The sequence below is a fragment of the Cervus canadensis genome, chromosome 4 (assembly GCF_019320065.1).
Source record: "Cervus canadensis isolate Bull #8, Minnesota chromosome 4, ASM1932006v1, whole genome shotgun sequence".
Lineage (NCBI taxonomy): Eukaryota > Metazoa > Chordata > Mammalia > Artiodactyla > Cervidae > Cervus > Cervus canadensis.
Window position 1 is genome coordinate 65,034,411 of NC_057389.1, and position 72,089 is coordinate 65,106,499.

The window sequence follows — 72,089 nt, forward strand, 5'->3', positions numbered from 1 at the left end:
CAAATTCATACAATAAAATCTACCTCATCCATTATAAATATATTTATAATTTAAAATACTATAACATATAAAATTGATGAATCTGATTATCTGAAAATAAAAAAACCTTAGCTTGTCAAAAATAAAAATCTCCAAGCAAAGTCAAATGATAAATGAAAAACTGCAGAAAATATGTTTACACTTGTACCACAAAGAATTAATGTTTCTAATATTTAAAACCTTCTTAAAAATGAGAGTTAAAAATCAACAACCCCTTAGAGAAATGGCAAAAGCTTTGAAAGGACAGTTTATAGATATGGAAATGCACATGGTTCTTAAATACTAAAAAATGATCAATCTGATACTCGCTCATAATACAAATTAAGATAATACTATATTAAAAACACAACACCTCACCTACAACATTGACAAATCTCCTAAAGTTTAACAACACATATTATTGGTGAGGCTGTGGAAAATCAGTTCAGTTCAGTTCAGTCGCTCAGTTGTGTCCAACCCCATGGACTGCAGCATGCCAGGCCTCCCAGTTCATCATCAACTCCCAGAGCCTACTCAAACTCATGTCCATTGAGTCAGTGATGCCATCCAACCATCTCATCCTCTGTCGTCCCCAAATAGGCACTTTCAGACATTGCTGGTGGAAACAGAAAATGATACAATCCATATACAAAGACATTTGTATTTAGTAAAATTACATTCACAGTGCCCTCCAACCTAACAATTCCACTTCTAAAATCCTAAACTGAATTTACACGTGTAAAAATTAAAAAGGTATTTGTTGTAACACCATTTATTTTATAATAAATAAAGGAATCAAAAGAAATATCTCAAATATACCTTTCCTATTTTATTTATTCATGCTCTCTTTAGGAATGCAATCCTGACATCATGATGCTTCTTCAATTTTCCCCATTATCAAAGAAAAATATACTAACATAAATACACATTTATGGAATTTTACAGTTTTGTTATTCTATATGCCATTCTGCAAGTTGTTCTCACTTGACATTACCTCATGGACATTTTTCTCAGTAGATTTGGATGTAGCACATTGCTTCTAACATATACAAAATACAAAAATATGAATGTGTGTCAAAATGTTCAGCTCATTTCCAGGATTTTGCTTCCTTGGTTAATGGTAGTTACAATAAAAATTCTAAACATATATTTAAATTGTGGTGCTGTCATTTCTGCAGAATAGTTTTAAGGTATGTGTGTTCTAACATGTTTTTAGTTTACTTTCTTAAAAGACTGTGACAATTTACCCTACCGCCAACAGTTTATGAGAAGGTATATTTGCCTGAACCTTAACTAGCACTTGATAGGGATTATGGAATAAGGTTGTAGTCTGTGAAGCCTTTATATTCACTCTAAAGTGAATTGGTTTAAACAGAGATTTAACCTTGGATCCTAAGGTCACTGACTCAATCATTAATATAATAATTACTCAGATATCTGCTCATGTATATATATCCCAGACTAAAGAATATGGACTAAAATGGTGACAAGATTTAGAAACACCTGGCTAAACTGTATCTTTTTCCCATAATTTCCATTAGCCCTCTCCTCTATTTATTTGTTTGAATAATGCATATTTTCTCACTTTTAATTAAGTGAAAGAAAGTGAAGTTGCTCAGTCATATCCGACTCTTTGTGACCCCATGGACTGTAGCCCACCAGGCTCCTCTGTCCTTGGAATTTTCCAGGCTAGAGTACTGGAGTGGGTTGCCATTTCCTTCTCCAGGGAATTTTCCCAACCCAGGGATCGAACCCAGGTCTCCCGCATTGCGGGCAGACAGACACTTTACCGTCTGAGCCACCAGGGAAGCAGGTTTGTATAATGCATATTTTCTCACTTTTACTTAAGTACATTGTAAACACCACATCCAGGTAAGTCACACCAGCCTCTTATCATCCTTTGCCACAAGAATGAGTCCAATGATGGGGTAAAGCAGAAGTAAAGTTAAGCAAAATGTTGGCTCAATTTGTGGCAGCCTGAAGAAAAGAATGGTGAATGGTGGCTATTTTTCTTCAGAGAATAATTGTAAATAATTAGATGTGATAAATATGCTAATTTATAACAATATGCAGGTATAAAGTCATGCTAATTAAAGCCTTCAGACAAGTTCCCAGGACATTTCCCCCTGAGGTCCTCAATTAGCAAAGCATCTGGATTGTCAGACACACCCTGCCTCTGATCAGTAACCTTAACTTACAGACACTACTCATATGAATGATGATTTAGGGCCTCTTGGAAGATAAAATGAGCCTCTATCTACCTACACCGTCAACCAATCCTTAGTCTTAGTTCTGACACAGGAAAGGAGAACATAGCACTTATCACCCAGGGAGAAGCACAGAAGACACCTGGATTTCCAGGTGACAGTGACAGAATTCACAAGGTAGCTAACTTTAATATTTACTTTTGCATAAGAGAGCAGAAGATATGCCTATAATTTTCTCGTACTTCCTAAACAAAATTAATCATAGTGACATTTTACAGCTAATTTACATTAATAATGAAATCATGGGCTATTAAATACAATTTTAATTACCCAGTATATTAACTCTGATGGGCCAAGCAGACAAAATTGTCAAATTATACTGAGAATGTAGAAACAAAGTCAAAGCTATATGGATGGTTAACAAATAGTGCCTATCTTCATGTTCTGTATAAGAGTTTTTATTTAATGGTGTTTAGACTTTTAATGTTCCATCTCTAAGACAATTTTTCCTCATAAGTTATATATTAATAATAGATAAGCTTACATGTATTTTGGGCCTAAAATTTTATATTAATGATGGTGATTATGATCTTGGGCTCCAGAGTATGATAGAATTGGGTTAAAACTTCATCCCCATCACCTATATGCTCTGTGGGCTTGGGCAAAGAGTTAACATCTTTCTATACTTTGGTTTTGACATCTGGAAATTGGATGTATCAAGAGCACGCATCTCTGAAGGTTGTCAGTGAGACTGAATACAGCAACGTGTGTGAAGAGCTGAGCTGGTACTCAATAAAGGAAGGCTTGTAACTGTTATTTTCTCTAGTCAGTGAAATATGTAGTGACACAGGGGGATCTGTATAACTTTCTTCTAGATTTTTTACCAAGTTGCATATTTTGGCTAATTTTGTATAGTCACATAAAAATATTAAAAATAGAATTCATTAAAGATTCTATCCAAGGGGTTTCCCTGTGGTTCAGTGGTTAAAACTCTGTACTCTCAATGTAGGGGACTCAGTTTGATCCTTGGTCAAGGAACTAGATCTGGCATGCCACAACTAAACACCTAGTGCAGACAAATAAATAAATATTAAAAAAATTTTTTTTCCAATAAAAATAAGTTAATATTAAACTATAAATCAAAGTAGATGATTATCACATAATCCAACATGTTTTTAAAAGTCAGCTTATGAAAGGATCTTTATGTAAGAATTAACACACCAGTTAGTCTCTTAGAGATCTTGTCCAACAGTTTTTTCCTGACAGAAAACATTTGGAAGGTCATGCTAAAACCAAAGCCATCATGGGTGGGGCTATGATTTGCTTTGAGTTTTTTTCAGTTCCTGACTCATCCAGATTTAGGAGAGGTGACAGACAGGCATTCCTCTTACCAGTGAACTGTTTTGATGTCAGGGAGAAGGATAGGGGTGTGCTCATAGATAATACCTCTGCCCCAGGGTTATTAGGACTGATTTGAAGCTGAGCAGAGGCAATGTCGTTTTTCAAAGAAGTAAGAATTGAACAGCCAGAAGGCCGCTACAGGTGTGGAGTGTCCAATCCCTCTCTGTTCTATTGGGTCTCCGGGAGAGAGGCCACAATAGATGGAGATGTCTCATGAGAATCACTGGACACCATAACAAATGGCATTTCATTGGCAGGTGGGCCAAAAGGTGCCAGGCCATGTTGGCTGTTCATTCTAAGATGTGTAGTACAAAAGAGATGTACTTATTTCCACCTGGCTTTTTGATCTGATACCCTCAAGAAGAGGAAAAAGAACTTAGGAAAAAAACATTGATACAAAGGAGAGATACAGGGGCTGTGGTGACTGAAGAGTTAAATGTATTCTCTGAGAATATAGGTATACGATATGTCATTAAAGCATTCTGATTCTCTGGAGAATTTCTACTCATCTGTTCTTAAAGACTAGATTGAAACCCTTTTTGATATTCATGCCCTATTCTAGTAGGTTTTGATTGTGGTAAGGAAATCTGGGTTTTCATAAAGGTCTTTGAATCTGATGAACATGTAACTTTAGGAGATATTGAGTAAGTTGAGTTCATGCTCTAGAATCAGGTTGCCAGGGTTGGTTTATGGCTCCTTGCCACTGGAAAATTAATCCCTCTAAGTTCCAGTGCTTTTATCAGTAAAGTGAGAATACAGTTAATAATTTATATAAATTAATTCTTATGTATTGTTGAGAGAATTCAATTATAACAAATGCTTATAAAATGCTAGCATTTGATGAGTGATCAATAAGTATTATGTTATTATCACTGTTGTTATGGTGATGAATTGTACCAAATGCTTTAGAATGATGTCAATGTGCATTCAAAGTAGTATATCCAATTGCTATAAAAAAGATGTTTTAAGTGCCATGCAAATAGATCTTAACTCTCTACTAATTCTCTAAATACTCCTAAAATGTGAGAAACAGAATCTATTTGTATGGCACCTAAAGCATTTTAGTAACAAAGGTCTCACAGTAAATTGCTTATCTAAATATTTACATTGACCTAAGGCAAGAGGCAAACCCAAATCTCAGGTCTTCCTTGAAATGAACTGCATAAAAACAGACCCTTCAGCAGAAACACTGTGTCTTCTATATTCATATACCTTATTTTGCATTTCTGAGGGGCAGAATATATTTCTAAGTGTACAGTGACTGTTAATTAAAAGCCATCTTGGGAAAAACAAAAACAAAAACATAGGCTCCTTGTTTGACTCTTGGCCTATACCAGGCCTATTGGTAAGAAAAGAGAATAACCTCACCCTGGGCAGAAGTGAAGCTTTGCCAAGGGTTAATTTTTAAATAAGAAGTAAATATGACACAGTGTGGATGACAGTGATTAAAAAAAGGCAGAAAATTAGGTGGATAAAAGATAATTGGTAGAAAATATGAAGGTAACATGGGGAAAATGCAAAGCAAATGGTACCATGTTGTATCACACTATTGGCAGGAGGAATGTGTGGCTACTTACTTATATCTTAACTTAGCAGAGCAAGAAGACCCCAGATTTCTGCATTGCTCTGACTCTGGTGATTGGCATTCCAGCATTAGAGATCCTTCATCTTTCTTAAGGATTTCTTAATGCTAAAAGTTTAACCTCCTCATCACCCAAACATCAGATTAAATATTAGAGCACTGTTTACAGCCAATCAATTACTGGGAATACACTTGAGAATGACAAAAACCTTAAGATTGTTGGGCACTGACATGGTCAAGGGAAATCATCTGAAGAAGATGGTAGCCCTTGTCATAATTTGGCTTGTCAGGAAAATGACCATGCATTGTTTTCAAAGTTCATATATATGTGCACCATCATCAGTGAGCATGATTTTATCTTCCTCTGCCCTCTGTGATCCCTACAGATCAGTCTGGAGAGTGAAAATGTTAAAGGTGTCACAGCTTTCCCAGATGCATAGAATGCAATAGTTCTAATACTAGGGCACCAACCATTTCTGTTAAAAGACTGTATGAAGCATTCATAATATGGCTCAGTGACAATCTAAGTAGGCTGCCTGCCTATGTAACATGTTCACAGAGGGCACTGGAATCCTCAGTAGCACAGCACATGATCGGGGTACCTGACACTTATTGTCAAAAACTACCAACATTCAGGAAACATTCACTGAATATCTGCAATATTCCAGAAGCTTGTGAAAGACTGACTTCATAATAACTTTATTAAAGTCTTCTTCTCTTGCCACTGTACCTCCTCTAGAGCAAGATCATATCAATGTGCATTGTTTCCTTTGTTTATCAGTCTCTCAGTCATGTCTGGCTCTTTGTGACCCCATGGACTGTAGCATGCCAGGCTTCCCAGTCCATCACCAACTCCTGGAGCTTGCTCAAATTCATATCAATCAAGTTGGTGATGCCATCCAACCATCTCATCTTCTGTTGTCCCCTTCTCCGCCTGCCTTCAATCTTTCTGAGAATCAGGGCCTTTTCCAATGTATCAGTTCTTTGCATCAGGAGGCCTAAGTATTGGGGCTTCACCTTCAGTGTCAATCCTTCCAATGAATATTCAGGACTGATTTCCTTTAGGATGAACTTGTTTGATCTCTTTGCAGTCCAGGGATTCTCAAGAATCTTCTCCAACAACACAGTTCAAAAGCATCAATTATTCAGTGCTCAGCTTTCTTTATAGTCCAACTCTCATATCCATACATGACTACTGGAAAAACCATAGCTTTGACTACATGGACATTTGTTGGCAAAGTAATGTCTCTGCTTTTTAATATGCTATCTAGGGTTGGTCATAGTTTTTCTTCCAAGGAACAAGCCTCTTTTAATTTCATGACTGCAGACACTATCTGCAGTGATTTTGAAGCCCCCCAAAATAAAGTTCCTCACTGTTTCCATTGTTTCCCCACCTATTTGCCATGAAGTGATGAGACTGTATGCCATGATCTTAGTTTTTTGAATGTTGAGTTTTAAGACAACTTTTTCACTCTCCTCCTTCAGTTTCATCAAGAGGCTCTTTACTTATTCACTTTCTGCCATAAGGGTGATGTCATCTGCATATGTGAGGTTATTGATATATCTCCAGGAAATCTTGATTCCAGATTGTGCTTCATCCAACCTGACATACTGCATGATGTACTCTGCATATAACTTAAATAAGCAGGGTGACAATATACAGCCTTGATGTACTCCTTTCCCAGTTGGAACCAATCTGTTGTTCAATGTCTGGTTCTAACTGTTGCTTCTTGACCTGCATACAGATTTCTCAGGAGGTAGGTAAGGTGGTCTGGTATTCCCATCTCTTGAAGAATTTTCCACAGTTTGCTGTGATCCACACAGTCAAAGGCTTTAGCAGAGTCAATGAAGCAGAAGTAGATGTTTTTTTCTGAATTCTTTTCCTTTTTCTATGATCTAACAGATGTTGACAATTTGATCTATGGTTCCTCTGTCTTTTCTAAATCCAGCTTGAACATCTGGAAGTTCATGGTTCATATACTGTTGAAACCTAGCTTGGAGAATTTTGAGCATTACTTTGCTAGCTTGTGAAATGAGTGCAATTGTATGGCAGTTCAAACATTCTTTGGCATTGCCTTTCTTTGGGATTGGAATGAAAACTGACCTTTTCCAGTCCTGTGGCCACTGCTGAGATTTCCAAATTTGCTGACATATTGAGTGCAGCATTTTCACAGCATCATCTCATAGAATTTGAAAGAGTTCAACTGTAATTCCATCACCTTCACTAGCTTTGTTTATAGTGATGCTTCCTAAGGCCCACTTGACTTCACACCCCAAGATGTCTGACTCTAGGTGAGTGATCACACCATTGTGGTTATCTAGGTCATTAGGATATTTTTTTTGTATAGTTCTTCCATGTACTTTCCACCACTTCTTAATATCTTCTGCTTCTGTTAGATCTATACCATTACTGTCTGTATTATGCCCATCTTTGCACAAAATGTTCACTTGGTATCTCTAATTTTCTTGAAGAGATCTCTAGTCTTTCCCATTCTATTGTTTTCCTCTATTTCTTTGCATTGTTCACTTAGGACGGCTTTCTTATCTCTCCTTGCTATTCTTTGGAACTCTGCATTTAGATGGATATATCTTTCTTTCTCTCCTTTGCCTTTCACTTCTCTTCTTTTCTCAGCTATTTGTAAGCCCTCTTCAGACAGCCATTTTGCCTTTTTGCATTTCTTTTTTTAGGGATGGTTTTGATCACTGCCTCCTGTACAATGTCACAAACCTCTGTTCATAGTTCTTCAGACACTCTATCAGACCTAATCTCTTGAATCCATTTGTCACTTCTACTGTATAATCATAAGGGTTTTGATTTGGTTGTGCCTGAATGGCACAGTGGTTTTCCCTACTTCCTTTAACCAAAGTCTGAATTTGTCTATAAGGAGTTCATGATCTGAGCCACAGTCAGCTTCCAGTCTTGTTGCTGACTGTATAGAGCTTTTCCATATTTGACTGCAAAGAATATAATTAATTCAATTTTGGTATTGATCATCTGGTGATATCCATGTGTAGTGTCATCTCTTGTGTTGTTGGAAGAGGGTGTGACCTCTTGCTATACCAGTGCATTCTCTTGGCAAAACTGTTAACCTTTGCCCTGCTTCATTTTGTACTCCAAGGACAAACTTGCCTGTTACTCCATGTATCTCTTGTCTTTTGCATTCCAGTCCCCTATGATGAAAGGACATCTTTTTTTTTGGTGTTACTTCTAGGTCTTGTAGGTTTTTGTAGAACTATTCAACTTCAGCTTCTTTGGCATTAGTGGTTGGGGCATAGACTTGGATTACTGTGATATTGAATGGTTTGTTTTGGAAATGAACCAAGATCATTCTGTTGTTTTTGAGGTTGCACTCAAGTACTGCATTTCAGACTCTTTTGTTGGCTAAGATGACTACTCCATTTCTTCTAAGAGATTCTTGCCCACAGTAGTAGATAAAACGGTTATCTGAATTAAATTCACCCATTCCAGTCCATTTTAGTATACTGATTGCTAAAATGTTGATGTTCACTCTTGCCATCTCCTCTTTGACCACTTCCAGTTTACCTTGATTCATGGACCTAACATTTCAGGTTCCTATGCAATATTGTTCTTTTCAGCATTGGACTTGACTTTCACCACCAGACACTTCCACAACTGGGCATTGTTTCTGCCCAGAGAGGCTCAGCCTCTTCTTTCTTTTTGGAGCTATTTCTCTGCTCTTCTCCAGTAGGCTATTGGGCACCTACAAACCTGGAGAGTTCATCTTTCCATGTCATATCTTTTTGCCTTTTCATATGTTCATGGGGTTCTCAAGGCAAGAATACTGAAGTGGTTTGCGTTCCCTTCTCCAGTGGACTACATTTTGTCAGAACTCTCCACTGAGACTCTTAGATTCCATAAATAGACATGATACTTCCAATATTACATCTCACTTTCTCTCGCTTTTCTCCAGAAAGTTGGAGCCCTGAAATTAAAAAAAAAAAAACAAAACTGCCTACAATCCTATATCTTGTTCCTCTGCTTCATTATGTTTAGTGCTTCTGACACTTGAAATGCCCTTTCTGAAATGGAAAACTTATTGGTCCATTTAATGCAATCTCATATTTTATTGTATTAATGGTCCTTCTGTTTCCTCAAGCTTACTGAGGACAGAGGGGAGGACTTACTAAAGTTCGTCCAGAAGAGACATTGGACTCAATAGACATCTATAAAGTGAAAGAATGACAAATGAGTCAGTGAAATGAGTCATGTTAAAAATGAGGGATTAATTTCTAAATCTATAAACACATAAATCTTGAATTCATCTTCTTTACCATGATTATTAGTAGATGACTACATGTCTTGATGAAAATGTATAGTCTTAGATATACCCTGTAATAAAAGGGAAAAAATGATGAACAAGTGAGACATTTTTGTTGTTCTGGAAATAACTTACAATAAAATACTGGATGCAACTGAAAGATATGTCTAGTTTTCAAATTTTACTTGACTGGCTTACCATGTAAACTAGCAAATATTATACAGCTTTGAGTCAATTTAATCAAGTCAATTAAAATCAATGAGTTTCATTTCCTTGTTTATATAATGCAATTACTATACTACATCTCTGTTTCTTAATCTGATCTAAGAACCACTTGGAGAATATGATTTAATAGGTCTGAAGGAGGGGACAGGTGATTTTTCAATAGGAAGCTGTATATAACTCTGGAACACTTGATTTCATGGAACTGTAAGAATCAAATATTGTATTATCAACTTCTCAGAAGCTATAAGCAGAAAATATGGGAACAAAATCCATCTTGTCACATAGTTATTGATAACCTGCTTCTTCAATTTACAGGCCTAGGCAGTCTTGGGAGTTCAAAGTATTATATTTAAGGGAAAGAAGCAGAACTTCTCCTCTGAAAAGGCTGACAATCTACAGGGTTAAAGATTTATCCACAAGGAGAAGGCGAGGGTGGGATGTTTCGAGAGAACAGCAAGTATATTATCTATAGTGAAACAGATCACTATGCAAGAGACAAGTGCTCGGGCCTGGTGCACTGGGAGATGCATGAGACAAGTGCTCGGGCCTGGTGCACTGGGAAGACCCAGAGGAATCGGGTGGAGAGGGAGGTGGGAGGGGGGATCGGGATGGGGAATACATGTAACTCCATGGCTGATTCATGTCAATGTATGACAAAACCCACTGCAATGTTGTGAAGTGATTGGCCTCCAACTAATAAAAATAAAATAAAATAAAATGTATTATACATTTGGAAAAAAAAAATAAAGAGCTTCTAAAAGCAAAAAAAAAAAAAAAAAAAAAAGGTTTATCCACAAATAGCTGTGGCTTAAGGCAAACTGCCTCATACACTGTGATAGACTGATGAACACAAAAGAGGCCAGAGAAGCAGTGGGTGCTAACTGGGAGGACCACAGAGGAGGGGACAGTTAAGCTGGGACTTTGAAAGTGGATAATATGATTTGTTAGTTCAAGTAAAACTGAATTGCTGTCCCTCTATCCACTGATTTTTTAAAAATATGCCTCAAATTGGTGGCTTAGTCACAACACTTCCTCCCATACAGCACTCAGAAACCTGTTATAAACTCCTGTCCTTGACATTATTTTTTCTTCCAGTTTTATTGAGATATTGACATATAGCACTGTATAAGTTTAAGGTGTACAGCATAAAGATTTGACTTACATCATGAAATAATTAACACAGTGAGTTTAGTGAACATCATCTCATAGAGATACAAAATTAAAGAAATACAAAAAAATTTCCTTTTGATGAGAACTCAGGATTTATTCTAGTTACAGCTTTCATATTTAACATACAGCAGTTTAATTATATTTATCATGTTGTACATTACATCCCTAATGTTTATTTACCTTATTACTAGAAGCTTGTACTGTTTAGTCAAAAGGACTACCTTCAGCCAGTTTCCTCTGCTCCCATCCCACCAACCCTAGTAACCACAAATATCATCTTTTTTCTGTGATTTTGTTTATTTGATTGTTCTTGAAGTATAATTGACCTACAATACAATGTTATTTTCCTGGTAGACAACACAATGATTCAGTCTTTCTATATACATTTTTATTGGCCATGCTGTTGGCATGTGGGATCTAAGTTCCCTGACCAGGGCTCAAACTCATGCCACCTGCAGTGAAAGCACGTATTCTTAACCACTGGACCACCAAGGAAGTCCTTATTTCTCTACTTTTTAAAATGATCACTATGATAAGTCTAGTTGCAATATCACCACACAAAGATACTATTTAGATATTGACTCTACTCCCCACTCTGTATATTTCATGTTTGTGACTCATATTTCTCTTTGCCCTTCAGCCCTCTATACTCTGGCAACCACCTGTTTGTTCTCAGTATCTATTACTCTCTGTTCATTGGTTTTTAGATTCCACATATAAGTGATATAGCACAGTATTTGACTTTCTCTGACTTATTTCACTTTGCAAAATATCCTCTAGGTCCAATGCACCTTACCAGTCAACCTACAAGAAACATCGCAGAATCACTCTGATTAACTGTGTGAATGCGCACAGCTGTGTGTAATAAGGGACCAGAAGGCCTTGATTCTGCCTCTTGTGCAAAGTAAACTTCTAATTATGCCTACTGTATGCATTTAACACTGCTGCCCAGGCAATGTTCTCAAATCTATACTCACTGATACTTTTAATCTGCACAAGCCCCTTATGTTGTGGGTTTGCTTTAGTCCAATTTTACAAAGGAAAGAAGAGAGGCACAGAAGGATGATTCTCCTAGACCAAGGATATCAGGTAGGTAAATGTGGTCTTTTAGCAGGAGCTTTAAACCATGGTGCTGATCTTCTAGAGGTTATACTTATAACTGGTTCACAATAATCTTTCTGCTTATAGAGTTAATAAACCCAACCAAAACTTTGCTAAACAGAAGATATCCTGCCTTTTAAAATAAATAATTTCTTACAAGCTGTATCCTAGCAATCTCTTCCATCTTGACTTTTTGTTTCTCCTTGTGCAACATCAGCTAGTACCAGGAATTACCTTGATGATAGGTTAAAAGTTTACAAGGAGGAAGGTGACTTAGTGAAACTGGCAAAAATCATATTTTTATGGTTCCTCCCTAAATACTGGTGCTATATATAGTTGGTCATTCTGTTCTAGTTCAGTTGACTTAAGAGATACTTGTTGCTGTTGTCCAGTTGCTCAATTGTATCTGACTCTTTGTGAACCCGTGGAGAGCAGCACACCAGACTCCCCTGTCCTTCACTAAATCCCAGAGTTTGCTCACATGCATGTCCATTGAGACGATGATGCCATTCAACCATCTCATCTTCTGTCACCCACTTCTTCTCCTGCCCTCAATCTTTCCCAGCATCAGAGTCTTTTCCAATGAGTCAGCTCTTCACATGAGGTGGCCTAAGTATTGGAGCTTCAGCTGCAGCATCAGTCCTTCCAATGAATATTCAGGGTTGATTTCCTTTAGGATTGACTAGTTTGATCTCCTTGCTGTACAAGGGACTCTCAAGAGTCTTCTCCAACACCATAGTTCAAAAACATCAGTTTTTGGTGCTCAGCCTTCTTCATGATCCAGTTGTCACATCCATATATGACTACTGGAAAAACTATAGCTTTAACTATATGGACCTTTGTCAGTAAAGTGATGTCTCTGCTCTTTAATACGCTGCCTAGGTTTGCCATAGCTTGAGTCAGGATCAAAGTAAGGAGGACTCATGGGAAGTGGGAAAGTTCCCCACATGAGAGGAAAAGGTGAACATAGACCACATTCAATTCTGAAAATGCTTTTCTTTACTCAGGTTATCAAGGCTCTACTTCCCATCTTCAAAAGAATCTTTATTTTTCATGAAGCCTCATAAGATTGAGTGAAAATGTTGACTTTTCAAAATGTAAAATCATCATAATTGTTGTGTTGAAGCTGTGTCTGCGAAGGGCCTCAGGTGATGACTAAATTAGTTCTTGAAGAATTTTCATCAAATTGACTGACTTGTTATTGACAGAACATTCAATGTATCTGTGTTCTTATTTGGTTAGTGTTAGTGATTATAGTTTGTAACAGTAGGTACAGTGTGTAAACATTAGGTTATTAAGTAATCCATGAGATAATTAATGAAAATTATATATTTTGAGAAGTTATGCATAATGCTGAAGAGACCTCAACAGGAAAAAAGTTACAAAAAATATTCAAAGGTGTCCTGGGAGTAAGGAAAATAGATAAGGTGTACAGTAACACATCATCAGATGGAACAGTGTTCTTACAGTTGTTTCCTGGGCAATAATGTTCACCCATGGAGAGAAACAATAAAACTATATCCACAGATTTTATTCTCCTGGGGCTCTGGCCTGAGTTCAGCCACCTTATGATCCTTATCTACCTTATCCTTTTGGTCTACTGTATGGCTGTTATAAGCAATGTTGTTCTCATTCTCCTCATCTGGCTAGATTTGCAACTCCACTCCCCCATGTACTTTCTGCTCAGCCACCTCTCCCTCATTGATTTGGCCTTGATCTCAACTTCTGTCCCCAAAATGGTCACAAACTTCTTTTCAGGGGAAAGAATCATATCACAGGTAGGTTGTGGAACCCAGATTTTCTTCAGCTTAACCCTGGGAATTGCTGAGTGCCTCCTGCTAACTCTCATGTCCTATGACCGCTACGTTGCCATCTGTAACCCACTTCGTTACTCAGTCATTATCAGCCATGTCACCTGCAAAAAGATGGTCATTGTGTCCTGGACAGGGGGAGCAATAACTTCCCTGGTTCATACAGCCTATGCCATGCATTTTCCCATTTGCCACCCCCGAGAGATCCTGCATTTTTTGTGTGAGGTCATGGCCCTGTTGAAGCTCACTTGTGAGGACATTTCAGCCTATGTGAAGTCAGTGGTGGTCTCAAGCTTTCTGGTGGTCCTCATCCCTCTAAGTCTCATCCTGGTCTCCTACGCCCTCATCTTTCTTGCTGTCCTCCGCATGAACTCCTCTGAGGGCAGGAACAAGGCTCTGGCTACCTGCTCCTCCCACCTTTGTGTGGTCACCCTCTACTTTGGCCCTGCCATATTGGTCTACATGAGACCTGGGTCTTCTAAGACTCCCAAATTAAATCAATCTCTTTTTATGTTTAATGCCATCCTTACCCCTATGCTTAACCCTCTCATCTATAGTCTGAGAAACAAGGATGTTATAGAAGCTTTGAAGAGTAGAGTCATCAATAGATACCCCCTGAGAAAGACGAAAATACATCTACATTGCTATACTTGATTATAATCTTATGTTAGCATATTTATTTAAATTGCTTTCAGAAGCCCTTAAGTCTTGAAAAATTCTGTTATGAATTATAGAAATGTTAGAGGTATTTATTTCAATCCTCTTGTTGTGTGAAAACAAAACATAAAATAATCTGTTCACGGTCTCAGAGCACCATCAAAGAGCCAGTTCTTCTGACACAAAATTCTGAAAAGACACTTATTTTCTAAATAACACAGAGCATCATTTTTGCTCAGGTATGCCCAAGTTATCAATGCACTCACCCACTTAAATATACCTGTGAAGAAGGCATGAGCTGCTCCTTAGAACAGTGAGAAAACTCACACTTTCAGGATGGGCTCAGGAAGCAGAACTTCTGATATATACTTTCAAAACTGTGATATTAAAATAGTCTGATCTTTCTTGAATGAAGAAGAGCAGCTTTTAGATTGCCAAAATATCATACACATTCAACCTAACGTTAGCATTTTGTTTCATGAGAAACAAAGGATAAACCTGTCTTTTCTTTCTCTTGGCTCCAACAAATGTTTCTGTTTCTTTGTACTCCTCCTGAGTTCAAACCCATTGTCTAAGGCAACACAGCACTAAATAAGACTACAGAATTTTTACAATCTGAGAAACTGGGATAAAATAATGGTACCTTCTATCTAGCACTGCTAAGAGGATTAAACAAATTATAGTGAGTAAGTCAGAAAAGAAAGCAGGAAATGAGTGCTATGTTACAAATGTCTGTGCAACTGAAGGCCAGGCACTGAACTTAGCATTCAGTAGGGAAGTGAGAGAACTAGACTCTTCAAAGCCTTCCTCCTAGGCATGGCATATGGAACTTTATTTTAAAGATAATAAAAATTTACTATATTCACTTTAGGAGGAATGCAAAATGACTGAGTGCTAAAATCAGCCTTAGTCAAAGCTGAGAGAAAAAAATAAAAAAACTTTCTTCAACAATGTAAATAGATTCATCTGTACCATTTCTCTATATTCTATATATATATGTATTAATATATGATATTCATTTTTCTTTTTCTGACTTACTTCACTCTGTATGACAGACTCTAGGTCATTCCACATCACTACAAATGACCCAATTTCATCCCCTTTATAGCTGAGTAATATTCCATTATGTATATGTAAAATAAATCTAAAATTGTATTCAAAAAATATAAATGATATTGGTGTTTTATTTTAAAAAGTTGTAGTGAAATTTTAAAATATTGTAATTATTGTAGAGAATGATAATTTCTTAGCATTATCAGCTCCTACAATCACTGTATGGTAAATATTTAAACTGATAAATATCTTTTACTGTTTTGATTATGTAACTATTATTCACTTAATACCATTATATCACTATTGGTCAAGAGAAAATAATATAACTCTATATTACTAAAACTACCATTCAGTAGAAAAACATGTAATTATTTTTTAAAATCCAGATGCATATCAGAATTATCTTGGAATTTTGGAAAATACAAATGCCCATGTATTCACTTTTTCCCCCTCAAGGCTCCAGGTGTGGTTTTAATGAGCAGCCATGTTTAAAATTCAAATTGTGGTGCTGGAGAAGACTCTTGAGAGTCCCTTGGACAGCAGGGAGATCAAACCAGTCAATCCTAAAGGAAATCAACCCTGAATACTTATTGGAAGGACTGATGCTGAAACTGAAGCTTCAATACATTGGCTGCCTGATGTGAAGAGCCAACTCATTAGAAAAGATCCCAATGTGGGAAAGATTGAAGGCAAAAGGAGAAGAGGGTGGCAGAGGATGAGACAGTTGAATAGCATCACCATTTCAATGGATAAGAACTTGGGCAAACTCCAGGAGAGTGAGGGACAGGGAAGCCTGGCATGCTGCAGTACATGAGGTTGCAGAGTTGGACCTGACTTAGGGACTGAACAACAACAACATGTTTAAAAACAACTGGATTACATGATGATGTTTTACTTTTATCTAGTTTGTCTTACCTTTTCTATTTCATATTCAGTGCTCCCGTTTCATTTAGTTCAGTTTTTCAATTTCTCTGTTTTGTTGTTGTTCTTTTTCACGGCTTTATCAAGCAGAGAAGAAAGGTTTTGTATATGTATGTACGTTGTTGTCATTCAGTCGCTCAGTGGCGTCTGACTTTGTGAACCCATGGACTGCTGTATACCAGGTTTCCCTGTCCATCACCATCCCCAGAGCTTGCTAAAACTCATGTCCACTTAGGCAGCGATGCCATCCAACCATGTTGTCCTAGGTCATCCCTTTCTCCTCCTGCCTTCAATCTTTCCCAGGATCAGAGCTTTGAGTTGGCTCTTCTCATCAGGTGAACAAAGTATTGGAGCTTCAGTTTCAGCATTAGTCCTTCTAATGAATATTCAGGACTGATTTCCTTCAGAATTGACTGGTTTGATCTCCTTGCAGTCCAAGTGACTCTCAAGAGTCTTTTCCAACACCACAGTTCAAAAGCATCACTTCTTCAGTGCTCAGCTTTCTTCATGGTCCAACGCTCACATCCATACATGACTATTGGAAAAACCATAGCTTTGACTAGATGAACTTTTGTTGGCAAAGTAATGTCTCTGTCTTTTAATATGCTGTCTAGTTTTGTCACAGCTTTTCTTCCAAGGAGCAAGCATCTTTTAATTTCATGATTGCAGTCACCATCTGAAGTGACTTTGGAGCCCAAGAAAATAAAAGTTTGTCACTGTTTCCATTGTTTCCCCATCTATGTGCCATGATGTGATGGGACCAGATGCCATGATCTTAGTTTCAGGGTGGCTACAAACAAAAAGAAGATATGCACAAAAGATAGAAAAAATCAAAGCATGACATTACAGAAAATCACCAAAATACAAAGAAATGTAGCAAGAGAGGAAGAAAGTAACAAACAAACCAAGAAACAACCAGAAAATAACAAAGTGACAAACTCAAGTCCACACTTATTAATAAATATTTAAGTGCAAATATATTAAACTCTCCAATCAAAAGAAATAGAGGGCCTAATCCAGAAAAAAAAAAGAAGACCAAAATTTTGCTGTCCATAAGAGACTTACTTCATGTATTAGACAACACATAGCTTCCCTGGTGGCTCACAGTAAAGAATTTGTCTGCAAACTGGGAGACCTGGGTTTGATCCCTGGGTTGGGAACATCCCCTGGAGCATGGCAACCCACTCCAGTATTCTTGCCTGGGGAATCTGCATGGACAGAGGAGCCTGGTGGGCTACAGCTCAAGGGGTTGCAAAGAGTTGTACACTACTGAGTGACTAAGCACATAGACTAAAAGTGAAGAGATGGAAAAAGATATCCCATAGAAATAGAAACAAAAGATATCAAGGGCAGCTACACCTATATCTGTATAAGTACGTAAGGAGGAGAAGTAAAAGTATACAAGAAGGAGAAGGGGACGACAGAGGTTGAGATGGTTGGATGGCATCAGCTACTCGATGGACATGAGTTTGAGCAAGCTCTGGGAGTTGATGATGGACAGGGAGGCCTGGCTTGATGCAGTCCATGGGGTTGCAAAGAGTCAGATATGATTGAGCGACTGAACTGATAACTTATATTGTATAAACTAGGCCTTAAGAAAAAACTATAACAAGAGAAAAGGAAGATTATTATATAATAATAAAGGTGTCAATTAATCAGAATGAGGGAAGAATCATAAATGTATATTCACCCAACAATGAAAAGTGAAAGCATCAGTCACTCAGTTGTGTCTGACTCTTTGTGACCCCATGAACTGTAGTGCACCAGGCTCCTCTGTCTGTGGAATTCTCTAGGCAAGGATACTGGAGTGGATCGCCATCTTCTTTTCCAGGGGATCTGCCTGACCCAAGGATCAAACCTGGGTCTCTAGTATTGAAGGCAGATTCTTTACCATCTGAGCCACAACATTGGAGCACCCAAATATATAAAGCAAACAGATATTAAGGGAGAAATGGAGAGTAAAAAAATAATGGCAAGGGATTTCAATAGGCCACATTCAACAATGGATAGATCATGCAGATGGAAAATCTGTAAGGAAACATTGGAATTAAACTACTTAATATCAGATTTAAGCAGTAGAATATACATTGTTCTCCAGTTCACATGGAACATTTTCAAGGATAGGATATATTAGGCTGCAAAGCATCCCTAACAAACTAAAATGATTGAAATCATACCACATGTCTTTCCAACCACAATGGTATGAAACTAGAAATCAATTACAAGAAGAAAATCTACAAATATGTGGGAATTAAACAACATACTTTTAAACAACCAGTTGGCTAAATAGAACTAAAAAGGAAAATAAAAAGTCAAAGAAAAGTGAAAATGGAAATACAATATATCAAAACTAGCAGCAAAAGTAGTTCTAAAAAGTTTATAGTGATAAATGCATATATTAAGGGGAAAAATTTCAAATAAAAATTACTTTATGGACATCCCTGGTGGTCCAGTGGTTAAGAATTCACCTTTCAATGCAGGGGATACAGGTTCAATCTCTGGTCTGGGAAGATCCCACACGCCATGGGACAACTAAGCCAGTGTACTACAACTACTGAACCTGTGCTCTATAGCCCATGAGCTGCAACTACTGAGACTGCATGCCACAACTACTGAGACTGCATGCCACAACTACTGAATCCCATGCATTCAAGAGCCCATGATCTACAATAAGAGAAGCCACTGCAATGAGAAGCCTGCAGACCACAACTAAGGGTAGCCCCCTGCTTTCCACAACTGGAGAAAGCCCACATACAGCAATGAAGACCAGAACAAATACAGCCAAAAATAAACAAATAGTAACAGCTAAATTCTTTTTTGAAAAAACTAATTTTAAACCTCAAGGACAAAGAAACACTGAGAATCACAGGAACTACTATGAACAATTACATGACCACAAATTAGATAATCTAGAAGAAATAGATAAATTCCTAGAAATGCAAAACCTACCAAGATTTAATGAAGAAACAAAATCTGAACAGACCAATTACTATTTAATAGTAAGAAGATTGAACTGATAGTCAAATACCTCCCACCAAAGAGAAGTCCAGAATCAGATGGCTTGAAAAATGGAATCTAGCAACATGTAAAGAATAATCAATGCCAGTTCTTCTCAAACTCTTCCCAAAATTGAAGAGAAAGGAATATTCCCAAACTTATTTTATGAGGCCAGAATTATCCTGATAGCAAAATCACTGATAGATAAAAACACTGAAGGACAAGAAGTTTACAGACTAAAATCGCTGATAATAAAGATACAAAAAATCCTTAATTAAATAGAGTCCCTTGGACAGGAAGGAGATCAAACCAGTCAGTCTTAAAGGAAATCAACCCTGAATATTCAGGGTTGGAAGGACAGATGCTGAAGCTGAAGCTCCGGTCTTTGGCCACCTGATGTGAGCAGCCAACTCATTGGAAAAGACCCCGATGCTAGGAAAGATTGAAGGCAGAAGGAGAAGAGGGTGACAGAGGATGATATGGTTGCTTGACATCACGGATGCAGTGGACAAGAACTTGGGCAAACTCTGGGGGATGGTGAGTGACAGGAAAGCCTGGTGTACTACAGTCAATGTGGTTGTGAAGAGGCAGACATGACTTGGGGACTAAACAACAAAAATACTAATCAATCACTTCAACAGCACATTAGAGGAACATATACTATGATCAAGTGAAATTTGTGACTAGAATGCAAGGATGGTTCTACATACTCAAATCAATAAATATAACATATCACATTAATAGAATTAAAGGTAAAAATTATATAAGCATCTCAATAGATAGTGGAAAAAACATTTGGAAAAATTCCCAATCCATTCATTACAAATACCCTCAAAAAGTGGAAATAGAAGTAATATACCTCAACAGAATAAAGGCCATATATGACAAGCTCACAGCTAACATCATATCCAATAGTAAAAGACTGAATGTTTTTCTTCTGGGATTAGGAATAAGAAAAAGGTGTCTATTATAAACTGTACTTTTCAAAATAGTACTAGAAGTCCTAGCAAAAGAGATCAAACCAAAAAAATGGAAGATAGACAAACTATGAAGTAAAATTAGTTTGCAGGTATTAGTTTGAAGGCATTGCCTTTACATAGGAAATCCTAAGGACTACAAAAAAGTTATAACTAATAAACAACTCAGTAAAGTGTAGAATACAAAACTCATAGAAAAGTTAGTTGTTTTTCTATGCATCAAAAATGAGCTGTCTAAAAAAGTAATACAGTAAATAGTCTCATTCATAACAGCATCAAAACAATGACAGAAGTAAATTTATCCAAGGAGGTGAAAGATCTGTACAATGAAAATTATAAGACACTGACAAAGAAAATTGAAGAAAACACTAGCAAGTGGAAAGATACCCTGTGTTCAGTGGTTAGAAGAATTTATATTATCAAAAATATCCATGCCTCACAAAGCCATCTATAGATTCAATGCAATTACTATCAAGATTCTAATAGCATTTCTCACATAAATAGACAAGATAATCCTAAAATTCGTATGGAACCACAATCAGTGAGAGGTGGTATCTGCCTGAAATGAATCGTCCATACAGAAGGTGGTAAGAACATCTAGGAAGACTAGGCTTCCTTGAACTGACAGAATAGATTCCATCAAGTTTCTTGTGAGCCTGTTTCTCATATATGTTTGGTCCATAAATGTCTGTAGGTTTGGCAGAATTTAGTCTGAAACTTGCTAAGTTGCTTTCTTATTTATTTTCCCCCAGTTTTAGCGGAGTCATGGGTAAAAGAGCTAACCCTCTCTCACCTCAGTACATCTTTGGCTACTTCCATAATCTTTAATACACACACACACAGTGTGGTTGGTTTAGGAAGATTTATAGAAGTGGTAAAATTCATACTGTGGGCTTATGAAACTACTTATTGGAAAATTTGGAACAACAATTTATATCAAGTCACCAGTATGACTGTGCTCTCCATAGTTTGTTAAGGTAACTCACTGAAGCAATAAATTATTTTGGCATTGATCATTCATGCAAAGCCATCAAGCTGGTATCAGTTCACTTTGGTGGCTCTGAGAGGCAAACTCCATTGAGAGTAATAAATTCTTCATTTGAAACAGAAAATGCAGACTATTTTTAAACACCTGGGCATCCATGAAATGTATGGACATCAGGGTGTATAATAGCATTTTATCAGACCTATTGGCTTCAGTTAATAAATTTGATATGTGACACAGAACAATAGTAATTTCCCACTATTACCTATGGTTACAGTCTCAAAGCTCTGCAGCAATCTAAAGGTACCAGTGAATTCAGTTAGTTATGTAGTTTAAGAGAAAATATGAAATACAATTATGCATGTGTCTCTGGGGCTAAGAGGAGACTGTAACAGAGTGCACAGATATCACTGCTGAATATGGGCCCTGAGCCTTAGCCAGGGGTCTTCCCAGGTGGCACTAGTGGTAGGGAACCTGCCTGCCAATGCAGGAGATGTAAGAGACTTGGGTTCGATCCCTGGGTCAGGAAGATTCCCTGGAGGAGGGCATGGCAACCCACTCCAGTATTCTCGCCTGGAGAACCCCATGGACAGAGGAACCTGGCAAGCTATAGTCCATAGGGTCACAAAGAGTCAGACATGACTGAGCAACTTAACACGCATACACAGAACTTATCCAGGACCAGGCTTCTCAAGCACAGCCTGTATCTCCAACATCAGAATCACATGGGCTCCACTTATAGATGAAGGTTTCAGGATCTCATCCTAGACCTAAGTACATTGGGAGTACATTTTGTTAATAGTAAGCAGTCCATGTGGTCCTGGTACATAGTAATGTCTAAGAGCCACAAGTCAAAGCTCAAAGTGGTTCAAGAAACCAAATAAAAAGAAAGAGACAGGGCAGCACCTCCTCCCTCTGGCTGAAGGACTCAAGGCAGAGGCCACTGTGTTCACAGAGATTCAATAGACTACTTTATCTGCATTTCACTCAAATATCTGGGTATTTCTTTTTCTTATGGATTAGGTTGGCCATCAGTGCAAAGGGCAACTGGGGGAAGCTGTGAACCCTTGAGGCAATTTCGTTGTTTCTCTCTATATAAATGAAATAAAATTCCATCTAAGTTGACTCTAAAATACAGTAAGAATGGGCATCAACTTTAAAAGTTGTGTCCTTTCTTATCCTTCTTAGAGATATCAAATTTAATCTTTGCTGCTTGTTTAATCTCTGAATACATTTGGCACAGGAAGACTTAGAAAACCCATTCTACTAAGAGGGCAAATTTTTCTGAAGCCCTAGTATATTTCACTATTCAATGGCCTCTATCCTGAAGGAAATTCAATATCAAGTTAAATATATGATATTAGAGTTTCCCAGAACACAATTGTTAACTTCAGGAGATGTGTTTAGTTCATGTTATACCTAAACCATAGATTTATTTCATTAAAGTATCCTTGTGTGATACCAAGATTGCACTGACTGAAACTATGGATATGAAAAAATGCATAAATATTAGAATTGTTCATATTATCAGAAGAAGATAATTAAAAGTGAAAACGCTTGCCTACAGGAAGGGTTAGGACATTGACGGGGAAAAAAAAAATCTAGTGTCACTTTTATGCTCTAGTTATTAATTTTTCTCCTATGGTTTTAGCACCTTTATGAAATAGATAAAATTCTGTTTTCAGTTCACCCAAAATCTTCTATGTTATGCCATCAATTACTAAATTTATGTTTCTGGCTTAATTTCCTTCTCATTTACACATGTGTTTAAAAGTCTCTTTTATGTTTCAGGTGAAGCTGGTAAAGAGGAAACATGGAGACAGGAAACGAGACATTGAGTACAGATTTCATTCTCTTGGGCCTTTTCCCAGGAATGAGACATACTGATCTCCTTGTCTCTGTTGTCCTCCTTATCTGCACCATTGCCATCACAGGAAACACCAGCTTGATCCTCCTCATCTGGACAGATCCCCACCTTCATACCTCCATGTATTTCCTGCTTAGCCAACTCTTTCTCATTGACCTGATTTTCATGTCTAGCATAGTCCCCAAAATGGTGGTCAACTTTTTCTCAGGGAAGAGAAACATTTCCCTGATTGGCTGTGGGGCCCAGATATTCTTTACCTTGACTCTCGGGATAGCAGAGGGTCTCCTCCTGACACTCATGGCTTATGACCGCTATGTGGCTATCTGTCATCCTCTCAAATACTCAATCATTATCAGCCACCAGGTCTCCCAGCTGATGGCTGTGGGGGTCCTGGGTGGGAGGTGCTCTGGCATCCTTGGTCCACACGGCTCATGCCATGCACTTTCCCCTCTGTGGTCCCCGAGAGCTCTATCACATTTTTTGTGAGATCAAAGCCCTCTTGAAGCTGTCTTGTGAGGATATCTCTGTCTGTGAGAAAGGAGTAGCAGTGACCAGCATTGTTGTGGTTCTTCTCCCCATAAGCCTCATTCTGACCTCCTATACTCTCATCTTCCTCCAGGTCCTGCAAATGAACTTCCCCGAAGGCAGGAACAAGGCCTTGGCTACTGCTCCTCCCATCTGACTGTGGTCACATTTTACTATGCCGAAGCCGTGCTAAAATACATGAGGCCTGGATCTTCTCACACCTCTGTTCTGAACCAGGCTCTATTTATGTTTGACACCATCCTCACCCCCATGCTGAACCCCCTCATCTATAGCCTAAGGAACAGGGAAGTTGTGGGCTCAATAAGGAAGATGCTCTGGATGTACCCTATTTCAAAGCAGGTTCCTATGTCTCATTGAATAGACAGTTCAGAGTTAAGATCTCCCTGGGAGGCAGTAGGATCTGATAAAACCCAATGAAACTTTCCCTATCTTCATTTTCTCTCTACAAATGTTGAACTTATACCCTATCTCCTGATAAAGTCAGTTTTAAGTAACTAAATAAGTTCTCTGAGAGCAGAGGAGCACAAAACTACACCAATCTAAGTAAATATATATGAGGTCTGAATAACAACCAGTTCTCTGCATCAAAATAGCCTTTCACCTAATCCCCTCATCTTGCTTCATTTGAGTTGCTGGAATGATAGGTCCTTCTTCTTTCTTTCATTTTTTAAAATTTATTCTATGACTGGAGGAAAATTGTTTTACCATGCTATGTTGGTTTTTACCATACCACAACACAATTCAGCCATTGGTTCTGTTGAGTCATTCAGTCATGTCCAACTCTTTGCGACACCATGGACTACAGCACACCAGGCCTCCCAGTCCATCACCAACTCCCAGAATTTACTCAAACTCATGTCTATTGAGTCAGTGATGCCATCCAACCATCTCATCCTATGTTGTCCCCTTCTCCTCCTACCTACAATCTTTCCCAGAATCCGGGTCTTTTCCAATGAGTCAGTTCTTCACATCAGTTGGCCAAAGTATTGGAGTTTCAGCTTCAACATCAGTCCTTCCAATGAATATTCTGGACTGATTTCCTTTAGGATAGACTGGTTGGATCTCCTTGCAGTCCAAGGGACTCTCAAGAGTCTTCTCCAACACCACAGTTCAAAAGCATCAATTCTTCATGCTCAGCTTTCTTTATAGTCCAACTCTCACATTCATACATGACTACTGGAAAAACAATACCTTCGACTAGATGGACCTTTGCTGACAAAGTAATGTCTCTGCTTTTAATATGCTGTCTTGGTTGGTCATAACTTTTCTTCAAAGGAGTAAGCGTGTTTTAATTTCATGACTGCAGTCACCATCTGCAGTGTTTTTGAAGCCCCCCAAAATAAAGTCTGTCACTGTTTCTACTGTTTCCCCATCTATTTGCCATGAAGTGATGGGACCAAATGCCATGATCTTAGTTTTCTGAATGTTGAGTTTTAAGCCAACTTTTTCACTCTCCTCTTTCACTTTCATCACAAGACTTTTGTTCTTCGTTTTGTGCCATAAGGGTGATGTCATCTGCATATCTGAGGTTATTGATATTTCTCCCAGCAATCTTGATTCCAGCTTGTACTTCATCTGGCCCAGCATTTCTCATGATGTACTCTGCATATAAGTTAAATAAGCAGGGTGACAATATACAGCCTTGACGTACTCCTTTCCCAATTTGGAACCAGTCTGTTGTTCCATGTCCAGTTCTAACTGTTGTTTCTTGACCTGCATACAGATTTCTCAAGAGGCAGGTCAGGTGGTCTGGTATTCCCATCTCTTTCAGAATTTTCCACGGTTTGTTGTGAACCACACAAAGGCTTTGGCATAATCAGTAAATCAGAAATAAATGTTTTTTTTTTCTGGAATTCTCTTGCTTTCTCGATCATCCAACGGATGATCTCTGGTTTTTTGCCTTTTCTAAATCCAGGTTGAACATTGGAAGTTCACAGTTCATGTACTGTTGTAGCCTGGCTTGAAGAATTTTGAGCATTACTTTACTAGCATGTGAGATGAGTGCAATTGTGTGGTAGTTTGAGCATTCTTTGGCATTGCCTTTCTTTGGGATTGGATTGAAAATGGACCTCTTCCAGTTCTGTGGCCACTGCTGAGTTTTCCAAACTTGCTGGCATATTGAGTGCAGCACTTTCACAGCATCATCATTTAAGATTTGAAATAGCTCAGCTGGAATTCCATCACCTCCACTAGCTTTGTACATGGTGATGCTTCCTAAGACTCGCTTGACTTCACATTCCAAGATGTCTGGCTCTAGGTGAGTGATCATACCATCATGATTATCTGGATCATGAACATCTTTTTTGTATAGTTCTTCTGTGTATTTTTGCTACCTCTTCTTAATATCTTCTGCTTTGGTTAGGGTCATACCATTTTTGTCCTTTATTGTGCCCAGCTTTGCATGAAATGTTCCCTTGGTATCTCTAATTTTCTTGAAGATATCTCTAGTTTTTCCCATTCTACTGTTTTCCTCTATTTCTTTGTACTGATCACTAAGAAAGTCTTCCTTTTGTCTTCCTGCTATTCTTTGGAACTCTACATTCAAATGGGTGTAACTTTCTTTTTCTCCTTTGCTTTTCACTTCTTTTCACAGCTATTTGTAAGGCCTCCTCAGACAGCCACTTTGCTTTTTTTGCATTTCTTTTTCTTGGGAATCGTCTTGCTACCTGTCTCCTGTACAATGTCACAAACCTCTGTCCATAGCTCATCAGGCACTCTGTCTATCAAATCTAGCCCCTTAAATCTATTTCTCACTTGTACTCTATAATCATAAGGGATTTGATTTAGGTTATACCTGAATGGTCTAGTAGTTTTCCCTACTTTCTTCAACTTAAGTCTGAATTTGGCAATAAGGGGTTCATGATCTGAGCCACAGTCAGCTCCGGGTCTTATTTTTGCTGACTGTATAGAGCTTCTCCATCTTTGGCTGCAAAGAATATAATCAATCTGATTTTAGTATTGACCATCTGGTGATGTCCATGTGTGGAATCTTCTCTTGTGTTGTTGGAAGAGGGTGCTTGCTATGACCAGTATGTTTTCTTGGCAAAACTATTAGCCTTTGCCCTGCTTCATCCTGTACTCCAAGGCCAAATTTGCCTGTTACTGAAGGTGTTTCTTGACGTCCTATTTTTGCATTCCAGTCCCCTATAATGAAAAAGACATCTTTTTTTTCAGTGATAATTTTACATATATCATCTCCCTCCTTCTGCTCCCTCCTTGCCCCTCATTCTACCCTTCTAAGTCATCACAGAGTGCCAGACTGTGATTCCTGTGTTACATAGCAACTTCTCAGCAGCTGATGTGTAATATTTCACACATGGTAGTGCATGTATGTCTGGCTTTTCTGGTGGCTCAGACAGTAAAGAATCTGCTTGCAATGCAGGAGACCCGGGTTCAGTCCCTGGGTTGGGAAGATCCCCTGGAGGAGGAAATGGCAACCCACTCCAGTATTTTTGCCTGAAAAATCCCATGGACAGAGGAGCCTGGCGGACTACAGTCCATGGGGTGGCAAAGAGTTAGACATGACAGAGCAACTGACACTAGAACTAGTGTGTATATGTCAATTCTATTTTCTCCATTCGTCCCCCTCTCTCTTTCCCTCACTGTGTCCACAAGTCCTTTTTATATGTGTCTCCATTCCTCCTCTTCGAATAGTTTCATCAATATCATTTTTCTATATTCCATACATATGTGTTGATATATGATATTTGTGTTTCACTTTCTGATTTACTTCACCCTGTATTACAGGCTCTAGGTTCATCCATCTCACTAGAACTGACTCAAATTCATAGATTTAGCAAAAAAGATATAAGAAAATTGCAGTGTTCTTGGAAATAAAGTGACTTATCTGAGACCACAAATTCCATTAGATTTTGTTGGCATCAAACCTCCAAATACCCATTCATTCCAGGTTTTTTAGTCAATAAAATGAAGCAAGAGCAAGCACTTTCTGGCAGTCATCACTTTTGCACATCTAATTGTACACTAAGCCATGTCTATTAACCTATTAGATATGATGAATATGTTTACCCCCTTTTCTTTTTCTTCCACTAGTCTCTAGTAATAACTGCTTATAAATGTTCCAGCTCTGGCCCTTTGCATCATTACAGTTTATCCACATCTCTACCAACATGATTTTTCTGTCTGCAAATACCCATCCTCCTGGTCACAGGCTGGTCATGCATCAGTGGCCTCCAATGACCCATAGGGTGAACTATAGATTCCCCTACATGCCAATTAGGCCTTGCACGACATGGTGCAGTGAGTCTACCACCAATTCCACCATCTGCTGAGCTCCAGCAATGCCCAGAAACTTGTAGCATCTCCAGGTGACATGTTCTCTCCCAATTCCTGCAACTTTGCACAGACTGTTTCCCCTGCCTAGAAAGCTGTTCCCATCTCACTCCTCAGTCCCCTCCTCTACCTAGATTTCCCACCCTTCAGATTTTAATTCAATACCGCTTAGTTTGCACAACTTCCTCTGCTCCTGCCACCTACCTTGATGCTAATAGATCTCCCTAAGGAAATGGCAACCCACTCCAGTATCTTGCCTGGAAAATCCCATGGACAGAGGAGCCTGGTGAACTACATCCATGGGGTCACAAGAGTCGGACACAACTTAGCAAATAAACCATCACCAGGACTAAGGTCCCCTTCTGTACATCCTGTGTCTTTCAAAATGCTCACAATATGTAATTCATTAGTGAATTCATTAGTAAACTTAATTTGCAGAGCCAGTGATTCCTACCATCTACCCTCCTGAAAATCCTGGTTTCCACACTAGTTTCAGAAATCTCTGAAATGATCAATTGTAACATTGCTGACTTCATTTCCTTTGTGTAGATGAGGAAAGTGAGGCTTAAACAGGGTTAGTAACTTACTTTATGGGATAGGGCTACTATATGGCAGAATCAGGGCAGCAAATCAAGTTCTCTCTTGGCTGGTGGAGAGCTATAGCTTGGCAATAATTGAGTCCAACAGAAATTGAGATCATTGGTGCAAGATGTGAGTGGAGGAATAATTCAATTCTTTTCTTTCTTGACCTTGGGAAAGTTTTCTGGTTGATCCAGTAGCTTTACTTTTCTTTACCTGCAAAATGTGATGAATAACATGTCTTGTGAGACTTTTTTGAGAAGTATAACTATGAAGAGCTGTTAATCCCAAATAGAAAGTATTGAATTATTAAAATTTGCCCCATTAAAAGAAGCATTCAATTTGATGAGACATCAGTCACACTGAATTTTGCTTCATTTTGCTTACTGTCATTAATTAATATATTATATTAGTTATATATAGACATCCACCCTGTTTAAATTCATTTTGCCTAAATAACTAGATTATGTTACTTTTATGCATATTATAAATTAATATACTGTGATAATCATAATAACAACAGCAATTATTATGGGTATAGAACTTATGAGTTACACATATATAATAAATAATCTTGTAACTCCTCTTAATACCATGACATACTATCTCTTCCATGTATTAGGTCTGATGGAACTTAGTGACTTGGCCAATGTCATGGAAATAAAGAGACAGACCTGAGAATACCCAAATTTCCCACTGTAATCCAGTGCTTTCTCAATTGAACCGTACATATAAAATGAGGGGGGAGGGTCTTAATTGTTTTCCTTTTTGAATCATTTGACTGAGGTTCACTCAGTACTTTTTAAATGTGTTAGTTTCAGGTGTACAACAAAGTGAATCTTTTATACATGTATACATATCCACTCTTTTAGATTCTTTCCCCATATAGGACATTACAGAGTACTGAGTCGAGTTCAATACAGTAGGTCCTTATTAGTTATCTATTTTATTCAATTCACTTTTTTGACCATGGGAATTCATATAAGTAGTTATCATAATACCAGTTGCTGGATCTGAAGTACAGATCCTGCGAATTGTGTGAAAGCTTCCTGTTGTGCAGGAATCCTCCTGCAAAATGCATCCTCCATTGCACACTGCCCTGGTTCTCTGTCACAAAGGTGGGGGTTTTCTCTCTAATCATCTTCCTGGAGCAACAGTGGTGGCCATTTCAATGTTACTACTGACAAGAAACATGAAACAACTTTCTACTAATCCACAGATGGTTTATTTTATTGCAATTAAGTGATTGCCCTGATTGTAACTCCAAGATGGAGACTATGAAGTCTGAGACAAGGCCCAATCACTGGGTATTCAGTATGACTGACCTGATTCTCTCATCCAAAGACATCCTCACATGTCTGGGCTGACTAAGGTCAGTGGTAAACCTGAGTCTTGGCTCCCAGGCACCCAGAACAGAGACCGATGTCATACACATAAAGGTCAATGAATGATAGAACAGTCCGCTTGAATCCAAGCTCTAGATGGTACCTCAGAATTCCCAGTGTTCTGCATTGTTCCCTAAGAGCAGTCTAGTTCTACCTGTTGTGGAGGAAGATACTTCAGGTAATGGACTGAGCATTAGCAGGAGGCTGGGAGTCTGGACAGACCCAAGTAGGAGCATGACCAAAGCTGGGGGAGCATGACTGAGTGACTAAGGTGAGGGAGCTGGGAAAACTGTCAGGGAGCAAGAGCCTGACGCTATGGTGGGGGTTATAGTCTCTGAAGGTAGATTTCTAGGGTTCAAACTAGGTTCCTCCTCTTACAACTCTTTGGCATTAGATTCTTTTGCAAGAATTAATAAATTCTTGCAGACATCACCTTTCTCTCCTTAAAAATGGAGATGATGATAAGTGTACCTAATTTGTTGGGTTGTGGTCAGATTTTAATGAGTTTATTTATAAAGTCCTTAAAAGAGTTTGTTTAGGTTCATTCACACAAAATAAAGAATTCAAATCATGTTTCTATTACACAAGAAGGGCTATTAATCATCAGCAACACCTCCATTTTAACATTGAGTTGAAAGAATATATTTCTCAAGCATTTACCAAGTCTAAGAAATGTATAAATTATTTAAAATTTTGTAAAGGATTAAAGAATTTATGAAGCATTCTGGAGGAATAAAAAGAAAAATAAGCAAAAAGAAGGAGAAAAAGAAACACAAACAACCTGGGATCTGAGAGAAACACAAAGAGGTAGACCCACCCCGGGGACAGAGGGGGCTTTTGGCAGCTGGTGGCAATTTTTGAGGAGTGGGAAAAGAACAGAATTGCCAGTGAAGCCACAGATGATCAGTGTGTTTGGCTTGATTGAAACTATCCCACCCAGCACCTGTTAGTCAGACTTTCATCTCTCAAAATACAGACTCCTACTCCATGTTAGCTAAGCCACAAAACTCTCAGTCTGATTGGATTATGCCTCAATATATGAACTTGGGGTGACCTCTTTTGTTAACTTCCATGCTCAAAATCATCCATTATAGGTAAGCCAGGTTAAATCAATATTAGATATTTTGTAATGCAATTGACTCCTAAAAATTCATCTTACGGCTATTATGGCCAATTAGGATATACAGTTCACACTCCTTATTATATTTAACATTGAAGACAACTCTGTGAGAAAGGTCTATTGTTATCACCAATTTATAGATGAGGAAACAGAAGTGAGGAAGACAATGGAAATTTCCCAGGTCATGCAAGTACTAAAAAGTGGTGAATCAGAGTTTAAATCTCACTTTGCTTTTTAACCACCATCCTGCTGAGCAGAGAGCTGAGAGTGACTTTTTTCTCTGAATGAATTTGGCTTTGCACCCTGGTAGCTGAGCTAATTACCTACCAGGGTTGGACTGAGCTGACACATTCCCCACAGAGTTCACAGTATCTCTCCTGTCCACAGTGCTGTATTTAATCTCTGTTTCATGGCCTACCAGAGATATTCTGAATCAGCTATGAGCTTGAAGTACCAACTTCACCAAGATCATTAGTTATGACTTTATTCTACTCATAAAGAGCCTAATGTTTGACTTGATGAGCTGCATGATACTAAGGAAGATATAGAAGAATTAAGAATCTCCAGGAGGTGACAAGGATGACAACACATATGATAACCAGGTAGCCCACAGTGGAGAAACAAGTAACTGTCTTACGCTTTTGTGGGGAGACACAAGAGTTAGAAATAATTTGTGACCCTCTATGTGGGGTAACATCTTCAAAGTGCTTCAGAATAAACTCCCAGCTGTATGATAAAACCCTCCTGGAGAATTGAGCAGCTGCATGAGAATTCAGTGAATTGCTAGACCCTGAGGCAGATTATGGGGACTTCCCTGGTGACTCAGATGGTAAAGCGTCTGCCTACAATGCAGGAGACCCCGGTTCAATCCCTGGGTTGGGAAGATCTTCTGGAGAAGGAAATGGCAACCCACTCCAATATTCTTGCCTGGAAAATCCCATGGGTGGAGGAGCCTGGCAGGCTACACTCTGTGGGGTCACAATAAAGTTCATGGATCATCTGTATTTACATATACACAGTTTATAATGGTATTAAGCTGATCAGCTACTAGTTAGTTAGTAATTTGGTGAGTTTAAGAAAAATAGTTAAACTCTTTATGTTGTAAACATAGATGCAATCCTTTGTTCTCAGAGATGTGGTTTAGAGTCCCTTTATTGCCCACCTGAAAATATCACAACATTATTGTCTATATTCCAATGTAAAATAAAAAGTTTTTTTTAAAAAAAGACATCTTTGTTGTTTTCTAGACTTTGGAAAGAAGTTCTAACCAAGCCAAGTTTCAAAAAGAGCATCTTATTATTCAGGCTTCCTTGGTGGCTCAGTGGTAAAGAATCCACCTGCCAATTCAGGAGCTATGGATTTGAACCCTGGGTCAGAAAGATTCTCCAGAGAAGGAAATGGCAACCCACTCTAGTATTCTTGCCTGGGAAGTTCCATGGACAGAGGAGCCTGGTGGGCTACAATCCATAGAGTCCCAAAGAATCGAACACATCTTAACATCTTTGTTGTTTTCTAGGCTTTGGAAAGAAGTTCTAATCAAACCAAGTTTCAAAAAAAGAATCATATTATTCAATATAGTCATAAATATTTAAAATACTGGCTTCAGATTTACACATTCACCAAGTATGCTCAAATTCATGCTTGAATTTGTAAATTCAACATACAATCATAAAGGCCAGGGCAGGGCTGCATAGAACCCTCTCCCTAGTCACTCGTTTCTGAGATGAACTCAGTTCATTTGCTTACTTTAACACAATGCTATCATGTTGGAAAATCACTTTGTCAATTCTTTAAACTTAGAAATATGTATGCGATAGCCATATCCAGAGCTGGAAAATTCATGCTGTTCATTTTGATTTTGCACAGGCCGCCTCCCCTTAGTCAAAAGTCCAGTTCCACTCCACTCCTTGCTGAGCAGCTCTAGGACCTTAGTTGTGCATAGAAGTTGGAGGAGCTGAACAATGAGGCCAACTTGGATTTGGAAAATCATGGAAAATGCCAGCAGGTAAAGAGTTTCTTGGAAGTAGAACATCAATGTCAGCACCAGGAGCATGTGATTAAGCCATTTATATAATGATACTCTGCTAGGAATTCTGGTTTTTATCCCTGTTTTTTCAACTCTCTTTCTATGTATAGAAGCTTTTCATCCTTTTCTGTGTCCCATAAACTCTGACTGAGTGCCTGGTACTTGCCAGGTTCTTTATTGGCACTGAGAAAATAATACTTAATCAATACATTGCCCTCAGAGAACCTGCATTTTCATGGGGGAAACAAACAATAGATAAATAAACATGCAAATAATAGTAAGGTTTCAGATGATGAAGGAATGTAAAATAAGGGTGAGGGAATAAAGCAAGCCAGTGATATGCTTTCAATAGAATGGTCAGGCAGACATATCATGGGAATAATGTTCGCGAGAAGGTGGATTGAAAAAGGATACTTCTTCCATCACAAAACTGCTACTTGTCATTCTGTGTTGCCATCATGTCTCTCCACCTCCCAGATTTCTCCCTTATCCTTACTTATCCCACCTTCTCTTCTTGACATCTTTCTACAGAACTAGGCAGTAAAATTTCTCACCCATAACCAGGCTACCTGCTTTGTGATCTGTGAGTTCCCTAAGGATAAATCTAGACTTAGTTAGAGAATCTACAAGCAATAAATATGCTGACATTCCAGATTCCAGTGGTGGCTGTGCATTAAAACCCACTTTGGAAGAAGTCTGGGTGTATATCACACCACCAAGATGTATGGAACTTTCATACTGAATGAAGATCACACTTCTAATCCTTATGAAATTATAGCAACAATGTGCCAGACAAGGCTAAACAGTATGACCAAAACATATTTTCTTCATTTGCATTGACTATCCTGTCAGATGGATTGCTAAATAATGTTTTTAAATATCAGTGGATGCCAAATCATTAATCTTGCCCACATTTAAATTTACTACTATATATTTGAATTCACTTCATAAATATTTGATTTTCAGGAAAAGATAAAAGTCAGTGGTATATTTACAAAGGAAGAGCAGTCTCACTTTCTGTGTTTTTCTCCCTTGATTCTTCAGATCAAACCAGTCAACTAAGACATGAAGCAAGGAAACGAATCCTCCATTACTGATTTCATTCTCCTGGGCCTCTTCTCAGACTCCAGGCATCCTGGCCTTCTCATCACCATAATTCTCTTTATTGTTGGGGTAGCCATCACGGGAAACTCAGTCTTGGCCCTACTGATCTGGGGTGATGCCCATCTTCACACCCCTATGTATTTCCTACTCAGCCAGCTCTCTCTCATGGACCTCACCCTAATCTCCACCACTGTACCCAAGATGGTCACTGATTTCTTCTCTGGACAGAGTTTCATCTCTCGCATTGGCTGTGGAGCACAAATATTTTTTTATGTGATGCTAGGAGTGGCTGAGTGTATTCTCCTGACACTCATGGCCTTTGACCGCTATTTGGCTATCTGCAACCCCCTCAGATACCCAGTCTTCATGACCCCCAGAGTCTGTTTGCAAATGGCCATTGGTTCATGGACTGGGAGTATGCTCATCTCCCTTATGCACACAGTTTATGCCATGAATTTCTCTACTTGTGACTCCAGAAAAATTCACCATTTCTTCTGTGAAATTATGGCTCTTCTGAAGCTCTCTTGTGAGGATACCTCAACCTATGAGAAGGTGGTATTAATAACTGGCATTGTTTTCCTCCTCATACCTTTTGGACTCATCTTGACCTCCTACATCCTCATCTTTCTCGCTGTCCTTCACATGAACTCCCGTGAGGGCAGACACAAAGCTCTGGCCACCTGCTCTTCCCACCTCAGTGTAGTGAGCCTCTACTTCGGTCCAGCTATGATCATCTACATGACCCCAGGTTCCTTTCTCCCCGCAGATGTGGACCAGCGTCTCTTTGTGTTTGATGTTATCATCACCCCCACGCTCAACCCCCTTATCTACAGCCTGAGGAACAAGGAGGTACTGGGGTCTCTGAGGAACATTCTATGGAGAAAGTTGATATTTATGAAAAGATGATGCTGTTTTTTCTAAAAACACTCATATTCTCTACTGTTCTCCATTTAATGCTGCTGCTACTAGGAAAAGCTTATCTCTGGATTTCAGTTTTTCAGCAAGGGTACCAAAGAAATGACACTCCTTTCTGATTTCTAATGTGAACTATACTAAAATGGCAACAAGAAAGTTGCTATTTAACACTGTTACCTTGGAGAATTGTCTGTTTAGATCTTTCTCCCATTTTTGATTGGGTCATTTATTTTTCTGGAATAGAGCTGCAGGAGTTGCTTGTATATTTTTGAGATTAATCCTTTGTCTGTTTCTCCATTTGCTATTATTTTCTCCCATTCTGAAGGCTGTCTGTTCACCTTGAAAAGATGCTCAACATCACTCAATATCAGAGAAATGCAAATCAAAACCTCAATGAGGTACCATTACATGCCAGTCAGAATGGCTGCTATCCAAAAGTCTACAAGCAATAAATGCTGGAGAGGGTGTGAAGAAAAAGGAACCCTCTTACACTGTTGGTGGGAATGCAAACTAGTACAGCCACTATGGAGAACAGTGTGGAGATTTCTTAAAAAACTGGAAATGGAACTGCCATATGACCCAGCAATCCCACTCCTGGGCATACACACCAAGGAAACCAGATCTGAAAGAGACACGTGCACCCTAATGTTCATCACAGCACTATTTATAATAGCCAGGACATGGAAGCAACCTAGATGCCCATCAGCAGACGAATGGATAAGGAAGCTATGGTACATATACACTATGGAATATTACTCAGCCATTAAAAAGAATTCATTTGAATCAGTTCTAATGAGATGGATGAAACTGGAGCCCATTATACAGAGTGAAGTAAGCCAGAAAGATAAAGACCAATACAGTATACTAATGCATGTATATGGAATTTAAAAGGATGGTAATGATAACCCTATATGCAAAACAGAAAAAGAGACACAGATGTACAGAACAGACTTTTGGACTCTGGGAGAAGGCGAGGGTGGGATGTTTTAAGAGAACAGCATCGAAACATGTATATTATCAAGGGTGAAACAGATCACCAGCCCAGGTTGGATGCATGAGACAAGTGCTCAGGGCTGGGGCACTGGGAAGACCCAGAGGGATTGGGATGGGGAGGAAGATGGGAGGGGGGATTGAGATGGGGAATACATGTAACTCCATGGCTGATTCATGTCAATGTATGACAAAAACCACTACAATATAGTAAAGTAATTAGCCCCCAACTAATAAAAATAAATGGAAAAAAAATAAATTAAAAAAAAAAACAAAAAAACACTGTTACCCAATTTGACTGATCATAAAATAAATATCCAATTTTCCTAGGGCTCATGGATCAAATTCCTTAGGAAGGTGACATAGGCATTTTTTTTTTTAGGCATATATATTAAACAAGCTTTACATGATTCAAAATAACCTGATTCATAACATGGTCCTGGTGCACCTTTTCAATCACATGTTCTGCGCTGGTCATCAATACACTCTGTTCTGCAACCATATAGGTTTATCCAGCTTTGGACTTTTCAGATGATTTCATGAGTCATTATTTTTATTCTTAGAGTAGAATGACTTGTACCTCTATGTTCGTCTATGGACATGTCATTCCTCTTGGAACTTTTACTTTGGTTTATTGTTGTTCTTCAGTCGCTCAGTCCTGTCTGACTCTTTGTGACCCCATGGACTGCAGCACGCCAGGCTCCCCTGTCCTTTACCATCTCCTGGAGCTTCCTGAAACTCATGTTCATTGAGTCAGTGATGTCATCCAACCATCTAGTCCTCTGTTGTCCAGTTCTCCTCCTGCCTTTAATCTTTCCCAGCATCAGAGTCTTTTCCAATGAGTAGATTCTTTTCATCAAGTGGCCAAAATATTGGAGCTTCAGCTTCAGCATCAGTCCTTCCAATGACTATTCAGGACTAGTTTCCTTTAGGATTGACTGGTTTGATCTCCTTGCTGTCCAGCACCACAGTTCAAAAGCATCAATTCTTCAGTGCTCAGCCTTCTTTATGGTCCAACTATCACATCCATACATGGCTACTTGAAAAATCATGGCTTTGACTACATGGACCTTTGTCAACAAAATAATGTCTCTGTTTTATTCTACCTTTTATTATTGTTGGATCACACTATCACTTTCACAAACAGCTTGTAAGCTACTTAGGATTAAGACTTAGAGCAACCTAGATGCCCATCAGCAGATGAATGGATAAGGAAGCTGTGGTACATATACACCATGGAATATTACTCAGCCGTTAAAAAGAATTCATTTGAATCAGTTCTAATGAGATGGATGAAACTGGAGCCCATTATACAGAGTGAAGTAAGCCAGAAAGATAAAGAACATTACAGCATACTAACACATATATATGGAATTTAGAAAGATGGTAACGATAACCCTATATGCAAAACAGAAAAAGAGACACAGAAGTATAGAACAGACTTTTGAACTCTGTGGGAGAAGGTGAGGGTGGGATGTTTCGAAAGAACAGCATGTATATTATCTATGGTGAAACAGATCACCAGCCCAGGTGGGATGCATGAGACAAGTGCTCGGGCCTGGTGCACTGGGAAGACCCAGAGGAATCGGGTGGAGAGGGAGGTGGGAGGGGGGATCGGGATGGGGAATACGTGTAACTCTATGGCTGATTCATATCAATGTATGACAAAACCCACTGAAATGTTGTGAAGTAATTAGCCTCCAACTAATAAAAAAAAAATAAAAAAACAAAAACAAACAAACAAAAAAAAAGACTTAGTCATCGTTGAATGGTCTATGGGTTTCTCGCAATTAACAGCCTTTGAATAAACATTTGTTGGATTCAAATGTCTTAAATTTTCTTCATATTCATTTGAGAATTTTGAGAGCAAAATAGGTGATGGCTCTTCTTAATTTCAAAATATGTAAGTCAGGACTCACACTGGAACATGATTAATTTCCTAGGTTAGTGTGAAAACAAAGTGATTCCATTTACTCAGGTTTGGACAGACTGAGCATAATATATTGGTGTAATTTAGTGTTTACAGAACAATATAAAATACTCATACATTTACCACATTTCCCTCAATGTTTACTATGCATTTGATTAATCATTTAAGTGTTCATATCTAATCTAAGATAGATTTTATTAAATTATATTGAACATCCTTCCTAGGTCATTGACCTAGGTCAACCTAATGTTGACCTAAGTGAAATAGTAAAGCAAAACAAATAAAAATAAACTAGTAAAATATTTAGAGACAGATAAAGGAATTTAAAAATGTTTGAAGCAGAATTAGGAAAAATGAAACTCTCATCAGAAAAATAATGTAGGACTTCCCTGGTGGTCTAGAGGTTAAGCAGGGGACACAGATTCAGTCCCTGGTCTGGTGAGATCCCACATTCTGGGTAACAATTAAGCCTGTGCCACAACTACTGAGCCTGCACTCTAGAGCCCATGTGCCACAGCTACTGAAGCCCACACCCTAGAGCCTGTGTTCTGCAATGAGAGAAGCCCTTACTTGCTGCAACTACAGAAAGCCCATACACAGCAATGAAGACCCTGTGCAGCCAAAAAAAAAAAAAAAAAGAAAGACGAGATTGGGTGCATTCAGGGTGGTATGACCATAGATTGGAATTTACCTGCATTACCATAAATATTAGTAGATGACTATATGGTTCTATGGAAATGTATAATCTCAGATGTAAGAGGGAAATGATGGAAAAGTGAGAATTTTTATTGTTTTGGAAATAACTTATAATAAAATACTGGATATAGCTGAAAGACACATCTAATGGGACTTCAAGTTTTAGTTGACTTACTGTGTAAACTAGTAAGTACCATACACTGTGTCAACTAGGTCATGTCATTTAATCTCAGAGTTTCATTTCCTTGTTAATGTAATGTAAACATTGTGCTACATGTGTGTTTCTCAATCTTGCCTTGTTTTAAGAATCACTTAGAGAATATGATTTAATAGGTCTGAAGGAGGGGACAGGTGTGTTTTATATAGGCAACTATAATTATAATTTTCAATAGGCAACTCTAAAATACTTTATTTCATGGAACTATAAGAATCAAACCTTGTATTGCATAGCTAACTTCTCAGACTCTATAAAGTAGAAAATATGGAAGCAAAATTTATTCTGTCACATACCTGTTGATAACCTACTTCTTTAATGAATGGGCCTAGGCAATCTTTGGAGTCAAAGTATTTTATTTAAGGGAAAAAAGCACAACTTCTCTGAAAAGATTAACAATTTACAGGGTTAAAAGAAAGATTTAGCCACAAATAACTCTGTTTTAAGACATATTGCAACATCCACTGTGATAGATTGATAAATGTGAAAGAGGTAGGGGAGCAGTGGGTGTCAACTGTGAGGGCCACAGAGGAGGGTGCATTTAAGCTGGGACTTCAAAAGTGGGTGATTTTTCAGTTAAGTAAAACTGAATTGCTCTTCCTCTATCCACTGGTTTTTGTAAAACATACCTCATGTGGCTTATTCATAACCTTTTCACAAACATCACACTCAGAAACCTGTTATAAATTGTTGTACCTAACATTATTCATTATATTTTCTTCCATTTTTATTGATACGATTAACATACAGAACTGTATAAGATTGATGTATACAGCATGATGATTTGACTTACACATAGTGAAATGATTACCACAATAAGCTTAGTGAACATCCATCATCTTGAGAGTGTTAATAGCCTTGGTAGGGAGGCCAGAGGTCCCCAAGCAGTAGGAGGAAATAAAAGTGCAAGTGGCAGATATATTTTTTTTCTTTTCTCTTCTAATCCTGTGTTGTCATGACAACACCTGGTTCACCCTGAACTTAACTTTATCTCAAACCTTGAGCTAACCAATGTGTTTTTCTTATGGAAATGTTTTCTTAAGTTATGCCAATGAGCTATATATTTGCTTGGAAATGTGCCTTACTTCAAGACTCATGTCAATTGTTTTATGGCCGGGGATGACTCACCTTGTACCAATGCTATCTTAAAATGCATGTTGTGGGTGAGGGGACTGGTGCAACTCTGTTTTGAAGCATTTCTTTTCTCTAATGAGCAGTTTGCTAAGCCTGGCATGTTGCAATCCATGGGGTTGCAAAGAGTCGAACAGGACTGAGTGACTGAACTGAACTGAACTGAACAGGTATATAACTCCTTGCTAAAAACTACCTAGGGGGCACTCTTTCTGTCCCCTTCTGATGTCTATATCAGAAGCTTTCTCTATTTCTTTATACTTTAATAAACCTTTATTACACAAAAAGCTCTGTACTATCAAGCCTTGTCAGTAGCCCTGGATAGAATTCCTCTCCTCCGGAGGCCAAGAATCCTCCTGTCATTCATGGCTCATAGCAGTAACCTTTCAATCTCATATAGATACAAAATTAAAGAAATAGAAAAAAATGTTTCCTTGGCATGAGAACTCTTAGGATTTACTCTTGTAACCACTTTCATATATAACACTGCTGTTGTTGTTGTTCAGTCTCTAAGCTGTCTTCAACTCTTTGTGACCCCATAGGTTGCAGAATTACATGCTTCCCTGCCCTTCACTATTTCTAGGAGTTTGCTCAAATTCATGTCCATTGAGTCGGTGATGCCATCCAACCATCTCATTTTCCGTCATCCTCTTCTCATTTTGCCTTCAATTTTCCCAGCATCAGGGTCATTTGCAATGAGTCAACACTTCCCTTGAGGTGACCAAAGTATTGGAGCTTCAGCTTCAGCATTAGTCCTTCCAATGAATATTCAGGACTGATTTCCTTTAAGATGGATTGGTTGGATCTCCTTGCAGCCCAAGAGTATTATCCAGCACAATTGTTCAAAAGTATCAATTCTTCCACACTCAGCTTTCTTTATGGTCCAAATCTCATATCCATACATGACTACTAGAAAAACCATAGCTTTGACTAGATGGACCTTTGTCAGCAAAGTAATGTCTCTGCTTTTTAATATGCGGTCTAGGGTTATAAAAATTCTCCTTCCAAGGAATAGGCCTCTTTTAATTTCCTGTCTGCAATCACTGTCTGCAGTGATTTTGGAGCCCAAGAAAATAAAATCATCACTATTACCACTTTTTTCGCTTCTATTTGCCATAAAGTGATGGGATTGTATGCCATTATCTTAGCTTTTTGAATCTTGAGTTTTAAGCCAGCTTTTTCACTCTCCTCTTTCACCCTCATCTAGAAGCTCTTTAGTTCCTCTTCATTTTCTGCACTGACTCAGATGATTGCACTGACTCTCTCACTGAACTCAGGTATCATCTGCATACCTGAAGTTGTTGCTGTTTTTCCCAGTAATCTTGATTCCAGCTTATGAATCATCCAGCATTTTCCATAACATAATGTGCATAGAAGTTAAATAAACAGGGTGACAATATACAGCCTTGATGTACTCCTTTCCCGATTTTGAGCCAGTCCATTGTTCCGTGTCCAGTTCTAACTGTCACTTTTGATCTGCATACAGGCTTCTCTGGGCTTCCCTGGTGGCTCAAATGGTAAAAGTCTGCCTGTAATGAAGGAGACTTGGCTGCTATCCTTTGGTTGGGAAGATCCCCTGGAGGAGGGCATGGCAACCCACTCCAGTATTCTTGCCTGGAGAATCCCCATGGACAGAGGAGCCTGGTGGGCTACAGTCTATGGGGTCGCAAAAAGTCAGACACAACTGAGCAATTAAGCACAGCACAGGTTTCTCAGGACAGAGGTAAGGCCATCTGGTATTCCCAACTCTTTAAGAATTTTTCACAGTTTCTTGTGATCCACACAAAGACTTTAGTATAGTCAATGAAGCAGGACTTTTTCTGGAATTCTCTGGCTTTCTCTATGATCCAACAAATATTGATGTTTGACTTCTGGCTCTTCTGCCTTTTCTAAACCCAGCTTGCACAGCTGGAAGTTTTCAGTTCATGAACTGCTGAAGCCTAGCTTAAAGGATTTTGAGCATAACATTACTAGCATGTGAGATGAGTGTAATTGTGTGGTAGTTTAAACATTCTTTGGCATTGCCCTTATCTAGGACTGGAATGAAAGCTGACCTTTTCCAGTCCTGTGGTCACTGCTGAGTTTTCCAAATTTGGTGACTTATTGAGTGTGGCCCTGCTTCGTTTTGTACTCCAAGGCCAAACATGCCTGTTACCATGTATTCCTTCTTTTGCATTCCAGTGCCCTATGATAAAAAGGACCTTTTTAAAAAATGTTAGTTCCAGAAGGTCTTGTAGGTCTTTGTAGAATTGTCCAACTTTAGCTTCTTCAGCATTGGTAGTTGGAGCATAGACTTGGATTACTGTGATGCTGAATGGTTTGCCTTGGAAATGAATGAATATCATTTGATCATTTTTGAGATTGCATCCAACTACTGTATTTTGGACTCTTAGTGACTATGAGGGCCACTCCATTTCTTCTAAGGGATCCTTGCCCACAGTAGTAGATATAATGGTCATCTGAATTAAATTTGCCCATTCTTGTCCATTTTAGTTCACTGATTCCTAAAATAGTGATGTTCACTCTTGCCATCTCCTGCTTGACCACATACAGTTTACCTTGATTCATGAACCTAACGGTCCAGGTTCCTGTGTAATATTGTCCTTTACAGCATCAGATTTTACTTTCACCACCAGACACACTTACAATTAGCATTGTTTCTGCTTTGGCCCAGGCTCTTCTTTCTTTCTGGAGCCATTTCTCTTCTCTTCCTCAGTAGCACTTTAGACACCTAACGACCTGGGGGCTCATCTTCTGGTGTCATATCTTTTTGCCTTTTCATGTTGTTCACGGGGTTCTCCAGGCGAGAATACTAAGTGGTTTGCCATCCCCTTCTCCAGTGGACCACATTTTTATAGAACTCGCCACCATGACCTGTACATCTTGGTTGGCCTGTCATGGCATGGCTCATAGCTTCATTGAATTACACAAGGCTGTGATCCATGTGATCATTTTGGCTAGCTTTTCGTGATTGTGGTTTTTGTTCTGGAGTTTGTGGGACTGCAGTTCTTGCTTCTTCTGATGCATGTGGGTAAGAGGTTCATACAAACTTCCTGTTGGGAGAGACTGGCTGTTGGGAAAACTGGGTCATGCTCTGGTGGGCAGGGCCTTGCTTAGCAAATCTCTAATCCAACTCTCTGCTGATAAGTGGGGCTGTTCTTCCTCCCTGTTAGTTGTTTGGCCTGAGGTGACTCAGTCCTGGGGTCTATAGACTCAATGGTAGGGCTAATGGCAACCTCCAAGAGGACTTATGCCAACACATGCCTCCCAGGACTGCAGCTGCCAGTGCCCCTGTCTCCATGGCAGGCCACTGCTGATTCACATCTCTGCAGGAGACCCTCAAACACCCACAGGCAGGTCTGCCTTAGTCTCCTGTGGGGTCACTGCTCCTTTCCCCTGACTCCTGGTGCACACAATATTTTGTTTTTGCCCTCTAAGTGTCTCAGTTTCCCCCAGTCCTGTGGAAGTTCTGTAATCAAATCTCATGAACCTTCAAAGTCAGAATCCCTGGGAATTCCAGGGAATGTTCAAACTAAACACACAATTACACTCATTTCATGTGCTAGGAAGGAAATGCTCAAAATACAATGCTTCAAGCTAGGCTTCTGCAGTATGTGAACTGAGAAATTTCAGATGTGCTAACTGGATTTAGAAAAGGCAGAGGAACCAGAGATCAAATTGCTGACATCCTTTGAATCATAGAAAAAGCAAGAGAATTCCAGAAAAACATCTACTTCTGCTTCACTGACTCTGCTAAAGCCTTTGACTGTGTGGATCACAACAAACAATGGAAAATTCTTAAAGAGATGAGGATCCCAAACCCCTTTACCTGTTTCCTGAGAAATCTATATGAAGGTCAAGAAGAAACAGTTAGAAACCAGACATGGAACAACAGACTGGTTCAAAATTGGGAAAGGAGTACATCAAGGCTGTATATTATCACCGTGCTCATTTAACCTGTATGCAGTCCATCATGTGAAATGCTGGGCTGGATGAAGCACAAGCTGGAATCAAGATTGCCAGGAGAACTGTCAATAACCTCAGATATGCAGATAATAGCATTCTAATGGTAGAAAGTGAAGAGGAACTAAAGAGCCTCTTGATGAAGGTGAAAGAGGAGAGTGAAAAGGCTGGCTTAAAATTTATGAAACATTAAAAAATGAAGATCACGTCATTCAGTCCCATTACTTCATGGCAAGCAGATGGGGAAAAAGTGGAAACAGTGACAGATTTTATTTTCTTGGGCTCCAAAATCACTGCTGCTGATGACTTCAGCCAGAAAATTAAAAGATGCTTGTTTCTTGGAAGAAAATCTATGACAAACCTAGACAGCATATTAAAAAGCAGAGGCCCCAGTTTGCTGACAAAGGTCCTTATGGTCAAAGCTATGATTTTCCAGTGGTCATGTACAAATGTGAGAATTGGACCATAAAGAACCCTGACCACCAAAGAACTGATGCTCTCTAATTGTGGTGGTGGAGAAGATTGCTGAGAGTCATGTCATTTGAATGGTGTGGAGATAACAGGTTAATTCTAAAGGAAATCAACCCTGAATATTCATTGGAAGGGCTGATGCTGAAGCTGAAGCTCCAATATTTTGGCCACCTCATGCAAAATGCCAACTCATTGGAAAAGACTGATGCTGGGAAATATTGACGGCAGGAAAAGAAGAGGGCAACAGAGGATGAGATGGTTGAATGGCATCACTGAATCACATTTTCACTATCATTATTGTGAATTCTTTTTATGGAAGGTGGCCTATCTCCACTTCATTTAGTTGATTTTCTCCGGTTTTATCTTGTTCTTTCATCTGGGGCATAATCCTCTGCCTTTTTATTTTGTTTAATTTTCTCTAATTGTGGTTTTCATCCTGTAGGCTGTTGGATTATAGTTATTCTTGTTTCTTCTGTTTATACTATGGAGGCTGAGGCTATCTAAGAGACTTGTTCAGATACCTAATGGGAGTGACTGGTGGTGGGAAAAACTGGGTCTTGATTTGGTGGGCAGAGCCATGCTCAGTAAAACTTTTTAATCTGATTGTTTCCTAATGGGGGGACTGCACTCCTTCCTGGTTAGTTGTTTGGCCTGAGGCAGCCCAGCCCTGGAGTCTACAGGTCCTATGGTAGGGTTACAGGTTTCTCTAGTCGGGCTTAAACCAGTGGGCGCTTGCCAGAACTGCCGCTATCAGTGCTTTTGTTCCCAAGGTGAGTCACTGCTGACCCACACCTGGCAGGAGATCCAACCAACACTCAAGTATGTCTGGCTCAGTCTCCTGTGGGGTCACTGCTCCTTTCCCCTGGGTCCTAGTGGACACATGGTTTGGTTGTGCCCTCCAAGAGTCGAGTCTCTGTTTCCCCAGTCTTATAGATGTTCTGCAACAAAATCCCACTGGCATTCAAATCCAAAATCCCTGGGAATTCCTAATTGCTTTGCTGAATCCCCAGGCCGGAAACCCTGACATGGGAATCAGAACCTTTACAACAGTGGGAGACATTCTTTGGTATGCTTGTTCTCCAGTGTGTGGGCTGCCCACTCAATGAGTATGGAGTTGGATTTCATTGTGATTGTGCCCCTCCTACCACTTCTTTATCATTTCTCCTTTGTCGTTAGATGTGGGTTGCCTTTTTTGGTGGGTTCCAATATCCTCTTGCTGATAGTTATTTAACAGCTAGTTGCAATTTTGGTGCTTTGGCAGGCAGAGACAAGTGCATGTTCTTCTCTGCCTACTTGAACCATCTCCATTCATAGGTGCCATAATCTTCAGTTTGGTTCAGTTCAGTCAATCAGTCATGTGACTTCATGGTGCAGTCCATGGGGTCACAAAGAGTTAGACATGACTTAGGGACTGAACAACAACATATTTAAAAACAACTGTACTACATGATGATATTTTACTTTTATTTAGTTTGTTTACTTTTTCTATTTCATATTCAATGCTCCCATTTCATTTAGATTAGTTTCCAATGTGTCTGTCTCTTTTGTTGTTGTTGTTGTTCTTTCTCAAGGCTTTATCAAGCTGAGTAGAAAAGTTTGTGTATGTATGTACATTGTAGTTGTCATTCAGTCACTCAGTGGTGTCTGACTTTTTGTGACCCCCTGGACTGAAACATAACAGGCTCCCCTGTCCATCACCATCTCTCGGAGATTGCTCAAACTCATGCCCACTGAGTCAGTGATGTCATCCAGCCATCTCATCCTAGGTTGTCCCCTTCTCCTCCTGCCTTCAATCTTTTGCACATCAGGGCTTTTTCTAATGAGTCCACTCTTTGCATCAGGTGGCCAAAGTATTGGAGTTTCAGTTTCAGCATTAGTCCTTCTAATGAATATTCAGGACTGATTTCCTTTAGAATGGACTGGTTTGATCTCCTGGCAGTCCAAGGGACTCTCAAGAGTCTTCTCGAACACCACAGTTCAAAAGCATCATTCTTCAGTGCTCAGCCATCTTTATGATCCAACTCTCACATCCATACGTGACTACTGGAAAAACCGTAGTTTTGACTGGGTGAATTTTTGGTGGCAAAGTAATATCTCTGTCTTTCAAAATGTTGTCTAGGTTTGTCATAGCTTTTTTTTTTTTTAATTATGTCACCTTTTATTATTTTACAGCATATTTCCAAAAAATGCCATTACAGCTGCCTTAACTGCTCTATAAGACCTGGAATCAAAGAACACTGAGAATTAGAACACACACATCAAGCTGTAATACCTACTTGTGCTGAACCATTACTACCAAAGGGATGTTGTTTCTTAAATAGCAGTTTGATTCCAAGCAGCAAGCATCTTTTAATTTCATGGCTGCTGTCACTATCTTCAGTGATTTTAGAGACCAAGAAAAAAATCTGTCACTGTTTCCATTGTTTCCCCACCTATTTGCTGTGAAGTCATGAGACCAGAGCCCATAATCTTCGTTTTTTGAATGTTAAGTTTTAAACCAGTTTTGTCACTCTCCTCTTTCACTTTCATCAAGAGGCTCTTTAGTTACTCTTCTCTTTCTGTCATAAGGGTGGTGTCATCTGCATATTTAAGGTTTTTGATATTTTTTCCAGCAGGCAATCTTGATTCCAACTTGCAATACATCCAGCTCAGCATTTTGCATGATGTACTCTGCATAGAAGTTAAATAAACAGGATGACAATATACAGGCTTGACATACTCCTTTCCCAGTTTGGAACCAGTCTGTTGTTCAAGGTCCCGTTCTAACTGTTGCTTCTTGACCTGCATATATATTTCTCAGGACGCAGGTAAGGTGGTCTGGATTTCCCATCTCCTTAAGAATTATCCACAGTTTGTTGTGATCCACACAAAGACTTTAGCATACTCAATGAAGCAGAAGTAGATGTTTTTCTGGTATTCTCTTTTTTATTGATGATCAAATGGATGTTGGCAATTTGATCTCTGGTTCCTCTGCCTTTTTAAAATCCAGCTTGAACTCAGTTCAAGTTCTCAGTTCATATACTGTTGAAGCCTCACTTGGAGAATTTTGAGCATTACTTTGCTAGCATGTGAGATGAATGCAATTGTGTGGTAGTTTGAACATTCTTTGGCATTTCCCTTCTTTGGGATTGGAATGAAAACTGACCTTTTCCAGTCCTGTGGCTACTGCTGAGTTTTCCAAATTTGCTAGCATATTGAGTGCAACACTTTCACTGTATCATCTTTTAGGATTTGAAATAACTCAGGTGGAATTCCATCACCTCCACTGGCTTTCTTCATAATGATGCTTCCTAAGGCTCACTTGACTTCACACTCTAGGATGTCTGGCTCTAGGAGAGTGATCCCACCATCGTGGTTATCTGGGTCATTAAGATATTTTTTTTAAATTAATTAATTAATTAATTTATTTTTTCAGTGGGTTTTGTCATACATTGACATGAATCAGCAATAGATTTACACGTATTCCCCATCCCGATCCCCCCTCCCACCTCCCTCTCCACCCGATTCCTCTGGGTCTTCCCAGTGCACCAGGCCCGAGCACTTGTCTCATGAGTCGTTCTTCTGTGTATTCTTGCCACCTTTTCTTAATATCTTTTGTTTCTGTTAGGTCCATGTTTCTGTCCTTTATTGGGCCCATCTTTGCATGAAATGTTCCCTTGGTATCTTTAGTTTTCTTGACGAGATCTCTAGTCTTTCCCATTCTATTGTTTTCTTCTATTTCTTTGCATTGATCACTTAGGAAGGCTTTCTTATCTCTCCTTGCTATTCTCAGAACTCTGCTCCAGATGGATATATCTTTTTTTTTTTCTCCTTTGCCTGTCACTTCTCTACTTTTCTCAACTATTTGTAAGGCCTCCTCAGACAACCATTTTGCCTTTTTTGCATTTATTTTTCTTATCATTTTTCATAATCTTATATATAAAAATCTTTAAAAAGTAAAAAATGCTGGTTGAACAAATTCAGCAAAGTTGCAGCACTCAAAGTCAGTACAGTAACAATAAAAAAATCTGGAAATGATATTAAGAAAGAAATTCTACTTTAAATAACATCAAAAAGGATGAAAGAGTTAAGAATAAACCTAAAAGAGTAAAAGGCTTAAGAATAAAACTAATCAAGAGGGTGAAAATTAGAAAACATGGCTCAAAACTTCAAAATATTGCTGAAAGTAACTAAGGACCCAAATAAAAGAGATATCCCATATTTACAGTTTTGAAAACAATACTGTTAAGATATGAAATTACACAATGTGATCTAAAGATTCAACTCAATTCCTATCAGAATCCCAATAGCATTTTTAAAGAAAATTTAAAAAAAACCTATACTAAAGTCATATGGACTCTCAAGGAACACTCAGTCAAATTCTTGAAAAAGAAGAACAAAGTTGGATGCCACACACTTCCTGATTTCAAGATATATTACAAAGCTTCAGAAATCAGAATATGGTAGTACTGAAACAAAAACAGGCATATAGGCCAATGTAATAGATAGAAAGCAACAAGCAGGAATATATGATCTTTGACAAGGATGTTAAGACTGTTTAATTGATTAAAAAAATCTATTCAGAAAATAGTGTGGGTAAAACTGGATATCCACATGAAAACGAATGCAGATGAACTTTTATATTACACCATATACAAGAGTTAACTTAAAATAAGTTAAAGACCTAAATGTAACACCAAAATAAATAAATAAATAAATCTCTAAGAAAAAGCATATGGAGAGTTTTCATGACATTGAAATTGGCAATGATATAATAGGTGTGACATGAAAAACATGGCAGCAAAAGGAGAAATATAAATATAAAATATAAAAATGGAATTACAAAAATGCCCAGTTCCCAGTTTTCCCTGGAAGACTTTTGGCTACATAAGTACCTATGTGCTGCCTGAGGGTACACTGCAACAAAAAGCTGGAAAGCAAAACATTACAGGAACTCATCAAAATACAAAAGAACATAGCAAGAGAGGAACAAAGAAACCAGAAAATAATTAACAAAATGGCAAATATAAATCCAAACTTATTACTAAATATCTAAGTGTAAATAGATTAAGTTCTCCAATCAAAAGACATAATGGCCTAACGGAAGAAAAAAAAAAAGACCAAAATTTTGCTGTCCACAAGAGACTTACTTTTTATTTTAGGCCATCCATAGACTGAAAGTGAGAAGGTAGAAAAAGATTCCACAGAAATAGAAACCAAAAGATATCAAGGATAACTATACATATACCACATGAAATAGACCTTAGGAAAAAACTATAATAAGAGAACAGGAAGCTTTTTATATAATGATAGAGGTGTCATAGAAGGCTATAAGAATCACAAATATATATTCACCCAACATTGGAGCACCCAAATAGATAAAGCAGACAAATATGAAGGAAAAAACAGAGAATAAAAAACAATGGTAAGGGATTTTAATAGCCCATATTCAACAGTGAATAGGCATTTGCAAGGATAGGTTGTGTCAGGCCACAAAGCAGTCCTAATAAATTAAAGTCATGAAGAATGCTAGGATGGATGAAGCACAAGCTGGAATCAAGATTGCTGGGAGAAATATCAATAACCTCAGATATACAGATGACACCATCCTTATGGCAGAAAGCAAAGATTTAAAGAGCCTCTTGATGAAAGTGAAAGAGGAGAGTGAAAAAGTTGGCTTACAGCTCAACATTCAGAAAACTAAAATCATGGCGTCTGGTCCCATCCCTTCCTGGCAAATAAATGGGGAAACAATGGAAAAAGTGACAGACTTTATCACTGCACTTTATCACTTTATCACTTTTTATGCACTTTATCACTTTATCATCTTTTTCAAGACAGATCTTTATCACTGCAGATGGTGACTGCAGCCATGAAATTAAAAGATGCTTGCTCCTTGGAAGAAAAGCTATGACAAACCTAGACAGCACATTAAAATGCAGAGACATTACTTTGCCAACAAAGGTCCATCTAGTCAAGGCTATGGATGTGAGAGTTGGACTATAAAGAAAGCTGAGCACCAAAGAATTGATGCTTTTGAACTGTGGTGTTAGAGAAGACTCTTGAGAGTCCCTTAGACTGCAAGGAGATCCAACCAGTCCATCCTAAAGCAGATCAGTCCTGGGTGTTCACTGGAAGGACTGATGTTGAAGCTGAAACTCCAATACTTTGGCCCCCTGATGTGAAGAACTGACTCATTTGAAAAGACCCTGATGCTGGGAAAGACTGAAGGCAGGAGGAGAAGGGGACGACAGAGGATGAGATGGATGGCATCACCGACTTGAAGGACATGAGTCTGAGCAACCTCCAGGAGTTGGTGAAGGACAGGGAAGCCTGGTGTGCTGCAGTCCACAGGGTCACAAAAAGTCGGACACAACTGAGTGACTGAACTGTACTGAATAAATTAAAGAAGACTGAGATCATATCACATATCTTTCCAAACACAATGGTATGAAACTGGAAGACAATTACAAAGGAAAACTATGAAATATACAACTATGTGGAAATTAAACAACATATTTCTAAACAATCAGTGGGCCAAACAGAACTAAAAGGAAAATTAAAAGTAAAAGACAAATCAAAATGGAAAAACAACATGCCAAAACTTAGTGGACACAGCAAATGCAGTTCTAAAAATTTTATAGTGATGAATTCAAGGGGCAAAAAAATCTCAGATAAAAATCCTTACTTTAAACCTTAAGGAACTACAAAAGAACAAACTACCTAATCTAAAGATAATAGAATAAAGAAAGTAGCAAAGATCAGAGTAAGGACTTCCCTGATGGGTCAATGGTTAAGAACCCATATTCCAATGTAGGGAACATGGGTTTGATCCCTGGTTTGGGAACTAAGATCCCATATGCCACAGGGCAACTAAGCCTGTGAGTCACAACTACTGAACTCATGCAATCTGGAGCCCACATGCCATAACTAGATAGAAGCTCGAACACTGAAATGAAGAACCTGCATGCTACAACAAATACCCGACATGCTGCAACTAAGACCCAAAACAGCCAAATAATTAAATAATTAAAAAGAAAAAAGACCAGAATAAAAACCAATGAAACAGTGATGAGAAAGACAATACAATGAAATAAAAAAATACTCAGCAAGGTTTTTGAAGAACCTTTAGCTAGACTAAGAAAAAATTAGCAGGAAACCCTGCACAGACTGCAACAGAGGGGAGCTCTGAAACCTCAGAGGAAAGTTCAGCAACAGATGCACAAAATGCAAAGTGGAGAGAATTCAGCACAGAGATGAGTTCCAACGTACACGTCCCAGTCTGAGATGCTTGTCTGTGTGCCCACTGTGGTGAGTATGGGCTGGGTGTTAAGGCTCAGACTTTGGAGGTCAGGCCCCAGGGAGAGGACTGGGGTTGACTTCCCTGAAGGGGGATCTCTAAGTGGGTTAGCATGACACAGTGGAGGGACTCTATAGAAAAAAGCTAGGGACTGCCAGAGAGGCAAGAGATTACTGTCATGAGGACCCTTTAACTCTGTGCGATCACAGATGGCAGGACGCCACCTACACAAGTGTTGAGGTGGGACGGGCCACACCTGCAACCCCAGAAGCTGGTCCACCAGCTGTCGCCAAGGCTGCATGAGTGCGAGAGGTTGGGGACAAGATGCTCCTGCCCAGAGGTGGGCATAATGGCTGACAAAGCTGCTACCAAGCTGCTACCAAGCATAGGTCACTGTCTGCGCTTTCCTGGGAGCCTATGCATCTTGGCACTGCTAACGGCCCCATGACCCAGGACCAACCCTGGGAGTACATATGACCTTCCTCAGGCTAAAACAACTTCCTGTAGGCAACTGCCACTGCAGGCACTCCCCATACATCCCAACTGTGCCTGCTGGACCCCTCCCTCTCCCCAGCCCAATTGAGCAAGTGGGCAGTTTGGGGCAGCTGCTGCTTTGCCCCCTCTTGTCTGGGCAGGGAACAGATGCCAGAGAGTGGCCTACAAACAAAAGCAAGGCCAAAACCAAAGCTGAACACCAGGGGCTGTGAGAGCAAAGAAAAGGAAGGGAATTCTCTCATGCAGAAATAGGGGCAATGGATTAAATCCTTACAACTGGCTTGAAGCTGTGGACTTCAGGGCCAGTTGTGCACTTTGGAAGCCAGTAAAAGCTAGAGTAAGGCCACATCTGACACCGAGCCATCCCCACAGTGCCCACAGCAGGTCCAGAGACATTCCTAAAACCATTAGAGGACTTCCTGAGTAGGCAGATTGGCTGGAGCTCACTGTGTGGCCAGGAAACCGACAACTGAGTGCACAGAAAAATTGTCTCACTACCAGTCTCTATATATTTTCTTTTTCTTACGGTTCTAATGTTGTTCTTTTTTATTATTCTCATAATTTTTCTTACTTTTTCCTTTTTTTAACCCTGTTTCTTCTAAATGAATTTATTTTATTTTTTTCTATTTCTACCATACTGTTTGTTTACATTGCATTCTTTCTATGTAATTGGTTTTGTATTTTTGCTGCTCTAGTTTTTCTTTTTCATTGTTTCTTTACATTTATGGGTTTATTTACTGGTTTTGAAGAATTTTCCAAAATCACTGCTGATGGTGACTGCAGTCATGAAATTAAAAGACGCTTGCTCCTTGGAAGTAAAGTTATGACCAACTTAAACAGCATATTAAATAGCAGAGACATCAATTTGCCAACAAAGGTCTATCTAGTCAAGGCTATGGTTTTTCCAGTAGTCATGTATGGATGTGAGAGTTGGACTGTGAAGAAAGCTGAGTGCAGAAGAATTGATGCTTTTGAACTGTGGTGTTGGAGGAGACTCTTGAGAGTCCCTTGGACAGCAAGGAGATCCAACCAGTCCATCCTAAAGGAGATCAGTCCTGGGTGTTCATTGGAAGGACTGATGCTGAAGCTGAAACTCAAATACTTTGTCCACCTGATGCGAAGAACTGACTCATTTGAAAAGACCCTGATGCTGGCAAGATTGAAGGCACAAGGAGAAGGGGACAACAGAGGATGAGATGGTTGGATGGCATCACCAACTCAATGGACGTGAGTTTGGGTAGACTCTTGCATCTGGTGATGAACAGGGAAGCCTGGCGTGCTGCAGTCCATGGAGTCGCAAAGAGTTGAACACGACTGAGCAACTGAACTGAACTGAACTTACTGGTTTTATTGTCCTTTTTTCGCTTGTATTTATACTTCCTTTTTTTTTCTCTACTGTTTTTTTGCTAATTGTGTGAGTTTCTTCAAGTGTTCTTTTCAGTTCAGTGTTGCTTTAACCACTTGTCTCGGGGTTTTGTCAGTTCATTCTTTTTGTTTGTATGTTTGTTCACTTTATTCTTTTTCTATCCCTTTCTCTTTTGTTCTGTGTGGCATGTGAAGTCTTGGGGCTCCAGAAAGGGGTCAGGCCTGAACTTCTGATTTGGGAGACTCAAGTCCAGCAAACTGGAACACCTGAAAACACTCAAATCATGGGATACCAATTGATGAGAGCTCTCCCAAAGACCTCCATCTCAACACTAAAGGCCAGCAAGCTCCAGGACTGTATGCTTTACAGCAAATCTTTAGCAAAACAGGGATACATCCAAGCCCATTAGCAGACAGGTTTCCCAAAGCCATACCAAGCCCACAGACACCCCAAAACATACCACTGGTTGTGGCACTGCTCTTCAGAAAGACACCGTCAAACTCCACCTACCTAAAGGCACCATCAAGCTCCACCCACCAGAACACAGTTACAGGTTCCTCCACCAGAAAAACTTCACAGGGCACTGATCCAACCTCACCCACTAGGGGCAGATTCCACAAATGAGAGGAACTGTGACCTTGCAGTCTATAGAAAGGCGATCCCAAACACAGCAAATTAAACAAAATGAAAAGAGAGAAATATATAGCAGATGAAGGAGCATGGTAAGAAACCACAAGACCAAACAGATGAAGAAGAAATATGCATTCTATGTCAAAAATAATTTAAAGTAATGATAGTAAAGATGATCCAGTATCTTGGGAATAAAATGGAGGCACAGATAAATAGAACAGAGATATAGAGTGAAAAGATACGAGAGATGATTAACAATGACATAGAATAAATAAAGAACAATCAGCAATGAACAGCACAATAACTGAAATGAAAAATATACTAGAGGGAACCAATAGCAGAATAATTAAGGCAGAAGAATGGCTGAGTGAGAAGAACTGCAGAATGGTGGAAATAACTGAAGCAGAGCAGAATAAAGAAAACAGAATGAAAAGAATTGAGAAAAGTCTCACAGACATTAGGAACAACATTAAATGCACTGATATTCAAATTATAGGGGTTTTCAGAAGAAGAGAAAAAAAGGGTCTAGAGAAAATATTTAAGGAGATTATAGATGAAACTTCCTTAACATTGGAAAGGAAATAGCCACCCAATTTCAGGAAATGCAGAGTCCCAAACAGGATAAACCTAAAGAGAAACACTAACTAACAAAAATTAAATACAAACAAAAACTACTAAAAGCAGCAAATAGCATAAAAGGGAATCCCAAGGGAATCCCTATGAAGCAAACAGCTGATTTTTTAGAAGAGACAATGCAGGTCAGAAGTGAGTGGCAGAATATACTTAAAGTGATGAAAGGAAAACACTCACAATAAATATTACACTAACCAGAAAGGATCTCCTTCAGATTCGATGGAGAAATCAAAATCTTTAAAGAAAAGCAAAAGCTAAGAGAATTCAGCACCACAAACAAGCTGTAGAACAAATGTGAAATAAATTTCCCGAGATAGAAACCACATGAAAAAAAATAGACCTACAAAGACAAACCCAAAACAATAAGATAAATGATCATAGCATCATATAAATAAATAATTACCTTAAATGTAAATGGAATAAATGCTCCAACCAAAGACACGGATTGGCTGGATGAATACCAAAAAAAAAAAAAAAAAAATCCCTTCAGAAACCCACTTCAGACCTAATGACAAATATTGATTGAAAATGAGGGACCAGAAAAATGAATTCCATGCAAATGGAAATGAAAAGAAAGCAGGGGTAGCAATACTTACATCTGATAAAATAGAATAAAACAAACACTGCTAAAAAAATAAAAGGACACTACATAATGATCAAGTAATCAATCCAAGAACATATAACAATTTTAAACATATACACACCCAATAGGAGCACAACACACAAGGCAAATGCTAGCAACTATTAAAGGGGAAATCGACAGTAACACAATAATAGTGGGGGACTTCAAAACCACACTCATACCAATGAACAGACCATCCAGAAAGAAAATTAATGAAACACAAGCTTTAAATGATACAATGGACCAGATAGACATTATTGAGATATACAGGGCATTTCATCCAAAAAGAGTAGATTTAACTTTTTTCTCAAGTGCACAAGGAATATTCTCCAGGATAGATCACATCTTGGGTTACAAATAAAGCCTTAGTAAATTTTTAAAAAATTAAAATCATTTCAAGCATCTTTTCTGACCAAAACACTAGAAGATTAGATATCAACTACAGGGGGAAATACTATTAAAAAAAATAAACACAAACACTTGGAGGTTAAACAATACACTTCCAAATAGCTAAGAGATCACTGAGGAAATAAAAGGGGATCAGAAAATAACTAGAAACAAATGACAATGAAAATCTGACAACTTAAAACCTATGGGATGCACTAAAAGCAGTGCTAAAAGGGAAGCTGATAACAATACAAGCCTACCTCAAGAAATAAGAAAACTTCAAATAAACAACATAAAGTTATACATAAACAACTAGAAAAAGAAGGTAAAAAACCCCAAAGTTAGTAGAAGGAAAGAAATCACAAGGGTCACAGTAGAAATTAAAAAAAAAATGGAGACAATAGCAAAGATCAATAAAACTAAAAGCTGGTTCTTTGAGAACAGAAACAAAATTGACGAATCATTAGCCATATTCACTGAGGAAAAAAAGGGAAGACTCAAATCAATAAAATTAAAAATGAAAAAGAAGTTACAATAGACAGCACAGAAATACAAAGTAATATAAGAGGCTAGTAAGAGCAACAATATGCCAATAAAATGAACTACCTGGAAGAAATGGACAGATTCTTAGAAAAGTATCATCTTACAAGGCTGAACCAGAAAGAAATATGAACAGACCAATCACAAGCACAGAAATTGAAACTGTAATCATAAATCTTTCAATAGCAAAGGTCCAGGGCCAGATGGCTTCACAGGTGAATTCTACCAAACATTTAGAGAAGAGCTAACAGTGATTCTGCTCAAATACTGAGAAACTTGCAGAGAAAGGAAAATTCCCAAACTCACTCTATGAGGTGACTATCACCCTGATACCAAAACCAGACCAAGATATCACACAAAAAAGAAAAATACAGGCGAATATCACTGATGAACATAGATGTAAAAATCCTCAACAATATTCTAGCAAACAGAATTCAACAGCAAATTAAAAGGATGATACACCATGATCAAGTAGGGTTTATCTTAGGGATGCAAAGATTCTTCAATATAAGCAAATCAATGTGATAAGGCATATTAATATTAACAACCTGAAAGATAAAAACCATATGGTCATCTCAATAGATGCAGAGAAAGCTTTCAACAGACTTCAACATCTATTTATGATAAAAAAAAAAATTCCAAAAGTAGGCATAGAAGGAACCTACCTCAACATAATAAAGGTTATACATGACAAACCCATAGCAAACATTATTCTCAATGGTGATAAATTGAAAGAATTTCGTATTATTCTCAATGGTGATAAATTGAAAGAATTTCGTATAAGATAAGAAATTAGACAAGGGTGCCCATTCTTACCACTATTATTCAGTATAGTTCTGGAAGACCTAGTCATGGCTATCAGAGAAGAAAAAGAAATAAAAGGAATCTACTTTGGAAAAAAACAAGTCTCTCCCCTCAAGATTTGCATATGGCATGATACAATACATAGAAAACCCTAAAGATGCCATGAGAAAATTACTACAGCTAATCAGTGAGTTTAGTAATCACTAATTTAGTGATTATATTTAGTATATAATTAATTTACAGAAATCCCTTGCATTTCTATACACTAACAATGAAAAATCAGAAAGAGAGATTAAAGAGACAATTCCATTCATCATTGCAACAAAAAGAATAAAATACCTAAGAATAAACTTATCTAAAGTGACAAAAGACCTCTGTCTAGAAAACTGCAAGATACTGATGAAAGAAATCTAGATAACACAAACAGATGGGGAAATCCACCACACTCCTGGATTGAAAAAATCAATATTGTAAAAATGAATATATTACTGAATGCATCTACAGATTCAGTGCAATGCCTATCAAAACACCCAATGGTATTTTTCACAGAACTAGAACAAAAGATTTCATAATGTGTAGGGAAGCACAAAAGACCCCAAGCAGCCAGAGTAATCTTCAGAAAGAAAAAGAGTTGCAGGAATCAACCTTACTGGCATCATATTACATGACAAAGCTACAGTCATCAAGACAGTGTGGTACTGGCACAAAACCAGAAATATACATCATGGAAGAAGATTGAAAGGCCAGAGATAAACCCACACACCTATGGGCTCCTTATCTTTGACAAAAGAAACAGAATATATAACAGAGAAAAAACAGCTTCTTCAATAAGTGGTGCTGGGAAAACTTGACAGCTACATTTAAAAGAATTAAATTAGAACACTTCCTAATACCATACACAAAAGTAAACTCTAAATGGATTAAAGACTTAAATTTAAGGCCAGAAACTATAAAACACTTAGAGGAAAACATAAGCAGTACACTCTTTGACATAAATCACAGCAATATCCTTTTTGTTCTACTTCCTAGAGTCGTTCTTGTTCAGTCACTCAGTTCTGTCCAGCTCTGTGACCCCATGGACTGCAGCATGCCACCTATTCTTCACCATCTCCTGGAGCTTGATCAAACCCATGTCCATTGAGTCAATGATGCCATCGAACCATCTCCTCCTCTGTTGTGCCCTTCTCCTTCTGCCTTCAACCTTTCCCAGCACTGGGATCTTTTCCAATGAGTAGGCTCTTCGCATCAGGTGGCCAAAGTATTGGAGCTTCAGCTTCACCATCAGTCCTTCCAAAGAATATTCAGGGTCAATTCCCTTAGGATTAACTGGTTTGGTCTCCTTGCAGTCTAAGTGACCCTTAAGAGTCTTCAACACCATATTTTGAGAGCATTAATTCTTCCACACTTAGCATTTTTAAAAAATTAATTTATTTCTTATAATTGGAGGTTAATTAGTTTACAATATTGTGGTGGTTTTTGCCACACATTGACATGAATCAGCCACAGGTGTACATATGTCCCCCTGTCCAAAACCCCCTCCCACCACCCTTCCCATTTCATCTCTCTGGGTTGTCCTAGTGCACCGGCTTTGAGACCCTGTTTAATGCATTGAACTTGGACTGGTCATCTATTTCACATATGGTAATATACATGTTTCAATGCTATTCTCTCAAGTCATCCCACTCTCGCCTTCTCCCACAGAGTCCAAAAGTCTGTTCTTCATATCTGTGTCTCTTTTGCTGTCTCATCTTTCTAAATTTCATATATATGCGTTAATGTACTGTATTGGTGTTTTTCTTTCTGACTAACTTCACTCTGTATAATAGGCTCCAGTTTCATACACCTTAGAACTGACTCAAATGCGTTCTCTTTAATAACTGAGTAATATTTCATTGTGTATATGTACCACAACTTTCTTACCCATTCTTCTGCTGATGGACATCTAGGTTGCTTCCATGTCCTAGCTATTGTAAACAGTGCTGCAAGGAGCTTTGGGGTACGGGGGTCTTTATCAATTCTGGTTTCTTCAGTGTTTATGTTCAGCAGTGGGATTGCTGGGTCATATGGCAGTTCTATTTCCATTTTTTTAAGGAATCTCCACACTGTTTTCCATAGTGGCTGTACTAGTTTGCATTCCCACCAACAGTGTAAGAGGGTTCCCTTTTCTCCACACCCTCTCCAGCATTTATTGTTTGTAGACTTGGATAGCAGCCATTCTGACCGGCATAAGATGGTATCTCATTGTGGTTTTGATTAGCATTTCTCTGATAATGAGTGATGTTGAGCACCTTTTCATGTGTTTGTTAGCCATTTATATGTCTTCTTTGGAGAAATGTCTGTTTCATTCCTTGGTCCATTTTTTGATTGTGTCGTTTATTTTTCTGGTATTGAGCTGCATGAGCTGCTTGTATAATTTTGAAATTAATTTTTTGTCAGTTGTTTCATTTGCTATTATTTTCTCCCATTCTTTTTTTTTTTTTAAATTTTCTCCCATTCTTAAGGCTGTTTTTTTCACCTTGCTTATAGTTTCCTTCCTTGTGCAAAAGCTTTTAAATTTAATTAGGTCCCATTTGTTTATTTTTGCTTTCATTTCCATTACTCTGGGAGGTGTATCATAGAGAATCTTGCTGTGACTTATGTCAGAGAGTGTTCTGCCTATGTTTTCCTCTTGGAGTTTTATAGTTTCTGGTCTTACATTTAGATCTATAATCCATTTTGAGCTTATTTTTGTGTATGGTGTTAGAAAGTGTTCTAGTTTCATTCTTTTATGAGTGGTTGACCAGTTTCCCCAGCATCACTTGTTAAAGAGATTGTATCTTTTCCATTGTATATTTTTGCCTCCTTTGTCAAAGATAAGGTGTCCATAGGTGCGTGGATTTATTTCTTGGCTTTCTATTTTGTTCCACTGATCTATATTTCTGTCTTTGTGCCAGTACCATACTGTCTTGATGACTGTAGCTTCGTAGTATAGTCTGAAGTCAGGCAGGTTGATTCTTCCAGTTCCATTCTTCTTTCTCAAGATTCATGCTTAGTCTTCTTTAGAGTCCAACACTCACCTCTACAAGACTACTGGAAAAGCCATAGCTTTGACTTTATGAACATTTGTTGGCAAAGTGATGTCTCAGCTTTTTAATATGCTATCCAGGTTGGTCATAGCTTTTATTCTAAGGAGCAAGCATCTTTTAATTTCATGACTGCAGTCACCATATACAGTGATTTTGGAGCCCCCAAAAATAGTCTGTCACTTTTTCCATTGTTTCCCATCTATTTGCCATGAAGTGATGGGACCAGATGCTATGATCTTAGTTTTCTGAATGCTGAGTTTTAAGCCAACTTTTTCACTCTCCTCTTTCACTTTCATCAAGAGGCTGTTTAGTTCTTCTTCACTTTCTGCCATAAGGGTGATGTCATCTGCACATCTGAGGTTATTGTTCTTTCCCCCAGCAATCTTGTTTCTAGCTTGTGCTTCATCCAGCCTAGTATTTCACATGATGTACTATGCATATAATTGAAATAAGCACGGTGACAATATACAACCTTAATGTACTCCTTTCCCAATTTTGAACCAGTCAGTTGTTTCATGTCTGGTTCTAACTGTTGCTTCTTGACCTGCATACAGGTTTTTCAGGAGGCAATTGGAAATAAAAACAAAAATAAACAAATGAGACTTAGTTAAACTTAAAACAGCAAAAGAAACTATAAATAAGATTAAAAGACCACATTCAGAATGGGAGAAAATAATTGCCAATGAGGAAACTGACCAAGGATTGGTCTCCAAAATATAGAAGCAACTCATACAGAATCAACTCGATACCAGATAAACAAGCAGCCCAGTCAAAAAATGGAGAAAAGATTTAGACATTTCTCAAAAAATACAGAAAGCCAATAAACACATGAAAAATACTCTCAACATTACTCATTATTAGAGAAATGAAAATCAAAACTATAACGAGGTATTACCTCACATCAATCAGGTTGGCCATCATCAAAAAACTACAAACAATAAATGGTGGAGAGGATGTGGAGAAAGGGAAACCTCTTGCACTGTTGGTAGGAATGTAAATTACATACATAAAATATTACTCAGCCATAAAAAGGAAGAAATTTGAATCAGTTGTAGTGAAGGGGATGAACCCAGAGCCTGTTATACAGAGTGAAGTAAGTCAGAAAGAGAAAAATAAATATCATATATTAATGCATTCATCTGGAATCTAGGAAAAGGTATTGATGAACCTTTTTACAGAGAAGAAATGGAGATGCAGATGTAGAAAGCGGACTTTGGACAATGCAGAGGAAGGAGAAGCTAAGAGAAATTGAGAAAAGAGCATTGACATATATACATTATCATGTGTAAAATAGATAACTAGCTAGAAGCTGCTATACAACACAGAGAGCCAAGTCTGGCACTCTTCAATGACCTAGAGTGGTGGAATGGTGATGGTAGGAAGGCTTATTTGAGAAAGGTTCATGAAAGGACACATATACAATTATTATTAATTCACATTGATGCCTGGCAACATTTACACAATAGTGTAAAGCAATTTTCTTTCCCTCTAAAAAAACCCCACCCACCCAACACCTGTCAGTTAAACTCTCCTCTCTCAAAATGCAGCCTCCTCTTCCATGTTAACTAAGCCACAAAGTTTTCAATCTGATTTTATTATGCCTCAGTATATGAACTGGGGTGACATTTTTTGTTAACTTCCACACATCAAAATCATCCATTACAGTTAATTCAGGTAAAATCAATATTAGCTATTTTGTGATATACTTGACTTCCAAAAATTCATCTCAATAGAAATAAAGACCAAGTGGGATATACTGTTCATAAGCCTTATTTCATTTAACACTTAGGACAACTCTATGAGAAAGGTCTATTGTTATTGCCAGCTTAAGGATGAGGAAACATACGGGAGGGAGACGATGTAAACTGCCCAGGTCACAAAGGTAGAAAAACGTGAATTAGGGTTTAAATCTCACCTTTCTGTTTAACCAACATCCTGATGAGCAGAAGCCTGAGGGTGACTTTGTTCCCAGAAGAATTTGGCTCTGCCCCCTGGTACCTGATCTAATTATCTACCAGGGCTGGACTGAGATAACATACTCCGTAGTTCATAGTGTCTCTCGTGACCACAGGGCTATTTAATACCACAGAGGTATTTAATCTCTCCTTTGTGGGCTACCAGAGAGACACTGGAGCTTGACGTTGTGAGCCTGAAGTACTGGCTTCACCAAGATCTTCTGTTATAAGACTTTACTCTACACATAAAGAGCCTAATGTCTGGCTTGATGAGCTGCACAGTACAAGGCAAGATACAGTAGAATCAAGAATCCGTAGGAGGTAACAAGGATGACCACACACATGATAACAAGTCAACCCACAATGGAGAAAGAAGTCATTGTCTTCAGCTTATGTGAAGAGACCCAGGATGAGAAATAATTTGTGATGCTCTATATGAGGTAATACCTTCGAAGTGCTTCAAGAGAAACTTGAAGCAAAACCCTCCTGGAGAGTTGAGTAGCTGCATGAGAATTCAGTGAATGGTCAGACCCTGTGTCGGATAGTTTCATAGAACACTTCTATTTACATGTACGTAGATTATAATGGCACTAAACTTATCAGCTACTAGTTAGTTAGTAACTAGTCAGTTTAAAGAAAATAGCTAAAATCTTTGTGTTTTAATCATAGATGAAATCCTTGTTTCCCAGAGATATTGTTTAACACTTCCTTGTATTCTAGGCTTTGGAATGAAATTCTAGCCAAGCCAAGTATTTTTTTTTAAGTAACTTATTATTTGATTCACATGACAATTATTTAAAATATTGGTTGCAGATTTACAGATTCAACAATGTACACCCAAATTCATGCTTGAATTTGTAAATTCAAGATATAATCATGAAGGCCTCTTATGTATGAGGCCAGAGCTACATAGTATCCTCTCCCCAGCTGCTCTTCTGTGAGGTAAACTCAGTTCATTTCCTTATCTCAAAACAATGGTATCACGTAGCAAAATCACCTTTTCAACCTTCAGGCTTAGAAATATGTGTGTGAAAGCCATATCCAGAGTTGGAAAACTCATAGTGTCCATTATGACTTTGCACAGGCCACCTACCTTCAATCCAAAGCCAGCTCCACTCCACTCCTTGTTGAGCGGCCATAGGACATCAGTTGTGCACAGAGGATGGAGGCTGAGAAGCTGAAGACAGAGGCCAACTTGGTTTTTGGAAAATCAGTGGGCAGTGCCAACAGGTAAAGAGTACCTTGGGAGTAGAACATTAAAGTCAGAAGTAGGGACATGTGATAGAGCAGTTTACATCACATGATACTCTGCTAGAAACTCTGGTCTCTATCTCTGCTTTTTCTACTCTCTCTCTATATATAGGTGCTTTTCACACTTCTGTGTATCTTTTTATTCAATTGCCCCATAAACTTCACTTGAGTTCCTGCTATCTGCCAGGTACTTTACTGAGGAAACAGTAGTAAACAAATTCTTTGCCCTACAAAAACCCCATATTTTCATGCGGGAAACAAAACAGTAGACAAACATGCAAATAATATTAAGATTTCAGATGGTGACAATGAATATGAAGGAATAAAGGAAGCAAGTGATATGCTTTCAATAGAATGGTCAGGCAGACACGGCATGGAAATGATGGGCAGGAGAGGGTGGAAGGAAGGGGCACGCCTTCCATCACAAGCCATTACTTGTCATTCTGTGATGCCATCATATCTCTCCACTTCCGAGATTTCTCCCTTATCCCACCTTCTCTTCTTCTTCTTTTTTTTTTTTGGAACCTGATGTCCAGTTGCTGTTGTGTCTAACTCTTTGCAGTCCCACGGACTTTAGCTTTCAAGTCTCCTCTGTCCATAGAATTTTCCAGGTAAAAACACTGGAGTGGGGTGCTATTTCCTACTCCAGGGGATCTTCCTGACCCAGGGATCAAATCTGATCCCCTCATGTCTCTTGCATTGGCAGGCAGATTCTTTACCACTAGTGATACCATTTATTTTTAATTGGAGGATAATTGCTTTACAGTATTGTGTTGGTTTCTGCCATATAACAATGTGAATCAGCCATAAATATACATATGTCTCCTTCCTCTTAATCCCACCCCTCTTCCCATCCCACCTCTCCACCACATTCTCCTCTTAACACCTTTCTACATAACTAGGCAGTAATAGGAATCTAAGTTATTTATTTTTACTCACTGAATAATTGTTGTGCTTCTGATAATACCAAGACAACTGAAATAATTTTTTTATTTATATTTTAAGGCAAATGAGCTAAAATACTTTTTACACTAACAAAAATAACTTATACATGTGATTTCTGTTTGTGCTATTTATTTACTGCTTATTGCTCATTTTTCTAATGAAAGTTGGATTTTCCTCTCCAAGGTCAAACAGGAAGAACATAAAAAACAAAAACCTTCAAAATTATGTCAAAATTAAAACTATGCTATAGTTTAGAATTTGTAGGGAAAAAATCTTTGTCAAATGCTATAGTCTTTAAGTGTCATTCATTTTCCAAAATAGTAGTTCACTAATCAATGAGACTAGGGAGCTCTAATAAGTGTAATTGAAAAAAAAGTTCAGTGTCAAACCATAGAACTTCTGTATTAAAAAACTAAAGAGATTAGTTGTCCAAGAACTTGCTGCGCATGAAGTTCATGCAAAGGGGACTGGACTCAGAAACCAAGAAACAACTAGAAGAGGAAGAAAAGAAAATCATTAGTGAAGAGCACTGGTACTTGGATTTGCCTGAGCTGAAAGAGAAAGAGAGTTTCGTTATAGAAGAGCAGAGTTTCTTGTTGTGTGAAGATCTTCTCTATGGAAGAATGTCATTCGGAGGATTTAATCCTGAGGTTGAGAAATTAATGCTTCAGATGAACGCTAAGAACAAAGCAGAAGAAGTTGGAGAGCAAACAGTGGAGCTCGATGTGTCAGATGAAGAAATGGCTAGAAGATATGAGACCTTGGTGGGGACAATTGGGAAAAAGTTTGCCAAGAAAAGAGACCGTGCCATTTACGAAGAAGATGAAAATGGAGACATAAAACCAATTAAAGCAAAGAAGATGTTCTTAAAGCCCCAAGATTAAAGTGGAGGCCTTAGGATATGGCTCAGGGATGAGAGCATACTTTGGAACTCACTCTGTCAGTTCCTCTGTAGTTATTAGGGCCGTAATGTTTATTTATAAAGAAACGTATACTTTTGGAAACATGCTGTTTTTGAACAGACGTGTGATGGATGTTATACATCCTTTGCTTAGCAGTGTTCATCAAGAGTGGACTTTTAACCCTTGGTCTTCAAATGTACATAGGTATGTGGTAGCTTCCTAAAGAATATTTTATCTCAGATTTTTTTTCTAATATAACTCTCCAGTCACTAACCTTGAATTGAACTCATGAAAACTAATACCAGTGTTAAAATTGCCCTTATGTTTATAAACATGTCAAGTCAGTTCATACATATATTCTGGAATCATGTCATGAGAATTTATTATATGTTAATTCATCAAGAACAAACTTGCCTGTTCAGGCTAAGAATTTTCATGCTACAAAGTCAATGTCAGTGTGTGGAATTATGTTTTTTGTTGTTGTTTAAGCCTTTAATTAATTTTTAGACATTGTTCTATAATACCTGTTTTCATAAAAACAAACAAACAAAAAAAACTAAAGAGACTTATTTATTAATGTAAGAATTTCCAATCTTTAATATGCTAATAAGTGCTTCCTAGGGGGAGATACAGTATACAAAGTTTCACCAACCTATTTCATAAAATGTCTTACAGAGTGCTGTTTGGAAAATTTGTGTTCAATGTAATTCCTACAGTTATGTTATTCCAAAGTGATCAGATAAAAAGCTGACAAATGAAACTCTAATACCATATTTATGGGATAGCTAAAGATGAATAATCATAATTTTACCTACATTTGCTACCATGTAAATATAATATCCATAATATTGAGTTAAACAATTCTACTCATTTCATGATTATTTTCTAGTAGTAGGATGTATAATTGTAGTGAGTTAAAAATGGTGATGATGTATGGCAAAAACTACTACAATATTGTAAAGTAATTAGCCTCCAATAAATTAAATTTTTTAAAAATGGTGATGAGCCATACTTTAAAAAAAAACAAAGTAAAAAAAAGAATAAGAAATTGCTGTTAAAGGTCTATGAACACATTTTTCCCTATTTTATATTAATACAGTTCTTAGCCATAACTCTTTCTCTACTTTTTTCTGTGCCTTATCCTCATCGATAATGAGATGGCACGAATGCCAATAACAAAGAGATAAAGCTAATATTTTAGATTAAATAATACAGAAAGCTATGAAAGCACTTGCTCAAATGGGTATATACTATTGTATGAGAAAATTAATATGACAGGGAAATCATGAAAAAGCAATGCCAGTATCCCTCTAAACAGTTTGCATTACCTAAGCATCATAAGTATTATGAAAGCCAGTGTAAGTCAATCTCAAGGATTCTAGAAGAATCTCAATGACTTGAGCTATAAAACTTCCTCCCCATGACAGATTAGGTCATCTGCTTAGTGATCTATGAGTCCTTTAAGGACAAATCTAGACTTAGGTCAGTGTATATGCAGTAAATCAGCAGAGATACCAGACCCCATCAGTTGTGCATTACAAACCACTTTGGAAGATGTCTGGATATTCTCTGTATATCACACCACCAAGTTGTATGGGAATTTTCATACTGTATGAAAATCTCACTTGCAATCCTTGTGGAATTATAGCAACAATGTGCCAAACAATGCTAAACAATATGACCAAAAGATACAGTCTTCATTTATGTTGTCTATCCTGTCAGATGGCTTGCTAGATAGTATTTTTAAACAGCAATAGAGGCCAAACCATTAATCTTTCTGGCATTTAAATACATTCAGTTCAGTTCAGTTCAGTCGCTCAGTCGTGTCCGACTCTTTGCGAGCCCACTTGAATTCACTTCATAAATACTTGATTTTCAGGAAAAGATAAAAGTCAGTGGTGTATTTACATGAGAAGAGCAGTCTCATTGTCGGTGTTTTTCTCTTCTGATCCTCCAGATGAAACCAGTCAACTAAGACATGCAGCAAGGAAACGAATCCTCCTTTACTGATTTCATTCTCCTGGGCCTCTTCTCAGACTCCAGGCATCCTGGCCTCCTTATAGCCATCATCCTCTTCATTCTTGTGGTAGCCATCACTGGAAACTCAGTCTTGGCCCTACTGATCTGGGGTGATGCCCACCTCCACACTCCCATGTACTTCCTGCTCAGCCAGCTCTCCCTCATGGACCTCACCTTAATCTCCATCACTGTCCCCAAGATGGTCACTGATTTCTTCTCTGGACCGAGTTTCATCTCTCGCATTGGCTGTGTAGCCCAACTCTTTCTTTACCTGATGCTAGGAGTGGCTGAGTGTGTTCTCCTGACACTCATGGCCTTTGACCGCTATCTGGCCATCTGCAGCCCTCTCAGATACCCAGTCATCATGACCCCCAGAGTCTGTTTGCAAATGGCCATTGGTTCATGGGTTGGGGGTATGCTCATCTCCCTTATGCACACAATTTATACCATGAATTTCTCTACTTGTGACTCCAGGGAGGTTCACCATTTCTTCTGTGAGGTTATGGACCTTCTGAAGCTCTCTTGTGAGGATACCTCAACCTACGAGAAGGTGGTGTTGGCATTTGGCATTGTTTTCCTCCTCATACCTTTTGGACTCATCTTGACCTCCTACATCCTCATCTTTCTCACTGTCCTCCATATGAACTCCCGTGAGGGCAGACACAAAGCTCTGGCCACCTGCTCTTCCCACCTCAGTGTAGTGAGCCTCTACTTCGGTCCAGCTATGACCATCTACATGACCCCAGGTTCCTTTCTCTCTGCAGATGTGGACCAGTGTCTCTTTGTGTTTGATGTTATTATCACCCCCACGCTCAACCCTCTTATCTACAGCCTGAGGAACAAGGAGGTACTGGGGGCTCTGAGGAAGGTTCTATGGAGAAAGCTGATGTTTATAGTGAAAGATGATGTCACTTTTTTTTTTTTTTTTAAGAACTCATATTCTCTATTGTTCCCCATTTAATGCTGGTGCTATTAGGCAAAATTTAACTCTGGATTTCAGTTTTCAACAATATTAAAGAAATGACACTTTTTCTTTCAGATTTCAAATAATGTGAACCATACTACAATGGCAACAGGGGAATTCCTATTTAACAGTGTTACACTACTTGACTGATCATAACATAAATATCCAATTTTCCCAGAGCTCACAAATCAAATTCTTAAGGAAACTGACTTAGGCATATATATTCAACAAGCTTTACAAGATTCAAGATAACCTGGTAAATAACATGGTCCTAGTGTACCTTTTCTAGCTGCTTTGATGGCTCAGATGGTAGAGAATCTGTCTGCAAAGCAGGAGACTCAGGTTTAACCCCTGGGTTGGGAAAATCCCCTGGAGAAAGCAATGACTACCCACTCTAGGATACTTGCTTGAAAAACACCATGGACAGAGGAGCCTGGCAGGCTACAGTTCATGGGGTTGCAAAAAGTTAGACATGACTGAGAAACTAACCATGCACACACAACATAGCTTTTCAATCACGTCCTACACTTACCATCAATACACTCTAATTTGCACCATATTGGTATATTCAGGTTTGCACTTTTCAGATGATTTCATGAGTTCTCAATTTTATCATTCAGTTCAGTCCCTCAGTCATATCCAACTCTTTGCAACTCCATGGACTCAAGCACTCCAGGCTTCCCTGTCCATCACCTACTCCTGAAGCTTGCTCAAACTCATGTCCATCGAGTCAGTGAAGCCATCCAACCATCTCATCCTCTATCATCCCCTTCTCCTCCTGCCTTCAATCTTTCACAGCATCAGGGTCTTTTCTAAGTCAGTTCTTCACCTCAGGTGGCCAAAGTACTGGAGCTTCAGCTTCAGCATCAGTCCCTCCAATGAATATAAAGGACTGATTTCATTTAGGATTGACTGGTTTGATCTTGCAGTCCAAGGGACTCTCAAGAGTCTTCTCCAACACCACAGTTCAAAAACATCAATTCTTGGGCGCTCAGCTTTCTTTATGGTCCAACTCTAATATCCATACATGACTAATGGAAAAACCATAGCTTTGATTGTACGGACCTTTGTCAGTAATGTCTCTGCTTTTTAATATGCTGTCTAGGTTTTTCATAGTTTTTCTTCCAAGGAGCTCTGTCACTGTTTTCATTGTCTCCCCATCTATTTGCCATGAAGTGATGGGACCAGATGCCATGATCTTTGTTTTTTGAATGTTGAGTTTTAAGCCAGCTTTTTCACTATCCTTTTTCACTTTCATCAAGAGGTTCTTCAGTTCATCTTTGCTTTCTGCCATAAGGGTGGTGTCATGTGTATATCTGAGGTTATTGATATTTCTCCCTGCAATCTTTATTCCAGCTTCATCCAGTCCAGGATTTCACATGATGTACTCTGCATCATGTAAGGCTTACCACACTGAGGTGGGAAGAGTGATTGGCCAGAGCTTTGTTTCTTCCCTCAGGGGAATTCATATGGAGGACAGTAAAATAAGTTAAATAAGCAAGGTGACATGATACAGCCTTGACATACTCCTTTCCCAATTTGGAATGAGCCCATTGTTCCATGTCCAGTTCGAACTGTTGCTTATTGGCCTCCATACACATTTCTCAGGAGGCAGGTAAGTTGGTCTGGTATTCCCATCTCTAGAAGAATTTTCCACTGTTTGTTGTGAGCCACACAAAGACTTTAGTACAGTCAATGAAGCAGAAGTGGATATAGCAGGATCACTCTGATGGACTGTGAATGTGCACAGCTCTGATTTATAACACATCTGAAGGCAGTGACACTGTCTCTTGTGCAAAGGAAACTTCTAATTATGCCTAATGCATGCATTTAACACTGTTGCCTGTGCAATGTTCTAAAATATATACTCAGCAATTCTTTTAATCTGCACATCATTCCTGTGTTGTGGCTATGTTTTAGTCCAACTTTAAAAAGAAAAGAAGAGAGACATCAAAGGACAATTCCTCTAGACCAAGGATATCAGGTAGATGTAGTCATTTGGCATGCACTTCAAACCCTGGTACTGATCTTTTAGAGGTTATATTTTTAAATTGTTCCACAGTACTGTTTCTATTTATAGAGTTTATAAATCTTACCAAGTGTTTGCTAAACAGAAGATATTCCACTATTTAAAACAAACCACTTCTTGCAAGCTGTTTCTTAACAATCTCCCCCATCATGATCTTGTGTCTCTCCTTGTGCAGCATCAAGTAGTACTAGGAATTAACTTAATAATAGGTTTAAACTTTGCACAGTCTAGGGTGACTTCTGGGAAACTGGCAAAAATCATATTTTTCAGATTCTTCCCTAAATACTGGTGCTATGGTTAGTCATTCTGTTCTAGTTAAGCTGACTTAAGAGATGCTTGAATTGGGAGGATTCATAGGCAAATGGGAAAATTCCATATGTGAGAAGGAAAAGGTGAACACAGACCATATTCAATTATGAAAATGCTTTTTTAAACTCAGATTATTAAGGCCTCTACTATCCATCTCAAAGGAATCTTTTTTATTTTCCATGAGGCCTCATAAGACTGAGTGAAAATAATGACTTTTCAAAATATAAAATCATAATACTTCTGTTGAAGCTGTGTCTGCAAAGGACCTCAAGGTGATGTTTGAATTAGTTCTTAAAAAGAAATACACATGATACATGTGAAATAGAGAGTTAATGGGAAGTTGCTGCATAATACATGAGCCCAGTCTGGCATTCTGTGATCACCTAGAATGTGAGATTGGAGGAGTGGAGGTAGGGGTTATATATATATATATATATATATATATATATATATATATATATATATAATTACTTTGTCAACAAAGATCCATCTAGTCAAGGCTATGGTTTTTCCAGTAGTCATGTATGGATGTGAGAGTTGGACTATAAAGAAAGCTGAGCACAGAAGAATTGATGCTTTTGAACTGTGGTGTTGGAGAAGACTCTTGAGAGTCCCTTGTACTGCAAGGAGATCCAACCAGTCCATCCTAAAGGAGATCAGTCCTGGGTGTTCATTGGAAGGACTGATGTTGAAGCTGAAATTCCAATACTTTGGCCACCTGATGCGAAGAGCTGACTCATCTGAAAAGACCCTGATGCTGGGAAAGATTGAGGGCAGGAGGAGAAGGTGACGACAGAGGATGAGATGGCTGTATGGCATCACTGACTCAATGGACATGGGTTTAGGTAGAAACCAGCAGTTGGTGATGGACAGGGAGGCCTGGCGTGCTGCAGTTCATGGGGTTGCAAAGAGGTGGACACAACTGAGCGACTGAACTGGAACTGGATATATATATGTACATGTATACATACATATAAGAAGAAAGAAAGAAAAGATGGAGATCTCAAATTAATAAAACATAATGAAAGAGAAAAAATAATAACAAATATCTCCAAAATACAAAAAAAAATCTATAAGAGAATGCTATGAACATTTGCCAACAAATTGCACAACCTAGAACAAATGGACATGCTTCTAGAAAGTTTCTAGACATATACAGCTGACCAAAACTGAGTCAAGAAAAAACTAGATAATTGAAACAAATCCATCACTAGACATACAATAAAATCTGCAGTTTTTAAAACAAAAACAAAAACAAAAAAAACTCCCTGCAAACAGA

At 38.5% G+C, this 72,089-nt stretch overlaps 4 protein-coding genes and 1 pseudogene across 4 annotated transcripts; all 5 read left to right on the forward strand.

The window, feature by feature from the left end:
- Positions 1–13,480: 13,480 nt before the first annotated feature.
- Positions 13,481–14,693, forward strand: LOC122439977 (olfactory receptor 2AJ1-like). The gene has a single exon (XM_043465634.1). It carries the CDS (start codon positions 13,481–13,483, stop codon positions 14,447–14,449), a length of 969 nt encoding a protein of 322 aa, XP_043321569.1. The 3' UTR covers positions 14,450–14,693.
- An 8,263-nt stretch (positions 14,694–22,956) lies between these two features.
- LOC122440844 lies at positions 22,957–24,155 on the forward strand (annotated as a pseudogene).
- Positions 24,156–34,242: 10,087 nt separating this feature from the next.
- On the forward strand, positions 34,243–35,211 carry LOC122439981 (olfactory receptor 2T4-like). The gene has a single exon (XM_043465638.1). The coding sequence runs from the start codon at positions 34,267–34,269 to the stop codon at positions 35,209–35,211; it is 945 nt and encodes a 314-aa protein (XP_043321573.1). The 5' UTR covers positions 34,243–34,266.
- A 28,327-nt stretch (positions 35,212–63,538) lies between these two features.
- LOC122439980 (M-phase phosphoprotein 6-like) lies at positions 63,539–65,872 on the forward strand. The gene is made up of 2 exons (XM_043465637.1): positions 63,539–63,580; positions 65,013–65,872. The coding sequence occupies exons 1-2, from the start codon at positions 63,554–63,556 to the stop codon at positions 65,469–65,471; spliced, it is 486 nt and encodes a 161-aa protein (XP_043321572.1). The 5' UTR covers positions 63,539–63,553; the 3' UTR covers positions 65,472–65,872.
- Positions 65,873–67,132: 1,260 nt separating this feature from the next.
- On the forward strand, positions 67,133–68,490 carry LOC122439976 (olfactory receptor 2T29-like). The gene has a single exon (XM_043465633.1). The coding sequence runs from the start codon at positions 67,468–67,470 to the stop codon at positions 68,467–68,469; it is 1,002 nt and encodes a 333-aa protein (XP_043321568.1). The 5' UTR covers positions 67,133–67,467; the 3' UTR covers positions 68,470–68,490.
- Positions 68,491–72,089: the final 3,599 nt, after the last annotated feature.

Excerpts from the sequence above, each read along its gene's own strand:
- LOC122439977 (XM_043465634.1), top strand. The coding sequence starts at position 13,481 with ATGGAGAGAAACAATAAAACTATATCCACAGATTTTATTCTCCTGGGG.
- LOC122439981 (XM_043465638.1), top strand. The coding sequence starts at position 34,267 with ATGAAGCAAGGAAACGAATCCTCCATTACTGATTTCATTCTCCTGGGC.
- LOC122439980 (XM_043465637.1), top strand. The coding sequence starts at position 63,554 with ATGGAGGCTGAGAAGCTGAAGACAGAG. Across the intron at positions 63,581-65,012 it reads CTGAGAAGCTGAAGACAGAG|TTGTCCAAGAACTTGCTGCG; the intron begins GCCAACTTGGTT and ends TAAAGAGATTAG.
- LOC122439976 (XM_043465633.1), top strand. The coding sequence starts at position 67,468 with ATGCAGCAAGGAAACGAATCCTCCTTTACTGATTTCATTCTCCTGGGC.